The sequence below is a fragment of the Amblyomma maculatum genome, chromosome 9, assembly GCF_055883805.1.
Source record: "Amblyomma maculatum isolate TAMU_Amacu chromosome 9, ASM5588380v1, whole genome shotgun sequence".
Taxonomy (NCBI): Eukaryota; Metazoa; Arthropoda; class Arachnida; order Ixodida; family Ixodidae; genus Amblyomma; species Amblyomma maculatum.
In genome coordinates, this window is record NC_139352.1 from 104,604,802 (window position 1) to 104,676,890 (window position 72,089).

General features: G+C 45.9%; 1 protein-coding gene across 1 annotated transcript; it reads right to left on the minus strand.

The window, feature by feature from the left end:
- Nucleotides 1-40,147: 40,147 nt before the first annotated feature.
- On the minus strand, nt 40,148-40,924 carry LOC146180086 (prolyl 4-hydroxylase subunit alpha-1-like). Its single transcript, XM_084580325.1, has one exon. It carries the CDS (start codon nt 40,922-40,924, stop codon nt 40,148-40,150), a length of 777 nt encoding a protein of 258 aa, XP_084436451.1.
- Nucleotides 40,925-72,089: the final 31,165 nt, after the last annotated feature.

Consider the following 72,089-nt stretch of genomic DNA (forward strand, 5'->3'; position numbering starts at 1 on the left):
AGGTTTCTGTTCCATTTTTGGGATTTCAGTTTTTTTCCAAGTCTCTCCTTCTCCTTCCACATACTCATTAGTTTGCTGTCCATTATTTCGGGCGTGTCTTCCCCTTCGGCAGCCATTTGCGCGCTCTTAGCATCCTCTCTAAGCTGTTTAGCCCAGGTATTTATATCCTCAATTTCTTCAATTCCGTGGTCTCCCCGAATTGCTCGGAATTTATCCCACTCTATTATTTTGGTCTTTTTGATCTTCCTCAGTTTCACCCCTTCTCCCACTTTGGTGGCTATTATGTAGTGATCACTGCCCAGGTCCTCCATGGTGTTGATCCACTCGACTTTACTAGCATTTTTACTGAAAGTGAGGTCGGGCGCCGTGTCTCTGGTTACACTGCCGCCGACTCTAGTGGGCGCACACGGGTCTGTGTGTAAGGTTAAGCCAAGAGTTTGGGACTCTTCCAGGATAAGTCTACCTTTTAGGTCCTGCCTTACATACCCCCACTCTTGATGCGCCGCATTAAAGTCTCCCACTATCACCAGCGGGTTCAACCCGGCCAATTTGATGGCTTTCTTGAATATCGTTCCGAATTTGGTTTTCTTTTGTCTTGGGCTGCTATAAATGTTAAGCAAAAAGATACTTTTTGCTTTCTTCCGGCCTGTTATCATTTCTACCAAGACTGCTTCTATGCTTCCAGTGCTGACATCGTGCTCTAAGGGTGCTATGTTTCTCTTGACCAGCGTGGCCACCCTGCATTTTTCTCCCAGATTGCTGCAAAAACTTTGGTATCCGGTCAATTTGACTTGATAACCTCCGGTCTCCTGCAGTGCTATAACAATCGGTTTGTCGTCTAGATTTTCTAGGTGCTGCTGCAGTAGTGCCCTTTTGCGTCGGTACCCCCGGCAATTCCATTGCCATATGCTAGCGTTCTCTTTCTTATTTCGGTTCGTGTCCATTGTTGGAGTATACTATTTGTTCTAGTTTCGTCATCCTATCAGCGATGCCGCTTAGCGCCACAAGGATTTGGTCTATCGACCCCTTTATGTCGCCCAAGGCGTTAAACCTGTTATTAATTTCTTGAATTTGTGCATCTATTCGTCCCTCTAGCTGTGTAAACCGCGTGCTTAGTTCTTCTACTCGCGTTTTTAGCTTTTCAATTTTGCTGCCGAATCTGCTTGTTAGTTTCCTTTCGAGTACCAAGAGAGGGTCTGACTCGCCCGCCTTCCGTTTTACTGGTGGGGGTTTAGTTACCTCCGCGTCCATTTTTTCTTCCCCATTTTCTGTTACCTGTTTCGCCTCTGCTGGTTTTTGTATTACCGAAACGTGCACAGGAGGCGTTTCTGGTCTAGATCTGTTATTGGTAAGTTCTGCCATCATTTTTCTTAGCTCTGCAATTTCTGATCCTTGCCTTTTTATATCGGCTTCCTGTTTTTCTATTTTTGTTTTTAGCTCTGCGTTTTCTTTTTTTAGCGCTATAGTTTCTGGGCTAGCCTGGGAGGCCTTGCTCGCGTAGCTTACCGCTGCCGTTTGGTGCCCCGTCTTGGGTAGTCGCAAGTCCTCCCTGGAGGGTAGGCACGGGAACTCCTTGTCGTCCGCAAGTACCACACTCGGCCGGGGGTTGGGTTTCCCGGAGTTGGGTTTCCTTCCAGATGCAGGCCCTCCTTTGGGCCCACTCTTGGGTAGCGTAGCCTCGCCTTTTTCATCTTCCAGTCTGGTCGTCGGCACGAATGGCTTCCTGTATATTTTTCTGCACTTGCTGTCGCCCAGCATGTGGTCTCCCCCGCATAGTTGGCATACGGGGGTACACGTGTGTCCTTGCTCCGGGTCTTCTTTCCCACAGCCGCGACACTTTATTTTCGTCGGGTCCGGGCATACGTCGGCTCGGTGTCCGAGTCGGCCACACGTCACACACACCTCCAGCTTCTTCTTGTATCTCCAGCATCTTTTAAATGATCCCAAGCACTTTACCATGTCAGGCACCTCGCTTCCCTCGAATAGAATCAGCAGCGAGCCGGAGTCCCCGAGTCTCCGTGCGCCTAATATCGGTGGGTTAGCGTCGCAATCCAGCGTCTCTCTGATCAGTTCTATGCTCATGGTCATGGGAATTCCGTGGATGACTCCTTTTCCGGCGTCTTCCGGCATCGGTGCATGGTTGTTCACCTCCACGGTCTTCCCTCTGATCACCAGTTTCTTGGCTCCTTGGTACTTCACTGCCCTTTCCTCGTTTGCTGACGCTACGAGGATGGTTTGTTGTGTCATATTAATTGAGACCACGTCCTCTCTCATGAGTACCTTGAGGTCGACTCCAGCTTCTTGCGCTAGCGCGCCAGCAACTTCTGCTTCTTCTATGTTTCCCCAATTCGCCGTAATGCCGCCCCTCGGTCTGAGGAGCAGCTTTATAGCGCCGCTTGGTAGATTAATCATTTTCCTCTCCACCGCTCTCTTCGCCAGCCTTTTTCCCAGTTTGGGCTTGAACTTGCCTTGACTGGTTAGCCCTTGCGTTCCATCCTCCTACGACACGTATCTTTTGCCTTCACGTCGAAACCAGCCGGTTTGAAAGGCCGGCTTATCAGCCTCATCTTCTGGCGCCGTCATATCGACACATTCCAGTTCTTGTTCATTTTCTTCTGTGACCATCTTGGCCGGTCTCGGCGTCTAACGTGCGTCGGGTAGCCCCGACCACGTTGCGACGTTAGGCCTAGCGCTAGGCTTAGCGCTCGGCTCCCACGAGGCGACTCAAGGGTGGCGATAAAATCCAAAAATTGGGCCTACCGTTGAAAAACCAGTATTCCACAGTAGCTCCGTAGCCCGGGCAATCGCCTTGCAAAGTCTGAGCGCCGCACGGCAGCTGCGTCCCTGTCTGTTGACTGCGTCGTCACGCATCACGTGGTAGGTCATGAAAGGTCAATGGTGGCGACACCGCTGCGCTCCCGTAATATTCACCGAACGCAAAAAGCCTGCAACAGACGAGCACCTTGGTGTCATAACAAGTAGCCGCGGCAGACTCGACGCGAACACCAGGCGGCCAAAAGCAGCGTCCGGGGTGCCGGTGGCAACTGGCGTGACGTCACGGCCTCCGTGGAAGGGGCTTAGTCAACAGGGTGTTGTATGTATGCGGTGACTGCGTATTCCTTGCTAGCGTGCGTGATGCTCATCACCTGCAGTTGAAGTGCCGTCTCTTTGCTTGTTGCCATCGTGCAGGTGTTATTGCTTGGATGGATGCGTAGCTGGACGTGATCTCCCAGTGATGTGTTGGCTGCTGCGCAAATGCTTTGGAGCAGTTGCTTTAGCTGCCCTTACGGGAGATACAACCCTCCTTGTGAGCTAAAAATCACCTTGCATGCTTCATGAGGAAGTGGTACTGTTTGTCTGTTGCGGCGTTCAGCATTTCGTGTGGCGCGCAGCTGCGTTCCGTTAGGCTTGTACGTCGGTCTCCACGCGGACGCCGACTGCAACGCGGGTACAGCGTTGTTTTTGAGTGTCTCACCCTAAACCTGCACCTGCATTTTGCACGGCGATACGACTGCTATGCCGAGCGCTTGGCTTAGCGCGGCGGCAGTACCTCTTGAGTCGTTTTTGGGCGGTTCTCGATATTCTGACTGCAGCTAGGGGAACCAAAATTGGTGGGGGTAACCCACTCACCTTCTGCTCGCAGTGGTGCTGATTCGCGTGCGTACTTGGTCTCTCAATTCCGTAGCAGGCAAGGTTTACGGAGCCATGTTGAGTTGCATTCGCTCTTCTTGGTCCCCTAGCGGGAGTCCAGCTGCACTTCCGAATTTGAGGATTCAAATCGCAGGCTGCTGCAATGGGTTGCGGGGTTTTAAAAGCCGACCCGCGCTGACAGACGGCAACAAGCGGAAAGAAGCAGACGAAGCGAGACATTTTCCCGGGTTCATTTCACATGACGCCATCGCAACACATAACGTCATCACACGAGCACCGTCTGCCATTTTTTCAGTCCCGTGCGCGACGCTGTCCGGTCGTTGCATACCAAAGTTGACGTGTGGTGCAGTCACACGACGGACAAAATCGTGAAGCACTATCGCGATCTGGCATTGCGTGAGTATAGTGAGCAAGAATATTCTAGCGCTTGATTCTAGCATACTGTAGACGTGACCCTTAAGTCAGCGATTTCCACCGCTTTGCTTCCATCCCCGAGCAGCGTTTTTGCAGTTCGGATTTATGCACGAACGACACTTTCCTTTTGCTTTTATTTTTTGTAGCGGCAAGCATCACCCTGGAGCCCAAGCATGTACAGCGTAACATGTATTCTACTAAAACGCCGGAGGAAAGCGGGCTTTGTGGGACTGACTAGTACGGCCGCAAAGCAGGCACGAACGGGCGTCGCACTGTTCTCTAACCGAATCATCTTAGCCCGGCGCTTGTAGTGCGCGCAGCGGTATCTCTGCTCAGCGCCTGGCCTGGTACCCACCGTCACAGGGAAAAGTTAGCAAGAGCAAGTAACGTGCAATTCCTTGCTTTCCTCAAGCGCTTTTGCGGGCTTGCAGTTGCGCTGCATACACGTACCGGGAGCACGAGGGCTGCAGTCGGAAAGGTTCAACTTCAAGGGTTGAAAGTAGCATGTTTATGAAGTTGTCATTAAGTGCGATCACGTGCACGTACACAACCGCGTTTATATCACGTCGAGTGGGACAGTCAGCACGGCAATGCTTTAGCAGAACGACGCAGCAGAAGCAACAGTGCAACACCCACCTCAGCAGGCGTCTACCTCAAAAAGTTGACAGCTGGGCTGTTCTCGGCGTTTTTACACCTGCAGGACCTATTGCCGCATCCGTAGACAGCGCAATTGACCATTATTGTAGCAAATTACATATTTCACAGCACCTTGAATCTTCCGAACTACCGAAACGAAACCTCAGCAGACGATGACGATGACCAAGGTTTTGGCGGACCGCAAGTGGAAATGCTCCATTTTTCCCGTCGTCCCCCACGCGGCAGCCCACAGTGAATACAACCTATTGGGAGCTAGTTATGCTCTCAACTACTGCGTCCACTTGGTAAAAGCCCTTGTATAGCATGCTGGGGTGTAGCACATTCACCGCGACGGCAGTTTTCATGTGTTCAAGGATACGAACCATCTCGCAGCAGTGCCAATATTTCCTGAAATAAAGCCACGCACGATTTTCCTCCTCCATCATCTCCCCACGCTGGTAGTTTTTGCCCTCTCATCCCGCCTTTCTTGTACGCAGTTAGAAGGACGTGGGGTTAGGGAAGAAGCAACATCTCATAACAGCGCGTCATTACTTCTCTGGCCGCATTCCAGCACTTTCAAACGCAGTCCACAAAGGGTTGCCTAACCAGCAGAGCAACTCGTTCAAATTTCGCGAAGCAGAAGGAGATTTAAACTAAGTTTGTATTCCTGGCAGCTTCAATAATAACTGACTTTGTGGTTTTCTGCTATGTTCATCGCATGGTAGCACATTCACCCATTGTTTTCGACTTAGGTCATGAGGGGGCCCAATGCGCTTCCTTGTAGCATTCTGGAAGTGAAACCCAGACATTGGAAAACACCACCAATCACTGTAACAAGCTGACTCCTGTTTTCTAAATGTGCATTCAACAATGTACTGAGAAAGACAGATGAGGCTCTGATTTATAATTATTTTTACTGTGAAATACCGAAGGATATGGCCAGTCACAATAGCATTAATGATATGACGCCGGAAGATGAGCCCCTCAGGTTGGAAGGCGTCCCACATATTACTGGGGATGAACAAAGGGCGATTCCTAGTAGCTCCAGGACGAATGAAGCGGTCCACATATTACTGGGGATGAACAAAGGGCGATTCCTAGTAGCTCCAGGACGAATGAAGCGGTTGGGCTAAAGCCAAAAAGACGCTCAGTTCTGGATGTGTCGGGAAGCGACCGGAAAGTCCAATGTTGCAAGGAGATATATCACATAGCAACATGGACTTTAAGATTTATGACGCAAGGTAAACTGATGTCGTCAAGCGAGAAATGGACAGATTGAACATTGATGGATGGATGGATGGAATATAGGAGCGTCCCCTTTGAAACGGGGTGGTAGCAGTAGCTATCATGCTCATTTTTCTCCATATATCTTAATTATTGATTTAGAATTGTTAACTAAACCATCATTCTATTTCTTAAATTTTGCTCCTACATTAATAACATTATGTCACTTCTCTGCTTTTAAGCCACCAATCTTGCAGCCGTTTTTTGCTAGTTTCCACCGCCGGTTTATTCACCCGGCCACTGTTATCTCTAAAGCCCAGAGCTTCAGGAACAGTGATTGCACCTGCACCAACTTCCGGATAGATACCATTACATTCGAGTATAATATGGTCAATTGTTTCACTGGAGTTTCCACATACAGCACATGCGTCATCTCCATTGTTAAACTTCTTTTTGTAGCTGCGTGTTCTAAGGCACCCTGATCTAGCTTCAAAAAGTAGGGCACTGCCTCTTGAGTTATCAAAGAAATCTTCCTTCCTGATCTGCATTTTCCACTTTCGGTATAATTCCACACTCTGTTTTTTTTCCATCGAATTTATTCAATTTTTACCTTCTGTGTTTTTCACTTGTTGCTTAATGCTCTTTATTTCTCCGTCCTTGTTACTAACATACTTACTACTTAGTTTCCTAGTTCTTTTCCTCCATTGTGAGTCAACGCTTTTTAGGTACAGGTATTTAAATACCTTAGCTGCCCATCTGTTACTGTCCAATTTCCTCAGGCGTTCCTCATATAATATTTTACTCTGAGCTTCCCGTACTTCGAAAGATGCCCAGCCCATATCTCCCTGTACTGCCTCATTTGTAGTTTTGCCGTGGGCACCTAGTGCTAATCGTCCAACGGATCTCTGATTTGTTTCTAATGTCGACTGCACCTCTGATTTTAGGCACAAAACCGCATTTCCGAAAGTAAGTCCGGGCACCATAATTCCTTTCCAAATACCCCTCAATACCTCATACCTATTGTATCCTCACAATGCCTTATGCTTCATTATCCCGGCATTCCTTCGCCCTTGGGCCTTAAGTGATTGCTCATGCTTTCCAATGTATGCCAATCCTTCGTTTATCCATACCCCCAAATATTTATATTCTGCTACTCTAGGTATTTCAAGGCCTTGAATTTTAAGACCCTGATCAGTATCTGATCAGATATCAGTATTGATATCTTGGGTATCAGCGACCTCAAGTGGACAGGAATAGGATAGTTTGATTCCGGCGACCATTATGTCTTTTATTGTGGGCCCGAATCCAGGAGAAGGAATGGGGCCGCTCTCATAGTAAACAGACGAATGGGCAAAACAGTGCTAGGGTACAACCCCAAAAAACGACCGAATGATTTCACTTCGGATCCAAGGTCACGCTTTCAACGTAACAGTTATCCAAGTCTATGCACCAACCACTACTGCTGAAGAAGCTGACGTTGAGAGATTTTATGCTGGCCTGCAATGCCTTTTAGACCGCACTCCGTCATCAGACATCCTTTTTCTCATAGGAGACTGGAATGCTAAGGTGGGGAGCGAAGAAATATTCGGAATTACAGGCAAGTTCTCTCTTGGTGAGTCAAATGAAGCTGGGCAGAGGCTAGTAGAGTTTTGTCGAGAAAACAACCTGACCATAGCGAATACTCATTTTCAACAGCACAAGAGGCGCCTGTACACATGAACTTCACCGGATGGTCTGTACAGGAATCAGATTGATTATATTATTTGTCGGCAGGGATGGAGAAGCGCTATACAAGCAGTAAAAACAAGGCTTGGAGCTGATTGTGGCACCGATCATCAGCTTCTTGTTGCCAACTTTAAGCTTTGATTGAGGAAAACGCAGAAAATTAGAAGGCCTTTCAGGTATCATCTGGATCAAATTCCATCAGAACATGCTGTGGAAGTGAGGAATCGATTTCAAGAATTAGATCTAGAAAACAGAGAGCCTGAAGAGATTTGGACTGATGTTCGTGATATAATACAAGACGTTGCTACTAAGGTAGTTCAAAAGCAAACGAAATGCAAGAAAGCAAACTGGTTATCAGAAGAGGCTTTGCAAATAGCTGAGGAAAGGAGGATGGCAAACGTTATGGGGGACGAGAAAAATACAAGGTTCTCAATGCGGATTTTCCGAAAATAGCAAGGAGAGATAAGAATGCCTTCCTGAACTTACAGTGCCAAGCAGGTGAGGACAACAGTCAAGTGAGGAACACAAGAGCTCTGTATAAGACAATCAGAGATATCAAAGCAAGCTTCTGTGCTAAGCTGGGCGTGATAAAGGACAAATGAGGCAGGGACCTCACTTTAGCCTCGGAGATCAATAAGAGGTGGCAGGCATCCACAGAAGAACTGTACAAGAAGTACCCGAATGTGCAAACCCAACATAAGACGGTTGTGATTGCTGATCTCGAGCCGGGCATCCTGAAGAGTGAAGTTGAATGGGCCTTAGCCAGCCTTGCTAAGAACAACGATAGCGGAATTGATGGTATTCCAGCTAATTTGCTTCAAAACCTCAACCATGACGCTTTTAATGTTCTGTACATTATGGCATAAGTTTGGACAACCCTGCAGTGGCCAGAGATTTGGAGGAGGTCAGTTTACATCCCCATTCCAAAGAAAGGCAGTGCAAAGATTGTTCCAACTACCACACGATCGCGCTTATTTCGCATGCTAGCAAGATGATGTTGAAAATCCTCCAAGGTAGGCTGCAGCAGTATGTGGATCGGGAGCTTGCGGACGTGCAAGCTGGGTTTCGCAAGGGTAGAGGAAATAGAGGCCAGATTGCCAACCTTCGCTCTGTCAAAGAAAGAGCAAGACAATTCCAGAAACCCATCTACTTCTGCTTTATTGATTATGGCAAGCTCTTCAAGAGATGGGAGTTCCAATTCACCTCATCTGTCTCCTCAGAAATCTGTATGAAGGGCAAGAGGCCACAGTCAGAACTGGGCATGGTCTTACTGATTGGTTTCCGATTGAGAAAGGAGTGAGACAAGGCTGCATGCTGTCGTCCTGTCTATTTATTCACTGAGTGCATCGTGAGGTAGGCCGGTCTGGACGAGTCTTCAGCTGGAGTGAAGATTACTGGAAAACGTATCAGCAACCTTAGATATGCGGATGATACCACTTTAATGGCAGAAAGTGAAATGGAACTCAAGAGACTTCTGATGCGCGTACAAGAAGAGAGTGGAAAGTTTGGGCTGAAACTTAACATTAAAAATACAAAGATCATGGCGTCTTGGCCTATCAAGTCCTGGAGAATCATTGGGACAAGAAGTGGAAGCGCTGACAGATATTCTCTTCTTGAGCCCCAAATTACCCCGGAAAGAGACTGAAGCCATGAAATTAGGAGACGCGTGCTTCTGGGAAAGAGAGCCATGGCTAGCGTTGACCCGCTAGTAAAGAGCAGATACATTAGTCTGCCAACCAAGATCCGTATAACTCGTGGTAGGGTCTTTCCAGTTGTGATGTACGGATGCGAGAGTTGGACTGTGAAGAAGGCTGACCGCCGAAGAATTGACGCGTTTGAATTGTGGTGCTGGCGGAGAATCTTGAGTTCCTTGGACGGCCAGAAGATCAAATCAGTCGATATTGTGAACCAAACCCTGACTGCTCATTGGAGGGTCAAATTCTAAAGCTAAAGCTCAGCTACTTTGGTCATCTGACGAGAAGAGAGGAGTCGCTGGAGAAAGATTTGATGTTGGGAAAGGTTGAGGGTCACCGGAAAAGGGGTAGGCAGCGAACGCGATGGTTAGGTGGCATCCCCGAAGCGCTGGAGATGAAGTTATGTGATGTTAGGAAGATAGCGAGAGACCGGAAAGCGTGGCGTGATATGGTCCATAGGGTCACGAAGAGACGGACACGGCTGGACGACTGAACTGAACGGACCGTACGAAAGTCTTGGCAAAATCCAAGAACACTTTGTTGACTCGGCCAGAATTGTCAGGAACACAGGTTAAGTAAAGGAGTGTACTCATCAGTTGGGTAACTATTCATAAGCTTTTTCATAATCCACGTTGAAAAAGACATAGTATGCATCTTTATGCTGAGAAAACTTTTAATGACACCCAACAGCGTGTGTAATAATAATATTTTACAAGGGTTGGTAATCATTATATTGCCGCGAACTGGGCGAATCTTTATTTGTTCCTGTTCGACAGCCGCTGTCATGAGGCCTTATCATTGTTATAATGGCGCGCTTATCAATTGTGTATCCCGTTTTTGTTCATGCTTGTTGCGATACTACGCGTTATCATTTTCTTTGTCGCGAACGATGCGCCGTGATATGTCTCGAAGATTTCGATCACTGGCATATGCTTCTACAATGTTCCAGGTTGTGCTACTAGCAGTTTGCGACATTATCTAGATTGTTCTGAGCATCCTTTAAATTGAGCGTTGACGAGTGCGACGGGCATTCTTTATTTGGGAACACAGCGCGGAACAGGACGCAACACAAGAAAACGAAGGTAGACAGGACGGAGCGCTGAACTGACAACTTTTATTTCAAAAGAAAGAAGGTGACCCGTATTTAAGCGGTGCCTATCGGAACACGTGATCAATTCAGGGGGCAAAACACTGCTAAAAAACCTTTCTTGAAGAAAGAATTGGCCAAAGACAACAAAAATGTTATGAGGGATAAGCTGTGATAAATAATTTCTGCTACATGAAAGTTATCTCCAGTGCTGATAACCAGAAAAAAGAGGTGAACATTTAAAACCAAAAACTGTGTTCTTGTTCGACGATCGACGAGCACGTTTGTTGCTATTGCCGCCGTCGAGTTGCTTAGTTCTTTTGCGGGCGCAAGTCAGCCCAATAAAGAGTTTCTTCAGTGCAATCACCGACTTTTCATTTGTGTCATCAACCTTGGCACCACCACGTGACAATATATGCCGCCAATTCGATGCAATTATACAATCGCCGGTTTTGTGAATGTATAATGCCCGTTCTACTCTCCACTCTATGGACAAATCGCTTGAAATCAGGAAAACTGCGAACATTTTGTCGAAATATTCCTTTACCTGTGAAGCATACAGCCTTAAAAGGTGATTTAAATGCAGTCAGCACCACCGCCTTTCTTGATATCTTGTTGACAGCTACACAAACACGCCTACGGGTGAGTTTAAAGGAGTATTACTATTTTTGTCTTGGTTTTTTTACCGCATAAACGACTAAGCGTGCCCTGCGCCGCATGCTATGTGTATTGTGTCGCTGTGGGGAATTATATAATTATTGTTATGCTATCACAGCTTCTTTAAAGCATTGTTTCATCGACGTATTCAGCTACACAGGCAATACCATCAATTTCGTTTTCTGCTGTATGAGGGGCCGAATGATGCGTTTTTGGTTCGAAAGTAGGCAAATCGTCAATTCTTTATATTTTAGAGATCTTTTTTAAATATCATCATTAAATTGTTGTTTACTTTGAAGCCTCTGTACAGACTTCGTATATTAACGCGAAAGCGTTACTTCGCTATGTTCACAGATTTCTGTCCGCAGACCGTGTCCGCAGACCGCGTCCGCAAAATCGTGTCCGCAGCAGTAGCGGGTAATTGAGCAGTGGTAGAGGTTAATGAGTGGTTTTAATCGATAGAGGTTGCCATAATGTTGATGTAGAAAAAATTATTAGGCCAATAAGGTTATTTGGTAATAATTAGAATAACTGCAAATTACGAGCGCTGCGACGGAGAACAACAACGAGAGAGTAATGACAATGTTCTCCGTCGCAGCGCTCGTAATTTGCAATCATGTACCAACTAGCTCAACTTTCCGTATTAGAATAACTGGTTCACAGGAAAGGGAAGGCGCAGTATCTGCCACACTTTTTGTGTGGACACTTCAACCGCGCCGTAAAACAGGGAGGAAGGTGAAAACGGAAAGAGAAAAACGGGTGCCGTAGTGAATATGACGTCAAGGATGTGACGTCACGCAACTGGAAGTAGAGCCGAAAAAAAGGACATAGGAAATGATTGGCACGCAATTTGAAAGTACCGAAGACAAAAATTGGTGCTCCGCCTAATCCGCTTCCATCGGCGAAGTGCTTCATCATGCTCACCTGCTTTTCACCCTCGTGAACCATCGGTGTGTGCCCGAACTGCATTCATTCGAATATTATGTGCTGCAAAGGATTTTCGTGACTTTTTTTACGTGTTTTGTGCCGGACCTCAACCGCGGCCACGCGTGATTCCGTCTCCTCAAGGGTAGGGTCCCGGAACTTCTTTCTCGTCACTGGTCGACTCTCAGCGGGTTAAACGGCGATTGTGCCTGAACGCGACCTAAAGGTAACATAAGCTCACTAAAGGCAGGAAATGATTACGTTGAAAATAATTAAATAGTGTTAGCGTTGTCATGCTCACGCGGCTATTAAGAATTAAAAACATCACATAATGCAACCTAAAGGGCAACACCCTTCAGGAAAGCTATTGGTAGCTTATTTTAATGTTGCAATTAAAAAAAAAGTTACAAACACAGGATTCGAACTTATATTCTATACGCTATGTGCTCAGGTAAGTAATGTTAAAACATTGCTCCACTGAGGGAACGGGTACGACAGGCTTTGTCATAGCCAGAGGAGGCTATGGCTTTATATGCGCTCTTATTCATTTTACAATATTTCCACTATCTGTCGCCAGGTGACACTGCTCAGAGGACCATTGACTATTGTCTAACGTCGCAGGAAATTTATAGCAAGGTCACAAAAATGGAAATAGACGAAGAAGAGGAGTGTAATCTGGGAAGTGATAATAAACGTATTTGTCTGCAGATGGGGCCCTTGAAGAAAAGAGAAATGGAACCTAGACAAAACGTAAACGCAAAATTAAACGACGATCAAATAGCGCAGATAGCAGCAGACATAGAGGAAGCAATACAGAAAAGCCCCATGGAAGACTGGGATTATGAACAGGTAGAACTACTCATAAGGAGTAAAATTCGGGAGGTTAAAGTAGCAAACCGCTGGAATGGAAAGAGGAAGCCACGGAGCTGGTGGAATAAGGAAATCAGGGAAGCTATTGAACAACGACTGTCTGCTTCAAGGGAACACCGAATGGCAAAGAAAGCACAGGCTTCTCAGGAGGAGATCGACCAAAAATGGGAATCATATCGACAAAAGAAACTTCAAGTGCAGGCCCTCGTCCAAAGTAAAATAAGAAAGTCCACCGATCGCTGGATGGCTGATATACACGATGCCTCTAGAGGCGGAGCAAGAAAATTCTGGAACCATATAAGCTGGCTAGGGAAGAAGAATCAAAGAAAGCAAGATCGGATTCAAGATAACGAGGGAAATTGTTTACAGGGAGACAACGCAGTGAACTACATTACATCAGTTATAGCCGAGTCATTTAAGAGCGACGATAGGGTAATCTCCGCAAATCAGGAAGCAACACAAGGTAGCAGAATACAAAGCACCTTAGCACTGACAAATCTAAACTGGAAAAAGGCAGAAAAAAATATTCCTAAAAACACATCAACAGGAATAGATTTAATTCCGATCAAGCTGATTAATGAACTCGGTCCAAAAAGTAAGGAAACGTTGTTAAAAGCTTTGGAAACAGTCATAACGAATAAGCAAATTCCGGACAGCTGGCGGCAGAGTAAAATGAATTTGATTTATAAAGGGAAAGGAGAAAGGATGCACATAAAATCCTACAGGCCGATTACCATAACATCTGTAATGTACAGGTTAGCCATGCAGGCGGTGAAATTAAAGGTGCAAGCATGGGTTGAAAGTAACAAGATACTCGGATAACTTCAGAACGGCTTTAGAAATGGTAGGCGCTTAGATGATAGCCTGTTCGTGCTTACCCAATGCATCGAAATATCTAGAGTGGAAAATAGACCTTTGTATTTGGCCTTCCTGGACATAAACGGGGCGTACGACAACGTAAGCAGGGAACTCCTGTGGAACATATTAAAAGAAGAAGGTATCGGTTATGAGATAATAGAGTTCCTACAGAAAATATACCGGGATAACAAAGTAGACAATACGCGGGAAGGGATAAGAAGTACGGAGGATGTCAAAGTATGCAAACGACTAAGACAAGGCTGTCCTCTATCACAGATGCTGTTCATGCTTTATTTGATAAACCTGGAACGGAGGATACAAGACAGTAACCTAGGTTTTAACCTGTCAGATAGATTATGTGGAAAGGCGGTAGAGCAGCGCCTCTCCGGTTTGATGTATGCAGACGATATTGTGCTGCTAGCTGAGAGTCTGGAAGAATTGCAAACTCTAGTTAAGTATTGCGGAGACGAAGGGGACGCTCTAGGCTTCAGTTTCAGCGCAGTTAAGTCGGGTCTGATGAATTTCAACGGCTCAACTGATCAGGGCCTTAAAATACAAGGCCATGAAATATCTAGAGTAGCAGAATATAAATATTTGGGGTTATGGGTAAACGAAGGATTGGCATATATTGGAAAGCATGAGCAATCACTTAAGGCCAAAGGGCGAAGGAATGCCAGGATAAAGAAGCATAAGGCATTGTTGGGATACAATAGGTATGAGGTTTTGAAGGGTATTTGGAAGTGTATTATGGTGGCCGGACTTACTTTCGGAAATGCGGTTTTGTGCGTAAAATCAGAGGTACAGTCGACATTAGAAATAAATCAGGGATCCGTTGGACGATTAGCACTAGGTGCCCACGGCAAAACTACAAATGAGGCGGTACAGGGAGATAAGGGCTGGGCATTTTTCGATGTACGGGAAGCTCAGAGTAAAATATTATATGAGGAACGCCTGAGGAAATCGGACAGTAACAGATGGGCAGCTAAAGTATTTAAATACCTGTACTTAACAAGCGTTGCCTCACAATGGAGGAAAAGAACTAGGAAAGTAAGCAGTAAGTATGCTGGTCACAAGGATGGAGAAATAAAGAGCATTAAGCAAGAGGTGAAAAACATAGAAGGTAAAAATTGGATAAATTCGATGGAAAAGAAACAGAGTGTGGAATTATACCGAAAGTGGAAAATGCAGATCAGGAAGGAAGATTTCTTTCATAACTCAAGAGGCAGTGCCCTACTCTTTGAAGCTAGGTCAGCGTGCCTTACACGCAGCAACAAAATGAAATTTAACAATGGAGATGACGCATGTGCTGTATGTGGTAACTGCAGTGAAACAATTGACTATATTATACTCGAATGTAATGATATCCATCCGGAAGTTGATGCAGGCGCAATCACTGTTCCTGAAGCTCTGGGGTTTAGAGATACCAGTGGCCGGGTGAATAAACCGGCGGTGGAAACTAGCAAAAAACGACTGGAAGATTGGTGGCTTAAAAGCAGAGAAGTGACATAATATTTGTAATGTAGAAATAAAAATTTAATAAGCAGAATGATGGGTTAGCTAACCAATCTAAATCAATTATTAAGATACAGGGAGACAATGAGCATGATAGCTAGTGCTACCACCCCGTTTCAAAGGGGACGCTCCTATATTCCATCCATCCATCGAGGTGCACGGGTACGAACGTCGGTGAGAGCGCTGTTATTCGCTCGCGGGATAACTGATCCTAAGGAAGAATTGTGTATATTCAGCATATTTACTTGTAAAGCCAACATACTCTAAGCACAACGAGTGATTTTGATACTTGTTAGGCAATGACACCAATGCTAGGACATTTTATGTGAGGGAGTTTCAAGAAATTGCGCATGGCTCGAAAAATTGCAACACTGCTACGCTAGCGCCAATGGTAATAGAAAAATTACAATGCTAGTCTACGCTGCTGTAAAACAAAATTGAAGAAGAAAGGCAGCAGCATTTATTTACTCATTTCACAACAGCAGTTTTGCTACAAAAGTACCGGAAGTGGTGTGATGAATAGTTGCCACAAGCAGGGCAAAATGTCCACGGCGACTGCTGTCTCTGATAGGGCACTTCAGAACCCAGCTTGATTTGCAGATTATTGGAACAACTGCATCGCATTATGCCCATTGAGATCTGTAAGAAGAAAAATTTCGGTATCAGCTTCAATATAATTATTCAGCGCGTCGTACAAACAAGTTTTTTTACCACAAAAACAAGGAAGACAAATATACGTGTTGCATCTTTCTGTTTCGCTCACTTCAAAGTAATCGTCACAATAGGTAAAGCTTGTGTTTTTATTTTATCATAGAATTGCGCAGTTAGCGAAACAAAAAATACTGCGCTTGAGCACATGTAACATACCACACAGACGAGCTAACCACGGAGGAAGTTAGCACCGTAGTCCATAAAATACACGTGCATATTTAATATTTTTGTTACCTTACTGACGCGTAATAAACACATTTTCTGGTAATGTCATTATTTGTCTCAGGCCTTAATGCGGTTGAGTACCAGTTTTGCAGTTTCCGATGCTAGAGAGGGACACAGCGGTTTAGTTGAGAAGGGAAACTAATATAGGCTTTTCACGATTAGGTTTAACTCACTTTACAGTAGTCATCTTCACAATAGGTAAAGCTTGTGTTTCTATTTTGTCACAAAATTTCGTAATTAGTGTACAGTGCGAAAAAAAGACTGCGCAGGAGCACGTCCAACGCACTACGTAGATGAGCTAGGCACGGAAGCAATTAGCATTTCAGTCGAGTAAACACACGTGCATATCTAACATCATTATTGCAGTATTGACGCCTAATAAACACAGTGTTTGGTGCTGTCACTATGTTTCACAAGCCTCAAAGCAGATGAACACTACGCAGCGATCGCCGGAAGGATAAAGCAAAACTGGCACTTACCAGTTGGTGCAATGCAGTATTCCTGCAGCACCCGAAGGCCGATAAAAGTAGATGCATGACCTTGCACACTGCAAAGCAGTCCACGAAACAGCGAGAGAGGGAAAGCGCGTGGCTATGCAAACCACTTTGCAACACGGCGCACCCGGCATTCGCCTGGCAAAGGTGACCCTACGTCGTTTTCGCCATCTCTCGGCAGCTAGTGGCATAATTTCTCAACGGATGAGGAGCGGTGGCGACGGCCGAGCAGCGCGGAGTTGAGAGGCACAAAGAGTAGAAAGGAGGCTATGCCAGAGTCACGGCCGCTCGATGGAAGCGCACTAGGTGCGGCCTGCTACATCGCCCGAAACCGGCGGGAGGCGCCTATTTCCAGTCACCACCGCCGCGGCGCCACCGTTCGGGGACAGCCGCGCGCGGAGAGCTGCGCCTGGCTGCGCTTTGAGGGAGGCGTAGGTGTGGTAGAAGCGCTTTATTTTAAGGATATAAGAGCTCCGCTTCACACAATTTGGCAACAAGAATTAGTATATACTGTCACGTCTAGTGTGACCATGTCAGCACTTAGCGTTTGCTTAGCAAGGATGTACACTGGAGTGTACCCCGAAAAACTTAGTCATGGTGGTTGAAGACCACTCGAAAGGAGAGCTCGCATTACCGTGATGTTGCATCGGACCCAGTTGTTCGTCACATTAAAATGTGACCCGGTTGTGAACAATTGGAAGCTGTTCAGCTGCCATGGTAGCCTAATGCAAACCCACTTAACTGTGTCGCGAATTCCGTGTGTCATTTTCATACCATTTACTCATTCCTGCATACAGCTTTTATACACAAATTGATATCAACCTGTTCTAAGCCGCCAGCGCTATCCAATAAAGAACTGTCCTACTATGAGCAACCTCTGTGAAAATGCGACATGTAACCAACCTTTCTATCTCATTGTGACAAATTTTACGGTACAATATGAAGATGTTTATTAGGTTAAATCTAGATGATAACCTGGGATCTTCGACTCAGTTGGAGACCTTAAACTTTATACGCCAGAACGCTATCCGTCGTGGCTTCCCGCATTTTGCATGACCGGACAAAGTAAGCGTGCTTGATAGAGCCGGTCTGCCTCAATGTGCTACATATATGCGCCGAAAGCTTTTAATAATATTTTTATTGGATGCTCGCAAACCCATACAATTTTGCTGGTTCGTAATTTTCAATGGAAGAACGCGCATCGAGTGTTGCTGTTGTGAAACTATTAGCTGTGATCACAAGAATGTTCACGCGTCAGAGCGCAACTGCAGCCGAGATTCAGCAAGCAGCCAAGTACGCTTATTTAATGGCCACGCAAAAGAAGGAAGAAAATTACCAATCGCAGACGGAAAACCTTTCTTGAGAGAGGTTTATGCCATAGCCATACACATCGCTCCACTGTTGAGTTGACATTTCCAGCCCAGCTCGCTATCAGTGGGGGCAGCACCTTAAAGATATCTTGCATAGCGCCTTAGCAAGGGCACAATCATTGTTTTTATAGATTAGCTGCAGGTACTGTATACAGTGAGAAAACAATGATGAGTGGTGATGATGAACCAAAAGTTTACACAGCTTGCTACTTCGCCGGACCTCTTCAGACTTCATCATCCTGTTATTGAAGGTGTGCGTAAGATGACAAAGCTTGATTACTTCCTTTGCGGGGTATATCAAGCCTCCATTGTCCTTGGTTTTCATTAACCTGTAGCTGGTCCAGTTGACTATATTTCCTGCAACAGGCTCTTGCTCGACTGACATGTCGCCTCAAAATCATTACCAAATATCGCATAAATTAAGCAACAATCTGGTAGTGATAAACAAATCTTGGGGTTCCTAAGTCTCCTTGAGGAGCCTCGTTAGAGTGCCCGCACTTTGCTACCTGCTTATTCGCCGTATCCCGTAATTGCTGCCTCTGTCTCATATCATTAGAATGCAGCCTTAAGCCACCGCATTATGTGAAATAGCACCCTAAACATAGCTATATAAAGCCCCTCTTTACCGAAGCCGTACGAACGTGCCCTATAGGAGTATAGTGTGCCTGACTTGGGATCTAAGGGTCCTCCCGCTTTCAATAATTCCCATTTCACCCTTACATCTTATTGACTCTCTCTGGTTTGGCAGCTCCTGCCACATTCAACATGTCATGTGTTCTCATTGCGCCAAAGGTATCTGGCCATATCACCAACTTAAGTGCCTCTTACCACAGAGGTTTTTTTTTCCGACTGTCCGCCGACAGAGCGGGCGCCGGATTTTCTGTTGAACGTGGCTTTTCGTTTTATCGCATCGGCTCAAACAGTCTCAACAGTATAACAAATGTTGTATGCACAGGCTCCCTTACTTGCAAGGCCACTCAGATTAGCGCGGCAAAATTTAGAACAAATTGCATGCTTATATATAAAAAAAACCTTCGGAGCTTTTTCTGATATGTCCTCGCAACATAACCTGCGAGAAAAGCTTCTGGTGCTACCTCATCGTGTTCATGTGCTTCCCAACGCATAGTTAAAAATCCTAGTTCACTGGCCAGCTCCCTGGTAACTAGACAGGTTAAACAACGTGACGGGAACACAGGAAAAGAGGACGACACAACTAGTGTGGTTATGCCGTCTTCTTCTCCTGTGTTCACGTCGCGTTGTTTGCACGGTTAACCTATAATTAATCACCAACAATCCAATCTGCTGTCCCTCGTAGCAAATTCAATGGCAGCTGATAGGGCATTATGCTTCAGCATCTGGACTTTCATTTCAACGCAACGCCGCTTTCATTTCAGACGAAGCGAGTGCATTTCCACTCCTCGCTGCTGTCTGCCTGAAGCGAGCACAGCAGATAAAATTAGAGGGTCTCTTAGAAGTCTCTTAAGCGCAGGACAGCGAAAGCCTACCCTTCTCCTATCATTTGCCTCTCATCGTTTGCCACAGTTCGTCATTTCAAGTCGTCGTTTGATATATTGGTCGTTTCTCAGTCATGATGAGTCTGCCTGCGTAATCATTGTAGCCCTTATCACCCATAGCTAAGCAGGTTACCCATTTAGAATCAGCAGTGGTCATTATATGTCGTTTCACATATTGATCATTTCGTTGTCATTAACCGTAATGATGAGTCATGCCTAGCTATTATAGTCATTACCACACATTGCTAAGTACTTTTACTCATTTCTAATCAATTGCGGTCATTACATGTCGTAGTTTGATATACTGATCATTACAAATCATTTTAGTCATTATTAACCATTATTAGTTATTAGCATTAGTCATTATCTCTATCAATGTCTATAACTTTTATTGATTACCTATCACGATCAATCATTTTCATTCTTATTCTCCCTCCTTGCACGTCCGCCTTTGCGACTGGCACATCAGTGCACAGATGCGACGCACAGATAACAGGCACAGCTTCTGCGCATAGATTTTCGTTCCATGGGCATAGAACGGCTTTCGCCTTAAAAAACAAACGCATCCCGTCTCATCGTTAACGTGCTTGCACATGCGCGCACAAAAAAGTGCGTTTACCACGCAGACGCGAGGCGAACGCGCTCAGAAAGGAAGCAAACCGCGCGCTCAGAGCCGGCGACCCCGGCGGCGACGTGTCGGGCGCAACTGTGAACTCCCCAAGGACGCGCTTGCCCATTGACGGCAGCGCGACGCAGCAGGCCGCACCCAGTGCGCTTCCATCGAGCGGCCGTAGTACTGCTAAGGCAGTGATGACTAGCATATTGGTTTTCCCAGTCTCCCAACTGGTAAGCTAGTCGTTGACTCCGTTTTCTTGCATGCGGACCTTGCCGAGCGCCCCTACCAGGCACAATACTTAAGAGCCTCCTTCAGAATGTTGTGGACATCATGGAAATCGGTTCAATTGGCCAATTTCAAATGTTTCATGTATGGATGGACACCTTGAGAGCGGTACATTCCAAAGGGAAACTGGTGGCTTGAGGTGACCTTCTTGTTAAGAAGCGTCGTTGTGTCGTCGTAGACCCAGAACCAAAAGTGGTTAATTGAAGCTTCTGTGGCTTCCCGAGCACTTGCCTTCATGACGTCATTATCCGTGAGGCATTGCAGGCGTACGGGAAGGTGATTTCGATTTCGACGGAAAACTGGAAAGGGGTGGAAACGAAAGATTTGAGAACGCTGAAAAGGGATGTTGTGTCTCTTGTTGGAGCTGGTGTTGGAGACCTCCTACATCTACTGACTACTTGTGGTATACATCAGCATCATCATCATCATCAGCCGGATTATACCCACTGCAGGGCGAAGGCCTCTCCCATATTTCTCCACTTAACCCGGTTCTGTGCAAGCTGCATCCACTTGACCCCTGCGAACTTCTTAATCTCATCCGCCCACCTAACTTTCTGCCGCCCCCTGCTACGCTTTCCTTCCCTTGGAATCCAGTTTGTTACCCTCAGCGACCATCGGTTATCCTCTCTTCGCACTACATGTCCTGCTCATGTCCATTTCTTCTTCTTAATTTCTACTAGAATGTCGGTAACTTGAGTTATTTCTCTGACCCACTCTGCACGCTTTCTATCTCTTAATGCTACCCCTACCATTTTTCGTTCCATAGCCCTCTGGGTTGTTCTCAACTTAAGTAGAACTCTCTTGGTTAGCCTCCACGTTTCAGCCCCATAGGTGAGTACAGGCAAGATGCAACTGTTGTATACTTTCCTCTTGAGCGATACCGGTAAGCTGCTAGTCATAATCTGCGAGTGCTTGCCAAATGCGCTCCATCCCAATCTTATTCTTCTTGTTATTTCCTTTTCATGGTGCTGATATGCGGTTACTACCTGTCCTAAGTAGACATATTCGTCCACTACTTCCAGTATTTCGCTACCTAATGCAAACTGCTGTTCCTTCCCGAGGCTGTTGAACATTACCTTAGTCTTCTGCATATTGATTTTCAAGCCTACCTTTCTACTTTTCCTGTCTAGGTCATCAATCATTATTTGCAGTTCATCCCCCGAGTTGCTTAGCAAAGCAATGTCATCAGCAAATCGCAGATTACTGAGGTATTCTCCATCTACCCTTATCCCTAACTGCTCCCATTCCAAGTCTCTGAATACTTCCTCTAAACAAGCCGTGAATAGTACTGGAGAGATTGTGTCTCCTTGCCTAACACCTTTCTTTATAGGAATTTTGTTACTTTCTTTATGCAGAACTATGGTTGCTGTGCAGCCACTATATATATCTTCCAGCACTTTCACGTACGGCTCGTCTACCCCCTGATTTCGCAATGCCTGCATCACCGCCGAGGTTTCAACTGAGTCAAATGCTTTTTCGTAATCAATGAACGCTATGTATAAGGGCTGGTTATATTCCGAGCATTTTTCTATCACCTGATTGATGGTGTGGATATGATCAATAGTAGAGTACCGTTTCCGAAACCCTGCTTGATCCTTTGCTTGATTGCAGTCTAAGGTTGTCCTGATTCTATTAGCGATTACCTTAGTAAATACCTTATACGTAACAGACAGTAGGCTGATTGGTCTGTAATTTTTAAGGGCCTTAGAGTCTCCTTTCTTGTGAATGAGGATAATGTTTGCATTCTTCCATGGTTCCGGTACCGTCGATGACACCAGGCACTGCGTATACAGGGTGGCCAGTTTTTCTAGCACAATATCCCCCCCGTCCTTCAGCAAATCTGTAGTTATCTGATCCTCTCCAGCTGATTTCCCCTTTTTCATAGTTTCTAGTGCTTTCTTGACCTCGTCCTTCGTCACTGGTGGAACGTCTGACTGTTTTTCCCTACCGCCAATCTTACTACGGTCCTGATTACTTTGGCTAATGTAGAGATCTGTATAGAACTCCTCGGCTACTTTGACTATCTTTTCGATATTAGTGATGACGTTGCCCGCTTTGTCCCTTATCGTTCCCCACTTTGTGGTATACAGAGCCTTGTTTTAATATCGAGCAGACCACCGCTATGCTTTTGATGAGAATTCGTAGGCACTGTCTTACGCCGTGCTGTGAGGGCTCCCGACGATTCGGTCACACCGCATAAGAATGTGTCGTTACTTATGCGAATAAGCTGCGGCATCTTGTGCGGCCCCCTGCCGAAGCTTTACAAGAGCATATGACGAACGCCAAGAAATCGCTTGACGCGGATGGTGTCCCTTCAGCAGCAATTGTGCACACGTCTTCTACAGCTAGCACAACGTTTGTTCCCCAGGGTAGCTTAAAGGAGAGGGAGCAGAAAGTGGAAGAACGTGATGCGCTGCCGCCTTGTGAGACACCAAATCCGGTGCACGATGTGGACAGCCACGTATACCCTAATCTTACCAAAGATGCCCCCCTCCCCCGGTTACTTCCAGCCCCTGAAGTCAATGCTGAGGAACTGATTGCAGGTCAGGCACCTCTACTTCCAACTGAGGCCGTCCCCCCTGTTGAAGCGCCGGTCACATTGCACATCTGAATCAAGTGACGATGGTGATCCGGTAAGCGTGAAGTATCGGAGTCGCCGGTAAATGTCGAAACACAAAGGGAAGTGCTGTTTTCGCTTTCCAGAAGTCTTGGCGGAGGCCCGGGAGCGACGTTGCCGTCTCCAGAGAAACAAATGCAAGTATAGTTTCCACTTGTGTGGTCGCCATGGCGACTGCTCAGGAGCTGGTGTTTGCAACGCTGAATATGCGAGGCCGTATGTCTCATCAGAAGCATGTGCAACTTCGTTGACTTTTCAGCAGCAGGCGGCTTGATTTTGTCGCCGTCCAGGAAACGAAGATTGAGAGTGAGCTAGGAGACAGAGATGACACTACGGTCCTTTATATAATTTTGACGCATGCTGTTGCTTTGTTAGTGGGTTGCTTCTTGTTTTTGCGAAAGGCTCTCAATAATACTGCTATTCTGCGTTATCCTACTACACCGACTCTAAAAGCCGGCTAATTCGTGGTGATCTTTGCTCCACAGGAAGCCATAGAGACTTATCAATATATATTCATCTAATAATGCAGCTGAGCGTATCAATATGTTTGAAGGCATGGCTGCCGTTCTATAAGAGATTGTGATAAACATGTGCTGATTTGAGCCTTTAATTCTGTATATCACCTGAATGATCACGCCTCTTAGTGTACATAGAGACAGAAGTGGTGAAATGTCATAAGTTATATATGACGCAGAGCTCATTGATCAGGGGTCCCATATCATGCAACAACACTATTCACGCATATCCAGGGTAGATCGCACGCGCTCCTGGGCGTGATTTGTTTTTTCCTCGCTGGTTTCCCGTGATCTGTTTTTGAAGCTATACCGGTTTCTTTTTCAGTTATTGGATGGTGGTTGCTCGACTCGGGAGAGCTTACTGCTCAAATTTTAGGCCGTAGTGGGAGCTTTGGAAGCTAAACTCTTGGCTTGTAAATAACGAGGAGTTCGCCTTTAGAATACGTTCACAATTGCTTGTCTGTTTGACAGGTGCCATACCAATCGTTGCTGCTTGGGAGCTGCTTAGACAGAAGGTGCGAGTGATAGCTATTGAAATTAGGTCTGTTAGGAATTTTACAGGAAGTTTCTAGAGAGGACACTGCATAATAGTTTGCATAACCTCTATGAATTTGAATGTGAGGCACCTGGGTTATTTAGACAAAATTGCTAGTGAAAAGTGTGACCTACAAGAACAGGACGCTGAAAGACACAGGTGTGTCTGAGTTCGATATCGTACAAATTGGGTTTTGAAGTGTGGCAACACTACGCGACAAGCTCTACTTGACGGGCACCGTACTGCTACTGCCAAGATGATACCGGAAATTGTGTCCAATGGCACCCTTGTAACAAAACGTGTGATATGATATCTGTGTTTGTGAACTATTACGCGGCAGTGTTCAGTAACGCTTCTGCTGCTCAAATTCAAACTTACTAGCTGACTTCACAGCTCTTATAACGCCTTTATCAGATGATGACTGTGCTGTTATCAATATTCCTGTCACGTTGGAAGAAATAGAACAGGCGATTGACCAGTTACCTCTCTCCGAAACACCTGGTCCTTATGGCATCTCATGCGAGTTTTACAAAGCTTTTAATTCTGCATAGCTCTGTCCTGCTGCAGACTTTCGCTTTAAGTTTAGATGTAGGGGTTTTAAAGAAAAATTGCACTGAGTGGATGGCTATATACCGATCATGTTACCAAATGTGCACTATAAAATGTTTACGAAAGTTCTACCAATTTGTTTACAACATATGATGACGGTTCTTATCGGCCATAATTAAGCGTATTGTTTGAGGGCCACTCCACACAAAATAATATACACTTTCCACGTACAATTCTTGAATCTTACTCTGGCTCTTATGAGCAGCATGGTCTACTCCAAATTAATCTTGCGGAGGCATTTGATTGTGTCCGACATTCGTTTCTAGTTCCTCTCCTCGAGCGTGCCAATATTGGATCATCTGTACCTAAAGAGGGTGCAACTTTATTAAAACTGTTCCACTCGCTTGATTGTTAATGGTCACCTCTCAGAGCCTGTGCCAATTGGATCATCGGTGAAGTGAGGCTGTGCTATGTCAGCGCTACTCTTTACCCTCTACCTAGAGCCACTTTGTTTGAGCGCACTTCGAAACAGTAATATCCGTGGTTATGCTGCCTTTAGTAAGGAAGTCATAGTGCTTGCCTACGCCAATGATTTGGCCATTTTCTGCGTTGACAAATTCAGCACTCACAAAATTATAACCACTATTGAGCAGTTTGGCATTGTCTCTCGCCCTCAAACAGGTGTAAAAATTTGGGTCTGTGGTACGTTCGTTTGGAGCAATGCCGACTCATTATGTTGGAATTGAATGGTCTCGTGCCCCCCGTGTCCCCCTAAATACCTTGGAGTTCCCTTTCATGCATTCAAGTCTAGTGAGCGCATACTAGAGAGACCGGGTACCGGCACTCCAAAGCTATGCTCAGACTTTTTTTCCGCACCGCATATCATTTTTTGGTAGAGCACAGGCCTTTAACACGTCCTTGGCAACAAACATTTATTCTGGTTTGCAGGTACTCCATTGTGCGAGGCATTACTTTCAAAGATTTCACCTAACGTTTGGGACGTTTCTATCGGCCTCCAGATTTCAGCCAATGCGGCGTGATAACCCGTGCTATGGTCTTTCCAGTTGTGATGTATGGATGCGAAAGTTGGACTGTGAAAAAGGCTGGCCGCCGAAGAATTGACGCGTTTGAATTGTGGTGCTGGCGAAGACTCTTAAGAGTTCCTTGGACTGCCAGAAGATCAAATCAGTCGATATTGTCGACCATAAACGCTGACTGCTCATTGGAGGGTCAAATTCTAAAGTTAAAGCTCAGCTACTTTGTCATCTGATGAGAAGAGAGGAGTCGCTGGAGAAAGATTTGATGTTGGGAAAGGTTGAGGGTCGCCGGAGAAGGGGTAGGCAGCGAACGCGATGGTTAGATGGCATTCTCGAGGCATTGCAGATGAAGCTATGTGATGTTAAGAAGATAGTGAGAGACCGGAAAGCGTGGCGTGATATGGTCCATAGGGTCACGAAGAGTCGGACACGACTGAACGCCTGAACTGAACTGACTGGCGTGATAACCTATGCAGGCTTGTTTCTGCTGGCGGACTAGGTTTGACTCATCGTTTTGTCAGACAGTAAGTTGATTGTTTCTTCTTTTTCCGTAATAGCTCCCATCCCATAATCAGAGCATCCCTGCAAACTAACTTTGTGAACCTTCTGCCTGACTTAGCGGTCTCTGCCAATTTCAGAATTCGGCCATTAATAATTGCTTTTATCAAATAAGTTTACGATTAAGTGCGTTTTCTGGCAGTTCGCTTTTCTTATTAGTAATTATTCTCTATTTAACGGAAACATTTATACAAAGAGTTGATACCTATGTGGTACCGCCTCCATTATATCCTTCTCTACATTCTGAATATTTGGGACGCAATGTGTTGAAAAGAGTGCGCACAATGCCGATCTAGCCTTCTAATAAAATGTTTTTTTTTTAAACTTCGTACCAAAGGGCTACTTAAGTGTCGCTTAATAAAAATATTTTTGTTTCTTCTGTAAATTGTCGGCCATGTGAAACCTACACCTTCATACACCTGAAACAATCACTGTTTCATTGCCTGCGAAGATGCGATACTATTTTGGGACGTTCTACGAAGAACACTCAAGAAAGACTATTTTGAATTGCCACAGTGTACGTTGCCTAATGACCCCCCAACCTGACCTAGAACCCTTTGATGTGGTGTCCTCCTTGGTTGGCACAGCCTGTGGAAACCGCGTTTTGTTGAATAGGAACGCTGAGCCGGCCATTTTCTTCAGTGCATATTTCTGCCAGATGGCGCACCAGCTGAGAGACGCGAAGATAGTGACTACACACGAAGATAGTGACTATCAACCGGACTGGCTGCCATTATTTATCTGTTGTCTTTCTTTGTCGTCGTTTTAGTGAAGATAGGCTAAGACGTATTGTAGTTGTGAGGTGCGCTGTATGTTTCAATTAGACTTTTCAGCTACAGGCTGATAGTTTGTAAATAATATATATATAGCTCTTCCCTATATTTAAAGGCATGTAATAATTGCCACGCTGAAAAGCAAAATCGCGGGCGCGGCGTAGTGGGTAAAGGGCTCGGCTGCGGATCCAAGAAATGGAGGTTCGATTCCTGGTGGAGACAGGGTTTATTCATCGTTTATTTATGCAACGTCAACGGCGACGCCGCGGAACGCAGGAACGGGTCCCAAAGAGCTGCGCTCTATAGCGAACAGGCGTCCACGTGCTGTGCGATGTCAGTGCACGTTTGAGATACTCAGGTGGTTGAAACTACTCTGTAACCCTCCACTATGGCTCGCAGGTTTGATGAAATAGGTACCCGCTGCGCCGCACTGGATGTGGAAAGAATGCCAAGAAGCAGAAACATAGTTCATCATGGCCATCCGAAATAACAGACATACTCATTAGCACTGGAAGTTTCGCGATCACTGCCGTAAAATAAGGGTTCTAGACCTACTCTAAGTAACTAGGACAGTTTGGAAGCAATTGCGTTACAAGAAGTAGGAATGCCAGCAACGCTAACAGGATATCGAGCTTTCTGTACGGAGGGGTGGTGGTGGTGAAGACATTTATTGTACATTTTGGAGGAAGTTTGTTTGGCGCGGAGGATTAAGGGCCTCGGCCTAGCAATACTGGGAGGAGTCACTGCTCAGGGACTCCATTGATGGTTGCCACCGCCTGCGCACGCCGCGTTAAAGCCCTTCGTGCCTGTAGGTCGCAGCAGCCTAGCAGGGTCGCCTCCCAGTCCTCCCGGGAAGGGTTAGGGATGGGGGGAAGGGGTGGGTTTTGTTGGCAGGCCCATACCATTAGGTAGGTGTCAGCCACTTTCCCACAGTTCTGGCACTTGCCAGTGAATTGAGAGTCTAAATGGTGAAGCACTGCGGGGCACAGCATCCCGTTGGTGAAGAGACGCAGGAGAAGCCTCTCGTTCGCTTTTCCAAACAGTTTGCAGGGGTCAGGGTATTTGCGATGAGAGTTTTGATAGAAAATTACAATATCATTGAATGTGTAGGCCGGATTGGAATCGATGTCCTCAGACGATTCGAGTCGCCCGGAGAGGAAGCGCACGGGCGGCTGCGTCAGCTGCCTCGTTCCCTGCAAAACCCTAGTGGCTAAGAGCCCAGACGAGATATCGGCACGCGGGGTTCGTGTCCCGACTGCAATTTTGATATATTCTATAGGCTAAGGGGGTAGTTCACTCTAGCGCGACAAGCCCCTCGTGAGCCGGTGATGACATATGTAGAGGTGTGGTCTGAGCGGCGAGTGCAATAGCTACCTCTTCAGCGTGTGTTATAGATTTGGCCTTGAATGTAAGGCCATCGACTGTGTTCCCGTTGTGAACGACTGTGGCCGTATACCAGCTCCCCGAATGGGGGCCCGAGGCATCCACGTTGAACACACCTGATTTCTTGCTGTAATGGCGGGGCAAGGCTTCCGCCCGCGTCAGGCACAGCCAATGAAGGTCTTCTCGTGACATCTTGGCAGAGAGAAGCCGCACTCTGATAGCGCGTCTCCAGAGTTCTGGGATGCGGAGCCTCTCCTCAGTGAAGTGTTTATGCTGAATGTTTAGCCGAGCAAGAAGGCGGTGACCCGACACTGTCTGTGTGAGGCGGGTATATTGGTTCATCAAATTTTTTTCCGACGCTCTATGAAAGTGTTCACCACCCCTTCCCGTTCCACCCCTTCCACCGTTAGAGGTGGAGATTTGGAGGTCGGGGGCATGTTTCATGATTTTTTGGAGGATCGCCTCAAGGGTATCCTCCTCGTGCTTCCACAAGAGGAGGTAAGGAGTCGAATACCGAATTAAATTGGTCACGAAGGCGTTTGCCAGCCGCAATTGGCATCATTACTTAGGAACCCCATCGTGTATTATACATCCGGCGGACTATAAGGCCCTCACCAGACGGAGCGTGGCTAGTGTTGTGTCACGGCGTCTTTGGTGATGGATGAAGAGGCCGAGTACTCTGATCTCTTTTGAAGAATGAGACCGCTCGCAAGCGAGAGCGAGGATTGTGGGGTGCATCTTGGAGGGGGGAGGAGATGCACAAATTACGATTTCTGAGGGGGAACATTGAACACTACCGCGCTGGGCATAGCGGTCCACTATGCTTGCCGCTGTTTGCAGGCAGGTTTCAATGCCGAACAAACTGCCCTGCGTGGCCCATAGGGGGACGTCGGCATTGAGCGCGTGCTGCACGCCTTCGACCTCAGCCAGCTGGGCATTCAGACGTAATGGCAATCTTAAAAAGCAGCGGAGAGAGAACTCCGCCCTGAGGTGTACCCCGGGTGCTGATCATGAATGGTCCGCACTCCTTGTCTTGTATTTTGATGTAGGATTGTCGGTCTCAGAGGAATTGTCTTATATAAATAAAAGTACTGCTGCGACAGTGTGTTTGACTTAGGTGGGTCAGTATGACCTCATGTGTGACGTTATCGAAAGCCCCTTTCACGTATAGGGCGAGTACCACGCTTGTAAATGTGGGGGTATTCGAATGCGTTCAGAGTTTTACTTTTAAGATAGAAACCATGGGTGGCTATACTAACTAAAAGAAACGTCACAGATGGTAATAACGTTGACCACGTCCTGGTCGAAATCATACCGAACAAGAAAGTATAAGGAATTCTTTTTATGCTGAATGTATACAGCACTCCGCAGCAGAGAAAGGCCAAATTCGGCACACTTCCAAAAGACTAAAAATTGCCAGCCACAAGCGCTGATCATACAAGGTAACTTTAAGTTCTCCACACCCAGCGTGGGGCTTTAGGTGATCAGATATAAAGGGCCGGGTTCTCTGGCAAAGCACGCAACACGCAAGTATAATGCTGCTGAAGGATCCACTGCATCCAACTCTAAGCGTAAACTGCGGGAAAGAAGACACTTTTTAGGATTTGATCGTTTTTGAGTCGTATAAAGACGCTGAATGCGGTGACTCATGAAAAGCTAGACAATGACTACTACATCATCGAAACGCTGGTGAAGGAGAACCGCGAAAAATCAAGTGCAAGAAGGCTCCACTCGAAGAGTGGAAAACCTGCAGGGAAATCAAATGCCAAACAGAAAGTGCGGCAATCGCAAATATAGAATCGTGGACAACCACGCTTCGTGCAAATGTAAAGAAGCAACCACAGAGGTACCCAAAGAAGCAGGTCTGGTGGAGGTAGACAGCCGTCTTTTGTCCTTATGGCAGGCGAAAAGTGGGTTACATCACAAAGACATAGAAGAATGCACTTCAGCTATGTAGACAAAATTGGAGTGTACATGCATAGCATGGAACGACCAGTATGACTAGCAAAAAGCTGGCAGATATTACGCTGCCTGTTGGAGCTGGAATGTTGCAAGTCAGTGCAGAAGCAAACCTCTAACCGAATGCTGATTCCTACAATTGGACGGAAAAGGAACGCCTTGAAAAAATGCACGCATGCTCTATGGGAATATGTTCCCCAGAAGTAATCCCTCACTATCACATGCTGTCACACCAGGACCTGGATAGACTCACAGAAGAAACAAAAGTGAGGGCTGAAATTCCCCACCCCACAACAATGTCAGTAGCTGGGCCAGATGGAATGAGGAAGAAGACGCTACGAAATTCGAACGACGTCTCAGCAGCGGCCCTAGCAAGATACATGCAAGATAGCTTAAAACCAGGACGACTTGCGCTCATCTGGAGGACAGCGCAGATCGTCATGATTTGCAAACCTAAAAAAATGCTACAGACTGAAAATTTAAGACCAATTTCTTCGTCATCGTGCGTGGGTAAACTCGTGCAGCACGCGATCAAGACAAGACTAAACAGATACAATGAAGACAACGGACTCTACTCCAACATGTATGATTGGCTTTAGTCCTCGTATGTTGATCCAGGATATTGGGCTGCAAATCCAACACCAGGCCATCGAAGCGCATGCTGAAACACGCGAGGTACCCTAAGCCTAGATTACAAAGTCCTTCGATAAAGTTAAACACATAGCAATACTGGAAAACCTATAAGATGTCGGCAAAGGTGAAAAAGTTTGCAACTACGTAACAGACTTTCTCTCAAAACGAGAAGCAAACATCGAAATTGGAAACACAAGTCCGACACATTTAAGCTGGGCGGCTGAGGAATACCATAGGGCTCAATCCTTTCACCCCAGCTCTTCAAAATTGCACTGATCAAGCTTCCATGAAAGGAAGAAGAAATTGAGGGCGTAAAGCACAGCCTGTACGTGACGATGACATGCCATTCTAGACCGCGGGAGGTAGTGACGGACAAGTTGAAGGCAACCATCAGGCAGCTGGGGAAACGGTTTAAGAATACGTAACCCCTAGATGCCTTAGGTGCTATTTCGAAAAGTCCGAGATGCTAGAGTGCCAGCCACCACGAAGCAGCATGGACAAAGAACAACGGAGAATGGAACAAGCGCTCGTGTGTGTTTCCTTCTCTTTTTGTCCTTGTCTTCTTTGCGCTACGTTTTCCTAAAATGCGAATGCACCAACTCGCCCAATTTAGCATTCTTGTGCAATGGAACTAAAGGCAGACGTAGTACCCATCCCCTGAGCGTGAATAAGATTATGATCCCAGGTATGTGGCTACAGGACAATGGTCGCCACGCCGAAGATAAAAGGAAACTTGTAAGCTGCGCTCAACAAACAATAAGTCTAATTTGGCGCATCGCTATTCGGAAGTCTGGCATGAGAGAAGACACCCTCCTAAGACTCGTACATGCTTTTTTCATCAGCAGGATCTCCTACGCTGCCCCGTACTTACGCCTGGCCAACTGTGTGAAGGCAAATATAATATTGAAGCAATCATCGGAAACAGTATAAAAAGAGCCCTTGGTCTCCCAGCGGTACGTCTACGCACCAGCTAATGAAGCTAGGGGTGCACAACACGCTGGAAGAAGTGACTGAGGCCAACCAAAGCTCCCAAATACAAACGACTGGGAAACACCCGGAAGGGAAGAAGTATACTGCTAAGACTAGGCATTCGATATGAAATCCAAGGGGACCAGAAGCCAATGTCCCGATGAAAGTCAGGCAGCGACCAAAACTGACGTCTAAAAGTCATCAGAAGGGGTTCACTCACCGGCATGATAGGGTAATTGACGCTCTTTTCCTCGACGTTGAAAAATTTTCGCAAAAACGGCTCTTCCAAAAACTATCGCGCTTAAAATTTAACGAATCTGTTTTTATTTGGATTTCCCACTTTTCTCACTGATAGAGAACAGTTTGTTCACGCTAACAGATGCTCATCTTTTTATTCCTCTGCTGTATCCGGGGTACCCCAGTGGATCGTCTTGGGCCCCTTCTTTCTCTTATATATATAAACGATTTGTTTACTAACATTTGTTCTAGCAGTCGCATGTTCGCAGCCGACCGCGTCATATATTGCCCCATAAATAACAACGCTGACCTCGTGCTTCTCCAATGTGACATTCAACGCGTATTAGCATGGTGTAAAACATGGTTGATGTCCTTGAATGTAAGGAAAACTTTTATCATTCGACCGACTTCATTGAGAACCATCTTCGATATATCTTATGAGCAAGACATAAATCACTTCAGTTATATTTTTATAAATATTTAGCTTTCACTTACCACCCGATCTAAGCTGTTCTTTTCATAAAACGAATCACTAAAAAGGCAAATCATCTTCTCGGTTAATTTTGTCGAGACTTACGACAAGCAGACCGATCAGTTAAATGCTTCGCTTATCTAAAGGGGCAAAATACCAATTTTGGAATACACTGTTTATTGCGTTCTCCTTCTGATTGCCCAGGCAACGAAACCTCAAAGCTTAAGCTGCATCGGCGCTACATATATTTTTAAAACTAGTTTTTAGTTTCTTCCTGACCAGCTTGCTGATTTGGCAACTGGCGCAGCCGGCGACGACATGTACCGACGCCGCGTCGTCTGCTGCATGTTATGGTAATGAGTAGCGTCAACCGTGTTTAAGCGAAGCCGGGGTAATGTCGGCCAAACAGCAGTCATGCCGCTTACCGAGGTTACCGGAAACTGAGCTTTTCGTCGATCTCTGTTTTCGCGCTTTTAACCTAGGGAATAGCGGCATCGTTGGGCGGGATTCAGGTGCGCACGTCGGCACACGAGTGCAAAAGGTGCATGTGATTTGCCGCTAGAACAGCGTACACATTCTACACTGAAACACATCTCAAAAGCAACAATTAAAGTGCGCAATGTAGATAGTGCGGTCAGACCGCGCTTTTGTTCGATCTTCGGGTACCGCCCGACAGCGCTGCAGCGTAGTGTAAGGACGCGGCGCAGTACACCCACTGTACGTCTTAGCAGCATTGTTTATGCTGCTCATTATCATGGTTAATTCCTAACCTACTCTCATAATGAAAGTAACGATAAGCTCATAAGGCTTACAGCACCGGATGCCGCAAGCTTACAGCAACTGCGCCTGCGTGAGCGAATGACGACGGTGTTTTGGCTGTCTGCTTCTCCCTAACCGTCGGCTTAAATTGCCTCGAATCGAAGCTACAGCGGACGGCATTTTGCAACAGATCAGCTTGGCCTTTTAGTAAATGGACCCCTCGATCATGAAACTTCTTTACTATCAACCACACTGTTTCGTAGTATAGGAAATAATTATTTTCGGCGCCACTTCAGCAGCAGAGCTAGCGTACAAGAACAAGGGCGCCGTACCCTGTGAGCAAACACTCCCACCGTATGGGTCGGCATTTCAGAAGAAGCGTTCATTTTTGAGATTCCTCTTTCGAGGGCCTAATATTATTGAGAGCTAAACTAATTTTCATATGCTTTTCTGAATATGACCCAAAGGATCCACCATATCGGTGGCGCTGAGTGCTTGCGCAGAAAGCACGGAGCTTGCGGCGATGTTTACGGCAGAAGGGGGGGGGGGGGGGTGGAACGAGTCCGGCCATTGGACGATGGCGGCGGTCGGGCTTAAGGTGGATCCCTGGACAAGAACTAAATCACGCTTCGCTACAGTCTGTTCTGTTTTCAGAAACATGCTGAGTACACATATGGGGAGTCATGTAAGCAAGCGCCTGCACAGTACAGTGTATCGGCAGCTTATCATCGTCCGCATAGCATCAGACGATGCGGTGTTCGGTGTCGCTCTGTGACGTCACCACGCGTTTCAACATGACGATCGCTCTCGGTGGGAGGTGCTTCGCTTCAGCCACGCTTCAGCCACTTCAGCCACTTATTTCGAAGGAAGGAGTGCGTCTGGGCGCTCAAATGTCTTAAATAGATGATTAGGGTCCGATATTATTTGCCAGACTACAAACCTGTAGTATATTGGATGACCGTTTAACACTTTTTAGACCAGACAAGAATACGCTTGCGCTATTTGGTACCCTCATCACTACAACCTTTCAGCTACTCACGAAGCAGTACGAAATCATGCAGTTCCATTCATTTTCTCGGCTATATTACGTTACTATCTCTGAATTAAAACGTAGTGCAAACCTGCAAACCTTAGCTAACCGCCGAAAGATGGCTATACTGTGTTCATTCAATAAGTTTTACAACCATCCTTTCCTGACCTTCATTTCATCCCTACCCATCGCATTTCTGACCGAGGCTGTCTACTCATCTCCTGCCCGGATATCTGCGCATTTGTCATCCTTCTTTGTTCACTCATCAAGGGATTGAAATTACTTCCCAAATGCTATCGTGGACCAAACCGAGCCATCATCATTCAGATCATTCACCGAGAGTTTCATTTGCTGAATGTACCACTCCGTCATGTAATACCTTTTACAATGGGGCCTCAAGGTTTAATAAATAATAGATAAATCAACTCCCCGCCGCTGCCACGGAGCATCGCAAGCATCATCACGGAAGAAGGAAGGAGATGACGGAAACACTGCGGAAGTTATATCAAGGAAGACAGGACGCGGTTTATGTCGATGCCGCCGAGTATGGGGACAGGCAAATACGAGATGTATTTTCAGTAGTAACAGAAAATGAATAAAGGCTGAGAATACGCGGCTCGGTCAGAACCAGCTTAGCTGACATGGCTGAAGAGGTGGTGATTGAATAATTAGTGATTCCAAACAGCAATATGCAATTTTCTCAAAGGAAGGGTCCCTCCTTAGACAAACAGGATACTGAAAACATGTCAGAATGACAGAATAATCTGGCTAATATGGGCACCAACCACCTTCGAGCTTCAGGGAAATCAGGGAGCTTGGCCGCGGTCTCACCTTCCGAGTAGGCTCTGACCCTCAGTACACTCACAGCAGGGACAGCTGTAAAGCCATAGCTTATAGCTGTAGTTTATAGCTGTAGGGTCAGCTATAAATGATTGCTGAGGAATATCGGCTAAACAGGGTGGAATACGCACTGGCATATTAAGATCAGGAAAGAATCAAGAGGCGCTGACAAACAAGAAGTTTTTCGAATACAGCTACCCATATTCAGTAGTACTCGGAACAGTTAGCATATTGATGAAAACTATGTCAGGATACCGCGGTTCTAGTATATAACATACGGACAGAAGCCGATTTGTTAAGGGGAAGAGGAATCTGTCGATTCAAGATGAGCTTCGAGCCGATTGAGCACCATCCGTTCTATGGTATTTCCAAGGCACGATGTTAAACAAACTGGGAGGAGGTTTTGAAGCGCAATTTTTTTTTGCCTGGCTTTGGACGTAGGGTTATAAGTGGTTGTTTCCAAGATTCTCGGAGGGTGTTTTCTTCCCAATGTAGGTTTGCAATACTCAGAAAATGTCCTTTGTACTTGTCAGAAACATTTCGAATGCGTCAGTACGTATTCTGGTCTTCACTTGGGACTAAGTACCGCTTTAGCTGTTCTAGCGCCCAGTGAAGATACCAGAGGATAAACGGCTCATCGAGGTCTGTATTGGAAGCACCAGTGTACGGAGGATAAATACTAGGTAGGGGGGGCAGGAATGTAGAGATTGCGGAGTTGGGCTGTTAAGGCAACAACGCCTAGTTGCGAATAGTGCTTCTCGAGAGTGGGAACAGGATCCGGTTGAGGCCCGAGGAGTTCTATGAGTAAAGTGCCAGGTTCTTTTTTGGTTTATTGCGCCGTTGACGGTGTTACAAAGTTTGCTCAATTCATTAGTGCCAAGTGTAACCCAGTGTTCTTTAACCTGTCGCGTCAATTCGGTGACACGCTCAGAGAGGCGAGAATAGTTGGGCTGAGTGCGAAGAATGCGCAAGTGTCGTTTCCACCTCTTCCAGATGCGTACAAGGTAAGGGCCGGGATTACCTGACGGGACTTGAGTTCTTGAGTGCTTGAGTGCTTTTGTCAAGCTCTGAAGACTGCCAGTAGTATGTAAGGTGCCACAAATAGTGCGAAAGGTATTCCCGTTTGTGTGAGAATATTTACGTTTACTCGGACGAGTACTCCTCCTACGGACGTGTCTAGCAATTGAAAATATGAACCAAGAGAGAGCAAAATTCAGGGGCACTTTGGCTTACTAAAGTGCTTCAAGACGGAAGCCTTCCCCGCTGCTCTGCTTAAGCATTGACTACGCGACAGTTTGTGATTGACTGGAATTGAGATATATACTGCGCTTTTTCTTTGCTGTTAACCAATTTTAAATGCCGCTGATGCCTGCTGTACACCGCCTGTTTCTATATATGCTCTGTGGTGCGGCTTTAAGGAAGCGCCAAATGGAATGCGCCGCACGGACGCCTGGATGGAATGCCCGGCGGTGTAACCTTCGTAATGCGTCAATCTCCTGGTGTCGTCATCACCAGTCATGACGTCATGACCGAGTGGGACGTCATTATCAATTGCGGTTAGTAGACATGGCCGGATATGTTGTCATGATGACGTCACATCCGGTCATGACGTGACGGCCGATGGCGCCACCATGTGACAGCTATGGACATCTCGAAACGCCTAACCATTTCTATCGGTTACTGATAGTTAGCTATCACTTGCGCTTTCTGTGTCCTAGTTAATGACTAGTTAGTGTTAAACACACCTTAACTAATAAGCGATGGTTAGTGATAGTTACGATGCCCTTCAAATGCATGGGTTCCTATGGGTATCTGCTTAATTATTTTATTATTAGTCGTAAAAATAAATGATCTTGAAAATGCCCTAAATTATGTTCCGATATTATCCGATTGCTGTTGATTAAGTATCGATTCAATGGTGGTCGGCATATGCCCATATAAGGCATGCACCAGAAAAGCGGACACATTTGCTATCCACCATATGAAGCATTATAGGCTCTTGCCTTAATAGCTTTTTTGGGAGACTCACGCCCTGAACTTCGGCTAGGCCGAATATGCCGCCGGCGTCCAAGGTCTCCAGGCTGCCGTCTGGGCGGATAGATTGCCGCCTAACCTCTATCTGTTCGAGGTTATAGTATTATCACCGCCGCCAAATTGACTTAGGGTCAGTGTTCGCCCACAAGTCAGGGGGGGAGGGGGAGGGGAGGAAAGAACTTTGTGTTCACATTTGGCGTCTAAACGCTCAGGTCCCCCGAGGTTCGGACCGGAGTTAATCGGTTCGTTTGGTTAGTGCGACCTGAACCGCTCCGTGAAGTAAACAAGGGAGGTGGGAGTTAAAGAACAGAGAAAGATGTGCTGGGGGGGAGGGCTCTAGAATGATTACGGCCACCGGGGATCTTTATTGTGCAATTACATCTCAAAGCACATGGAGGCCTTTGCGTTTTGCCGCCATCGATACGTGGCCGCCGTGGTCGGGATTGAATCCGGATACTCCGGTTCAGTAGTCGAACGCCTTAGTCCGGGTGGCGTAATACGACTTCAGCGTGTCTACGGCAAAGTGGGGAACTACACTTAACTTTGTTTTCCGTATCTAATTACGCTAATCGTGGGGAATATTCCGAAATATACAACATTGCTCGATCGCAAACTGTTTCAACGACCATCCCACAGGGTTTGAGCAGTCAAAAGCAGTCAAATTCTATACCGAGAAAAAAGATGTAATCGAATGTTTATCGGTGAAGAATTTTAGTATTATAAGATGTATGAGTATTGCATGATGCAAAAATGAACAAAGAATATCACAGAACATAAGCGTTGTCATATTTAGCAAACATTCATTAATCATTCCAACATAACAGCTTTCTCTCTTGCAGTTCAGCGCCTATCGACGGTGGCTTCCACCTTCCTCCCTTTCCCTATGGAGCGCTTCAGGTTTCCACGCAGAATATGTCACTAATTTGCGCCTTTCCTTTCCTGGAAACCAAATAGTATTCTGGGACTGCATAACGTCTAGAGCGTGGTCTAGAGGGACACCTCTCTTTTGCGCGTACATATAAGCCGCCTTAACAAGAAGAATAAGATTGGGATGGAGCTCATTTGGCAAGCACTCGCAAAATATGACTAGCAGCTTACCGGTATCGCTCAAGAGGAAATATACAACAGTTGCATCTTGCCTGTACTCACCTATGGGGCTGAAACGTGGAGGCTAACCAAGAGGGTTCTACTTAAATTGCGGACAACGCAGAGGGCTATGGAGCGAAAAATGGTAGGGGTATAACATTAAGAGATTGGAAGCGCTCAGATTGGGTCAGAGAAATTACTCAACTTACCGACATTCTAGCGGAAATTAGGAAGAAGAAATGGACATGGGCAGGACTACAGTGCGAAGAGAAGATAACGATGGTCGCTTAGGGTAACAAACTGGATTCCAAGGGAAGGAAAGCGTAGCAGGGGGCGGCAGAAAGTTAGGTGGGCGGATGAGATTAAGAAGTTCGCAGGGGTCAAGCGGCTGCAGCTAGCTCAGAACCGAGTTAAGTGGAGAAATATTGGAGAGGCCTTCGCCCTGCAGTGGTTATAGTCAGGCTGCTGCTGCTGCTGCTGCTGCTGATGATGATGATGATGGTGATGATGATGTTGATAAGCCGCCTTGAGAGACGAAGGTTGCAACAGGGACGAACAGTCTCTTGGCGATGGAGAGCCGACGAACCGACATTCGCGAGGTGCTTTTCATGACGATGGGCTGCATTCAAGTGACGGGCGCTGTGGCTATAGCAAAAGCCAAGTAAAAGAAAGATGTTGTGGATGATTTCCTTGGTGTAGTGTGTGATATTTGGTGACCGCATTTGGTTTAATGGACAGTTGAAATATGTTATGCGGAACACCTAAGCTTGGGCTAACCCAGTTAGAAACACCTTCGGTAACCACGCCGGGTGACCTGCCTGCGTGGTCTAGGGGCAACGTGGCTGCAACGCTCATGGAAGGATGATTCTGGTATCACACTTCCATATAATGCAGTGGTTTTATAACAAAAAACTAAGACAAGGATAATAGAGGTGAGCAGACAAACACAGAAGCGCTTACCCTCCCAATCAAAAGAAAATCTCGATATGGTAGCTCTTGTAAAACGTCATGTCAGGCAACACTACTTAGAATTAGTTCTCGACCATGTTAGCTGCCAGCTACCGCCGGGCAGCCACGCTCATGGTTTTTTGCTCACAACGGCAACGCTCTCGTACAGCCGATGTAGGCTCGGATTTTCGTTAATGGGGGCTGCAAAGTTGCCTCATTGACTGTGAAATCTCTATCGTGTTTTCTAGTATAGCCTGAATTTCAAGACAACAACATGGATTCATTCTCAGCGAGTTGCGTGTAGGGCTTCACCAGTTAAGCAGAAATACCTAAGCTTGAAAAGCAGAAAAAAGCAAACGAGAAATTTTAGAAACTGGTAAACAGAGCGTTCAACTACATTTTGGCCTTCAATTTCGTGGAAAGTTGTACCCATCCGCAGTGTGCGTTGTGAGCTTTATTGTTTCAATAAACATTTAGTTATGCCTAGTTGGTTCCCCATTTTCTATGGAACTGAGGAGCGCAAACAGTAGACAATCCACAGAATAGACGGAGAGAAGACAATGACCGACGGTATTGTTTATTATTCTGTATTCTTTATTATTTCGTTTTATTATTTGAAATAAAGAGTCCAAATCGAGGAACTATGTAAAAATAGGGTAATTTGTTTCCTTTCGAAAAAGTATCCCAAACAAAACGTAAATAACAAACTTAGAACAGGCATGGAGAGACGCACAGAACTGCCAAGTTTACGGAAGTGCGTAGGTAAAGTCAGGTGGCTGCCCTCTCTCGTGAATCCAGAGCGTTGCAATCCACTTCGACCCTCGCAGCACGGGGCATGCTCCATGGAAGGCGCTCGGGTCTCGCTGCCAGCGCCCCATCGAGTCCTCCTTCAGGTTGAACCAGAAGAGAGCAGATCCGAGGCGAGGCGTTATTGAGAGGCCGGCCTCGGGGAACGCGGTTGCCCCTCCCTCTGGAACGTCGCTCAAATACACAAGCAGCGTCGCCAAGCGCTGGCCCCGTTCTTTTGTGATCCAGCTGTCGATCGTATCGAAATGAGCGCTGTAGTGTCCGCCAACGCCGTAGTTCAACAATTGCACTTTCTCGGCCCACTCCGTGGAGAGGCCCATTACCACTTCTGCACGACGGTAAATGACTCTAGTGCTGGCGTTCTTTTCCAGCCAGACCATCCCGGCTGCTCTAACATCTTGGCGATCGGCATCTCCTGTGCTCTCCAGTATTAAAGCTGGTTTGAGTGCACCCGACAACCGCCGAAGAGCAGCGCATTCCTTCGCGCTCAGGAAGTCGTGCACGAGCCACGCTTGAGGCTCCTCAGCCGACAATTCCTCGACAGCGAAAGGAGCAAGAGACGCGGCACCGTGTTTTCCCCGCGACAGCCAGCACTGCAGGGAGCTGGCGGGCCTCGTATCTTGCTTCAGGCTAGAATGGCAGAGCTCTCCGAACCTGTCGTCGCTGGTGAAGCCTGAGCGGATGGCACCTTTCACAACGTCTCTGTATGGCCACATAGTCGGTGACTCGGGAGGGTGTCCTACGATCTCGCTCCAAGCCTTCGACCTAGCCATTGCATTAGACGCTACAAGCGCTGGCAGATATTGCTCCATGAAGGAAACGTACTGCTCGTCGACGCCACCTAGCGTCGCCCAATCAGATGCCAGTGCCCGTTCCCTGAGTGAGCAGTGAAGTGCCAATAAGAGCATGTCGTTTTCTGTCGGTTCGGGCAGTTGAGGAGAGCGCATTGTCGCAATGGCTTGCTCTGGCGTGATGTGGTACGATTTCTGCAGCCTGCAGATACCAGCTGCGGCACCGTCTACGTCTCCTGCCGTCGGCCAGGGTAAAATGTTGGCGTTTAGCATCACCGGCTTAGGACAGCGAAAACCTCGAAGCACACACGACACAGCTTCCAAAGCTGAAAGCCTTAGCAGCCTTAGCAGAGAGTGTTCTTCGGGGCGACTAACTTTGAGCGTTAAATTCACGGCCAGCAGATTGGCCCGCACCAGTGGCGTGATGGCGGCCGCTCGGTGCCAGGTTGCTTCGCAAGGATCCAAATGTAGACGGAGGGCATTCATCACAGCTTTCTCCGTCGCCAACAGACTGGATAGTGCTGACATGGATCTGTAGTAGTTGGCTCCCAGAACGCCACAACTGCACAAGAAAGCTGTGAAGATACGCAGCGAAGACTTCATCTGAATCCGAGCCTCTGTTTCTTCTTCTCGTCTCTGTGCATATGGCACTGAATCAGCACGCGCGTTAGCGTCAGTTCTTTTTCTTGGTTTTTAAATTGGTTTCATTTTTATTTTTCACATGGAGTTGCTGGCAGCCATAAACGCCACAATTGCTTTACATGTCCTGAAGGCCTAGGAAAGCGTTGCTTCTGAAATACGTTAGAATAAGAAATATGAAATAAGTGTACACATTTGGCGTTTATTTTTACAGGTTCTAATTTCTAACGCGAAAGTCCCTCTTAAGCTCATGGAACTCAATCCCGTGCGCGAGGCCTGTGCGCGAGATCTCCCACCGGCTTGTTGCATCTGTGTGCGAAATTCCGCGAGATGTGTTTCCCTTGTCTAAGCTCTTGCGATTCGCAATCGCACAATTGAACACGCACCAAGGAACGCCATGCGACAGGGGCGATGTTGTACCGTCCAATTGCACTTTACGAGGAAAGTGACAGATACTGCGTCTCTCCTTTCTTCTAACCCAATTTAAATATATATACAACATAACAAACGGCGATAAGAGGCAAGCGATGAGAGGCAAATGATAGAAGAGGAGAGGTATTAAGAGGAGAGCCTCTTAAGAGGCCCTGTAAAGTTATGCTGGTGTATGCAGTAGTGTTTTAGCTCGAAAGCACAAATGTTAAGAGCCAAGACAACTGGTCTAAGAATTGTGTGCCATCTTTCAGTGGTTTCACAATGAATAACAACGTTGGAGGCCCTTCGGCCTCTAATAAGTGCGGTAATGAAAAAGCCTTCCCGTCGTCTCTCTGCACTCATTTGCCGCTTTTTCACTCATTTGCTTCTTTTTTCTCTCTTTTTTGTTTTTGTTCGTTTTTTATGTTTGTATTTTTTTCTCTTTTACTATATTTTACTCATGTAGTCTTAACTGTTTTCGTTTGAAACTTTCTCGCACTCCTTTTGCAAAATTTCGACATCTGTGGCGGTTTTCACGTCTGAACATTACATCGACGTCCTTGGCAATTTTGATGTCATATCGGCTTTTGCTGCTGTAATTAATCAATAAATTATTCGATATCAACAAAATATTGTACACAGATAAAGTTTTTAAAATCTACCTCGTGCAACCTTTCTTTTCTACTTATCAGTCAAATCATTTTTCAGCAGTGACGGTGTGAAACCTTACGCGGGCGCACAAATCCTGTTCACACTCCTGAGCCTACAAAGACTTTCGCCGTAATATGGGGGATATTAACTCAATAGAAAGGGAAGCTGAATAGTTTTCAAGGTGTAATAAACGTAGAAATCGGTAAGTCGAGGTTTTGTATATAGACCAACACCGTGTTTACAATCAAAGGGGGCGCTCGCGGCGCCGCAGCCCACTGGATGAAAAGTAGCGTTAGCGCCCATATGAAGGCAAGGAGCCGAATGATTTCAAAACCGTTTTGTCACTTCACGTGGCACCAATGATATCGTCATTTGGTGCAGAGTAACCGCGAACATCCTAGAACAGATCGTGAAAGTGAAATCTCATTAACGCACTGATTGATTTTTAAAACACCGCTAAACATGTGGGGGTGCGAGTTGGGTGTGCGCCTCATAGAAACCAACGCTGACCAGCGTTTAACGACCAGCCATCACTTCTTGTGCTCAGCGAAATGAGAAAAAGGCTGCGTTAAGTTAGGTTTATATGTCTTTTTATGAGTCGCCCTTCCTACTCGCTACGTTTCGAGGTGTTTTAAAAATGCTTCGCCTCGGCAATGGGATTTCCTAATTTCAAGATCTATATTAGGATGTTCATGGTTACTCTCCGCCGAATAACGACATCATAGGTGTCCCATGAAATGAGAAAACTGATTTGAAATATTCCGGCTTCATGTCGTTTTATGGGCGCTAACCCTAATTTTCCCCCCCAGTCGGCCCCGCCTGGCGAAAGAAGCGCTACCGCATTGTGTTTACGTCATAGATTGGCGTTGGTCTATACCAAAAATCGCTTATTCTTTCTCTCTCTCTCTGTCCATTCTGTTGGTAAAAATGCCGAAGTTGACTGTGAATTATTTTCGCGAATCATTAAAATGTCTATTTGTTCTTTTTAGGCAGCCGTCAGCACGCGGTCTTACCACTCTGATTCGAACGCATGGATCAATACTGTATCCTTTGCTTGTTCATGTTCGTTGTCGCAAGACGCGGCTTTATCATTTCGTTTGTTGCGGCAGACGATTCGAGATTTATCTTGAAAGGTTCCAGCCACGCACGCGCTCTTCTACAATGTTCCAGGCTATGCTAGTTACCGTGACCAGTTTTATTAAGATCTTTCTTCGACGCCTTTAAATTGAGCGTTGACGAGTGAAACGGCATTATTAGTTCGATGACCGACAAGCACGGTTTGTGACTATCGCCGCCGATTCGCTTAGTTCTTCTGTGGGCTCAAGTAAGCTCAATAAAGAGTTTCAGTCACGTGCAAAGCCAGTGTCTCTTATTTGTGGCTACCGGGCATGTCACAACTGCGTGACATCTGGTGAAGGTGGTGCCCTCCAGCCTACCTCTTCAAGCGAAGATCCTAGCATCTTCCTGTCGCCCTGGGGGATCAGCCTTCAGGTCACCGAGCCAGCCGCCGACTTCAAGGGCTGCAGACCGAACACGGTGTGCTGCCGGATTCCGTTCGACCCTGGAAAAAGCTCCCCACATCTACAATGGCGTAGGCTAGAGTACCAGGTCTCATCCAGCAGCCCCGATGGTCGCCCATGCTCAACGGCAACACGGGGCAGGGTCCAAAGGACTGGCTAGACCAGTACGAACGCCTTGCCGCATTCAACAATGGGACGACGGCTTGACACTCCGAAACATGTTCTTCGCTATTGTCGGAACAGCGCGGATCCGGTATGAAACCCTCGAGTCTTCGCTAACAACTTGGGAGGACTTCACGAAGGAACTGTTGAAACAGTTCGCGAGCGTGGCAAAAAAATAAAAGGAGGAATGCTTTCTGCAGTCCAAAGCCTAGCTTCCCAACGAGCCCGTCATCACCTAAGTTTAGGAAATGAAACACCTCTTCCGTAGGGCCAACCGAATATGACTGAAGTTGAAAAAGCTGGGGTTTTGATGCAAGGCGTAATAGAATTCTTTTTTGCATGCCTCGTGAGAAACCCACCCCATACCGTAACCGAGCTTAAAAGGGAAGCGTCGTCAATAGAATGAACCCTCGACGTCCGGACTCAGCAGTACAACCGCCCGTCTCAACTCAGCGTAGCTCCCCTAGAAGCGGCTAGCCCCCCCCCCCCCCCCCCGCGATGACTTAAGGAGACTTATATGTGAGGTCGTCCGGGATGAGCTTCGCCGGCTGCTGCCATCACCTCAGAAGCTCCAAGTAGCGACGCTTACGGACATCTTCAGCGAAGAGGCGCGCTTGGTACGCCAACCCAGACGGCCGCTCCTGAGTAGCACCAGGCCTGAGCTACTGCAGCGCGCTACGTAGCTCGCCTCCACGACGTATGACGGCAAGCCCCCGTCGCTTCCATCATATTTCCGAACGCCATCCCTTGGCCCCCACCCGCCGAGCCTAGGAACAACGCCGAATCTTCAGAAAATGCGACACCCGAAGGATTTCCAACAACCTCTCACTATGCTTTCATAGCGGTGAGACTGGCCATATTCTTCTGCATTGCCTGCACAGACGCATCGGCCTGCGTGGCTTCGCCATTGACGCCCCAGGCCCCCTCCTATCGAGCGACCCACATTAAATCGACGACTTCCTGAAGGGGAGAGAACACGCATCGCCAAGTCGTCTGTCACGCTCCCCATCGACGTTCAGGTCGCGCTTTGCATCGCGTACCAGAGCTACGTTCGAGGAAGGTTGCCTAGTCCACGCAAGGAAAGCTAAAGAGATAAAACGGGAACTAGACAGCAACCTTTGGAGGTGAGGTTGCTATGCAGCGAAGCAACGAAGATCCTCCGCCGCCGACCACAAGTGACGAAGATGATGGCATTATGCCGACATTCCGTACTAAGACGCCGTCGACGGTCATGCGGCGAGACGTGAAAGTGACACCATCGCTAAGTATGACGACAACACGTCCAGAGTGCAAGCTGACATCACCACCCACCGAAGTGATAGCGGTGAGCCCCGGCGGTGACCCCAATAAACGACGTAGCCGAGGTGACCCCAATAACGACACCAAGGCCCACGTGCAATGTGAGGACGCGAACAAGTGACCGTGATGTTGCTTTCTACGGTCGCGCAGTCTCTGCCGTAGTAGCCACCGGAGCTGACTATTAAGTCATCAGCGGCCCATTTGCCTCCGAGCTCAGCAAAGTAATGACGGGTCGGATGGCCCGCTGATCGGCCGCGCTGGGGCAACCTTATTACAACGTCAGGATGATGTACTGCAAGAGTAACAGTGAATGGACACACTTATCATACCAGCTTTCTGGTCCTGCAGCAGTGGTCCCGGGATGTGATTCTGGTATGGATTTTCTGAACGAGCTTCGGGCGATAATCGACCTTTGCCCAAAACTCATCAAGCTCTCGACGGACAACGGTATACCTTACACGATGGCATCGACGCATCACCTCGCTCTAAACGTTTCGACGAAGTATTCACCATGCCGTCCCAACCAAGCGTCGCCGCCTTTGTGGTCAACGCCGACACCGAAACGGCCGAAGGAAGCACCCAGTTGCTTTTGGAAAGAGGACTCGTCATCACAAGAGGTGTCATTCATATCCGAGGACAGACTCAGGTGTCGGTGACGAACTTCATCAAATTATACCGGTATTTTAACAAGGCACGACGATCGCTGTTCTTAACGAGATAGCAGACAGCCGAGATGTGTGTTGCCCTGCCCGGCCAAACTGAAAATGATACCCCAACCTGTCTAAGCAGCCCACGTTCGACATCAAAGCAGCACGACCCCGAAATAGGCAAGATCTAATTCGCCATCTTCTTCAAAGCTACAGCAAGCGCTTTGCTTCAGCATCAAAGGTGCGACAGACGCCGTTGGAAAAGTACCGCATTATCACAGACGATCACGCCCGACTTCTTCGTCAAAGCCACTACCATGTATCGCCAAGCGAACGCCAAGCCATCCGCGATCAAGTTGATGAAATGCTTCGCGGAGACGTAATTCAGTCATCGAACCGCCCCTGGGAGGCCCCAGTAGTCCTAATGAAGAAGAAATATGGCACACGTCGTTTTTGAGTTGATTACCGCCATTTCAACAACGTCACGAAGAAGGATGCCCACCCGCTCCCTCGCATCAACGATATTCTAGACCGTCTCTGCAACGTTACGTATTTCTAGTCTAGAACTTTTAGAGCTGGTACTGACTTTTAGGTCAACGAGAAATCGCGAGAACATGGCGTTCATAACACTAGAAGGCCTCTTCGAAGTCGAGCTAATGCTTTTTGGCCTGTGCTCCGCAACAGCCATGGTCCAACGTGCAATGAACACTTATCTGGCTGGCTTCAAGTGACTGATATATTTGGTGACATTTTGTATTTTTGTCAAACTTCAAAGAGCACCTGAAAAGGCTGCGGCCAGTTCTGGATGCCATCAAGTCATGAGATCTGACAGTAAAATCAGAAAAGTGCCACTTCGCCTACGAGGACCTGTTATTCCTGTGCTGTATCGTGAGCAAGGATGGCATTCACCCAGACCCATAAAAACTGCTGCAATCGCCCAGTTTGCGCACCCTTCCGACAAGGAAGCTGTGCGCAGGTTCCTTGGGCTGTGCGCTTACTACCGCCGATTTTTCAGGAACTTTTGGAACATCGCCGAACCGTTGACACAACTTACAAAGGCTGATGTACCTTTCAAATGGGAAGCGCCGCAAGCGGAAGCTTTCACGGAACTTGGGCGCCGCTTACAGACCTCTTCTGTTCTCGGGTACTTCGATGAAAACGCGGAGGTAGAAATAGATCCCGACGCAAGCAGTGTTGGCCTAGGCGCAGTCCTCGTTCAGAGATCTGAAAGACAAGAAAGAGTTATAGCGTCCGCCAGCTGTTCACTGTCGAAAGCCGAAGCGAATTACTCGACTACCGAGAAAGAGTGCCTTGCGGTAATCTGGACAACTTCAATGTCCCATTAGTACTGATACGGCCGAACATTCATGCTGGGAAAGATTGTAGGTCACAGGAGAAGGGGTAGGCAGCGAAAGCGATGATTAGATGGCATCCTTGAGGCGCTGCAGCAAGGAGATGAAGCTATGTGATATTAGGAATACAGCGAGCGACCGGAAAGCTTGGCGTGATATGGTCCATAGGGTCACGAAGAGTCAGACACGACTGAAAGACTGAACTGAACTGAAAGATCTTTATGCAGTACGAAAACTTTCCATTATCTGAATCTGCTACCGACAGTAATCGCAGCATGCCGCCATACCAGCAACAGGCTGCAAAGCGAATCCGTAATTGATAACGACTGAAATATGCAGGACGGGGAACAACCTGTTCTAGGCCAGGAGCGAGGAAAAGAAACATGAAGGCAGTTTCTGGCGGAAATGCGCAGGGAAAGTCCAAACTTGCCATTATCGAGGGCACATTTTAAAGGAAGTTTTCGGATTGTCACAGTGTGGTACCACAGGAATAAAGCGTTCTTGAATAGGGTGAGGAAACTTTCAGAGATGAGTCCTAGACATCAGATAGTACAAAACATATTTTATTATATTTGTTTACGTGCAATGAAAGCCAACTATTTATGGTACACGGTATTCTCAGTAAAGTGAGCGACAGGCTTACCGTGGCACTGATGTTGGGGTTCAGAAGGAAGAATATAGAGTATGCATGGTAGGAGGCAGGAACGAAATATAAAGGGGGCTGCTTTTGGTCGCTCTGTATTCCTAACAGCATTTTAGGGCTATTATTGCAACAAGAAATAATGCTTAGGAACGTCCTTAATGCTACCCGGCATGGTAGTTTTGCCATACCTGTCATGAGAGTACGCGCCACTTGATATAAACACCTCTTCACGGATTATGACGAAGGTTACTTTTGTCAGCTAGAAGTGTTGTAGAAAAGCAAATAATATGGGCTACTCTGGAAAAAGCGCACTACCAGCATCCTCACAGCGTTTCACATTCCAAAGCCTTGAAATAGGCTGTAAAAAGTCTGTCGAGGAAATGTATATATTTTGTATGAAAGATTGTTGTCTAATATTGTTTTGCCATTTAACTACTTTGCAATTTCATAATAAAGAAGGCTGCCGCCAGCAGTAATCGACATAGTAAATAGAAAAGACTTACGAAGTGTATGATTTTGAGATAATTTTTTTGTGTAATTAGTATATGGTAGAAGTAATTGTAACCATTTTTCACTGTCGGTATTATGTGCGTTTTTATCCTAGCAGTGTGTGAAATGACAAACTGGTACTGATACATGTTTTTAATTTTTAATGCCAAAATCTGTGTGGGGGGCAGGGACCTCTGTCAGGCTTTCACATAGCCTTGAGTCCCTGCCTCCTCTCGCTTGTACGAGGAATCAATAAACCAATTCCAATTCCAATTCCAAAAAATACTTTAGGGGCGTGATATGTTTGCATTATAGGTAAGAAACCAGCATCCATGCATGCTATGTGGTCAGCGCGTTTTTGCTTCGGAATTGTGCACTTCCTTGCTCCTAGATGATTTCATTTCGTAACCACTTTCTGATGTTTAGCACATTGTGGAACGCCAATGAAGAACAGGGAGTGCGGGTTAAGACACTAATTTGCTTACCAAGAACCTGATCTTCGGATTAGATTGAGCTTTTCCTCTCATCTTCAGAAATTACATGGTACTTCTTTCGCATTACCTGTTACAATGTGGAGTATTAAGTCAATGAGATGGAGTGCAGATACATGCTAGTATGGCAAATGTAGTTTTATCAGAGTTAATGATACAATAAATGCAGCAAATAGCAACAAAATGCCACTAAATAAATGGTAACCACTGTCTTCAGTGGTATCATGACTCTTTCTCAAATTTCTGCTTTTCCCCCTGCTTTTTCTTATGCCGCTGAAGCAAGCATGTGTAGTTCCGGTTTTTCGTTAATGGAAAGCGGTGGTGTGATTCTGATTTTAAGTAGAATGCACTGAGTTCTTTAAAACCGTTCACAGCTCGGATACCGCTTACATCGAGAGAGCTAGGTTAGGAGGGAGTGGTAAAAAGTTAGATGGGCGCCCTAATTGGGAATGTTGCGGGGCCTGTGAGGTTGCAGCTGGGGCAAACTGTTTTTTTTTTTTGGGGGGGGGGTGGGGCGGGGGGAGATCAGCCAGAAGCATTGGTGGATACTGAGGGATATAAGAGTGGGCACTCAGGCTGGAAAATAATAATGAGATCGGGAGCATGCGCTAAAAATTAATTGTTTCTTGTGACATGTTTTGCATCATTCGTTTCAAAGTTTTGGAAAGGTTGCTGTTGTGAATGGCAGATTTCAATTGATGCTTTCGTGACATGCACAAACGCAAAAAAGACTGAAATACCAAAGTTTCGATGCACGCTAAAGCCTGAATCACTCAGTTGAAATCTAGCTTATCGAAGTGGCCGTGCATTCAGAAAGCTCACTGCCAAGTAGTAGCACATTCGCGTTTCGAATATTATAATTTAGATGTACGTGTAGATAAGCTGCAATGAGGCAACACTAACTTTTGTTATCCCTGGTTATTAGACCAGTGTTAATCATAGCGATGTTGGCAGCGCAATTTAAAGTGTCAGCACTGCAAGCGATGCACGGTATGTATGCTTACGGATGGAATCCAGTGAATCATAAAATTTGCTGTTCTCTCGTGATGTATTTTTTCTAAATGCGCAGCTTAACAACGAGCTTTACAGGCATGCGTTTATTTTTCTTCGTTGCATGTCGTGTTCAATGTTGCAATCAATCTTAAGGGGAATTCCTCCACTCTTTTCATAGTTACGATTGGATCGAACTATAAAATTATATCGCAGTACCCGATTTGCACCATGCAGACTTCGTAACGCGCAGGACTTTTGAGAACTATTCCATTACTCCTCCCCGCCATGGATCACCTTATCAAGGGCTATTCTCTACTAGATGAGCTTGAAGTGCGTAAGCGTAACTTATGTGTATGGTTTTCGCTTTCGCCTTCACTATAGCACTCCGATTTAGTGAGGTCGAATTCGAGAAATTTTTTTGCCAGGTCCATCACAATTCATTTGTCTCGAATCACACTGCACTGGGTGAAGCCGTTACCTATCACCAGCACTGTATATTAACGTACTGTGCTGTCTGCTAAAAAGCTAACCAGAAAGGTGTAGGAAGATATTATCCCTAATCTCAGCGCTAATAGCCGCTCGAAAGGCGCCGGCATTCATGCATACTGTCTTGTTCAGAGCACTCCCTTCAATGTCGTTTTGGTGCTCTGAAGGTCAGGAAAACAGCCGTCATCGCTTTTATAGGCGTGATTTGGAGTTCTCCAGCGACCGCACCAGTATTCGCATCCTGAGGCGCACGCATCGGGCGCTGTAAATGCCATCGGCTTTTTGTCTGAAATATCTGCTGTTTCCGAGCGGGAGTCCAACCACTGAGCTCGTGGTAGGGGAGCCGGGATCAGTATGAATGAATGCGCCAGCCCCTAAAAAACGGTGGGGCCCATTCGCGCACACTTAGTCCTACTCTACGATGGTCATTTTAAAAAACTTTAAACGAAACCTACAGAGAAAGAGAAAAAAACGTCAATATGACTGGAAGCCCCATCATCTTGAGTTCTAAAAGAAACTGCTGAAAGGAAGAAAGGGATGCACAGAGAGTGAAATATTGTGCGACAGAAACTAAAGTTGACGGTCCCATATAAACGGCGCATGTCGTTTTGCTAGGCTTCTGAAATTACGAACGTAAATCATGCGCCTAAGGTCTTTGCAGAATAAAGCGTCGGCTTAGAGCTGGCTGAAAAATCTGAAGAACGCTGTCTCTTTCTGTCTTAGCTCTCTCAGCGCTTTTTCAAACCGCCGCACCAAGCTGTGCGCTGTTTGTCTAGTGAATAGGCTGGGTAATCAAAAGAAAATCGTTTTTACCTGTTTTAATGATCAAATATTTTTTTTAAATACAGGACAGGCGAAATAAACTGAATTGGCATAGTTTTGTGTTTCCATCAATTGGCTGTATATACACGATGCTGGATTAGGAATCAAGTAGTCGTCGTCACGGGTGAGCAGGGAATAATGCAAATTGGCGTATGACTAGTAGAGCAGTGACTTCTAATGCTCTTACTAAAATGCCTCCGCACACGGCAAAACATTCCAATTTTAAGCATAATTTTTGAATAATCTCAATATTTCTCTCCATTTCTCATAAATATTTTAGATGTTTTCATTGATTATAGATCTAGGTGTACAACAATGAACGACCACTTTCAGAAATTTGCAAAGTATAACACGGTCACCGTGCCGCGTATCAAGGAAGGGCGGTCAATCATAAAATTGCACAACACTGCTGCTTAAAGTTATAAGTACAAGACTAATAAGAATCGGCTTTCCACCTTACTGATTACAAATGGCACATTTAGTAGAATCAAAAGAAAAAAACATTAATGCCTATATGGCATGAACTCGTATCTCTGATATGATCATTTTATTGAATAAAGTTTATTTTTTATATAGTTCTTAGGAACGCAAGACACATATTCAAGGGGCCTGACGAACTCCCAGCATCTATACCCGTGGTAGTGGTGGACAACGATGAAAAAATACGTATAAGGCTGCAAAATACATAGAATTTGGTGAAATTATGTACACAAAACGAGATGGAAAAGAACTGCAGTGGGAAGTGTGCCCGCGGTTCACAACATGCACCAAAATACATATCTACATTTATACGAAAATATAATGGCATAACAAACATAGTAAACAATAAAGTAAAGGAGCAGTGCATTACAGACAACGTCAGTGGAACACAAAACACGCAATAAATATAATGCAGAAGTGACAACATTATGCAAAGTCGTTGAACAAGCAATGCAAGAAAAAAAAATACCCATGCAAACATTGTATATTTACTAATAGCTGATCAGAAAAGTAATTTGAAAAGGAGATAAAGCGCAAAATATGAGCAACGTTTGCCAAGAAGAAATGATAACCTTTAGAATTGTTTGTTAATAGACGGTCAGTTTCTAAGAAATATTTTTGATGTTTTCTGAAAACCATTGCGAGAGGGCGGTTAAATTCAATTTTAAGGCAGAACACACTGAGAATAACTCGTACCTGGTAATTTAAACTCTGCCGTTGTTTTTAAGAATTGTTGGCACTACTTTATTTACTTTGCTGATAGGGTATTTCACTGTAAGAGTGTCATTGGTGATGCCATTTACTGAATTTTTGTGTGTATGCTGCAGCAAGTGAAGGTTATGAATCTGTATAAGCTCTAGTCAACTACAGACCAGTTTAGTTTCGATGCCTGGGCGCAGCCATCTTAGTTGGATGGTGGTGCCCCGTATGAATCTATCTGGGAAAGTACGCTCCGGCTCCCCTTAACGCCATCTTAGGCTGCGCTGTGCGTGTTGATGCTGTGATACTGCTGCGTAATAGTGCTGTTTCGCGGTGCTCGTGAAAGCTCTCCGACACCTTGGTGCTATTTTGTGTTTTGTTTGAGCATACCAGCAAACCGTATACCATCCATTTGGCATGGCGGCAACTGCAGCACTAGCGGCCAGGGCGACTGCGAAGGACTGCGCTCCGCTTCCGCAGGCCGAACTAGTCCGAGTTAACTGTGAGGATGTATCTGTTGTAGCTTTCACGGTACATGTACTTTCAATTATATTTTATAATCGCAATGGTAACTGTGCACACAAACACACAGCGAATGAACCACACAGGCAATCGCGAAATATACAGATAATATACGAATGATGCTTTCCAGACATCGATTGTCACGTTGATTTAATGTGAAACGCGACATGTTGTGTATTTCCTCTCGTCAGTGCATATTTTTATTTGATGTTGCGCTGCTTTTATTTCGAATTAAAGGCACGGGCAGCGTTCACCGTGGTTACGCCACTAACCGCTGCTATCGCGTACCGAGCCAATAGCGAATGCATGCTGGTCTGCGGTGCGTCGGCAACCGAATGCGAAGTGCATACGATCGAGCTGCCCTGTTTCAACAGCATATACCTTCAATTAAACCGTGGTTCAAGAACGGCACATAAAATAAGTAGTGTCTAAAGTACTATACGTCGACATTTTTAAACAGCCTTGGTGTACGTCCGGCGGAGCAACATTGTATCTCCGTTCCGTCGTAACAGCATCGTTTTCACGACATATTGTTGATCAAAACGTCGAAATACGTGCGCTCTCAGCTGCACCGTGAACAAATTCGCAGCGTTCCTCCATGTTCGCAACGCATACAGTAGCGCGACGACGGCACTCTCGCCAAGCCCTGCTCCCTAATGGTCGCTAGGCTTAAATTGTTTCGCGTCGAAGGGATATCGGACTACAGTGTCCAGTCCGACGGCGTTTTATAATTGCTCAGCATTAAAGTAATTGGTCTCTTGTGCAACTGTCGTATTGCCTATCCGATTTTTTCAGTAAAATAACGATGTAAATTTTGGTTACGTCTTAGCACCGGAGCCAGCGTGCAGACGATGAGCCGCGCGCCGCACCAGCGGCAGCTAGCTGTGCTGAGAAACTTGTTTGTATTGCAGTTATCAACAATACGAGATATGGGTCAGACATCCGCAATAAGTATGTATTTTGTTCGCTGTTGGCTTATTGCTCAAATGAACAGATTTTATCACGCTCTTCTGGCGGTGGCGGAAGACATCCACCATATCCTGCGCGCGGAGAGCTTGGGAGAGGTACGGCCTTCCCAGCGGGCGTGTTTACTTATAGTGGAGGAAGTAAAATGGGCATAATATTCGTGAGTCCGTCATTGATACTTTGTCTGGCTTACAGAAAACGTTCATAGGCGCATTAAATCAGGATCTACTGGAAAGCAGCGAAGCAGGTATGGAGGAGGGGTGAATGAGCAATGAATCGCAGTGGCAACCGATTATGCAACATCGCATAAACACCGGCAGTGCTGCTCCTATTCATCGCCGTCCTTATCGCGTATCTGGTGCAAAACGCCAGGTAATCCAAAATGAGGTTGACAAGATGCTCGCTTTGGGGCTGAAACGTGGAGGCTAACCAAGAGAGTTCTACTTAAGTTGAGGACAACCCAGAGGGCTATGGAACGAAAAATGGTAGGGGTAACATTAAGAGATAGAAAGCGTGCAGAGTGGGTCAGAGAAATAACTCAAGTTACCGACATTCTAGTAGAAATTAAGAAGAAGAAATGGACATGAGCAGGACATGTAGTGCGAAGAGAGGATAACCGATGGTCGCTGAGGGTAACAAACTGGATTCCAAGGGAAGGAAAGCGTGGCAGGGGGCGGCAGAAAGTTAGGTGGGCGGATGAGATTAAGAAGTTCGCAGGGGTCAAGTGGATGCAGCTAGCACAGAACCGGGTTAAGTGGAGAAATATGGGAGAGGCCTTCGCCCTGCAGTGGGTATAATCAGGCTGATGATGATGATGATGAGATGCTCGCTAAAGACATCATCGAACCCTCGACAAGCCGGTGGGCGTCCCCAGTCGTTCTGGTTAAAAAGAAAGACTGCAGCTGCTGCTTTTGCGTCGATTATCGCCATCTCAACAGTATCAATAAAAAGAACGTCTACTCTCTTCCCAGCATTTATGATGCCTTAGATTGCCTCCAAGGAGCTAAATACATTTCTTCCATCGATTTAAGGTCTGGGTATTGGCAGATTGCTGTTGACGAGAAGTACCGTGAAAAAACCGACGTTGTCACACCAGACGGCTTGTACCACTTTAAAGTCATGCCGTTTGGTCTCTGCAATGCGCCGGCGACCTTTGAGAGAATGATGGACTCCCTTCTTCGCGGATTTAAATGGACAACTGCCTGTGCTACCTCGACGACTTCATTTTCTCGCCGACCTTTTCTTCGCATCTTGAATGCCTCACCAGTATTCTTAATGTATTCCGTACAGCCGGCCTCCAGCTCAATTCATCGAAATGGCAGTTTGGTCGCAGCCAACTCACAATTCTTGGACACAGGGTTGACGCCATTGCGCAAGCCACTGAAACGCGCCAAGTAGCCTATAGTCGGCTCCTCGCCTCTCAGACTTCTCAGGAGTCTGCCTATGATAGGCGACATCGCCACGTAATCTATGACCCTGGTTCTTTGGTTCTTTTATGGTCTCCTGCACGCCGCATTTGTCTCTCGGAGAACCCCTAGAGCGGCCCTAATCGGGTGGTGCGGCGTCACTGATGTGACGTATGAGCTTGCCCTTCTTGTGCCCGCGTCCTCCTCGTCTCGCCCCACTACTGACATTGTCCATGTTTGGCGACTGAAGCCATACGAACACATGCCTTCTTTACCAGATTAGCGCCGGGACGACGCTTACACCGCCGGGGGGTCATGTTACGCGATGACGAAGACGAAGTTTTTCCTTCTCTGGCCTCGCGGAAGGAATAATGTGATTAGAAAGTAGGACTGGTTCCGTGTTGCCGCTTGCTGCTATGCCAGTTGAGGCTTTTGCAAATACACTGTAAATACATCGAGTTTCTACGTAACAGTATCCCATTCGACTTAGGACTATCGTTGCATGCTTCCCGCATATGCTCTCGGCATTTATCTTGCGATTTAGTTGATTGTTTGTGCAATCCACGAACACGCATTGTTGTCCCAATGACAGTACCACATAAAACGGAGCTAGCAAAAGGTAATTAAGTCTCTCAAACGACAATATACGGAGGGTCAAGGCCGCTCTGCTATGCACGAAGCGTGCGAATGCACAGCCCACTCGGTACTGGCAACAATGGACCGGCGCAATGAATCTGGTTATAGAGTATTTTCCTCCTATCCCGCTTGCTTTCGGTAAAACGCTCTATATTCCCTGCAGACGGAGGCAGCCTGCATATTTACCGGTGTCCAACAATATTCTTCCAATGCTCATAAGGATCATTTTTTGGAATAAATGAAGTTCCTTATTCTTACCACTTGTGCTTCCCCACACTGAAATAAAGTACAATAGCCTAAAATATTAAAGGCATATAGCTAGCTTCAGCCAAACAGGTATTAAAGGTGTAGTTTTATAGAGGCATCAAACTATTTTCTAGCTTCTTAGTAACATGAACGTTCTTGGAGTGGGTTTCATTACACCAGATGCCAAGATTAGCAACTCAACCTATTGTAGTGCTTGAATGTTGTAAATTCTTAGGTTGAGGTATAAGTGCAATGATATTGTTACGATACGGCAAGCCGATGAAAACAGGAGAACAGAGGACAGAGAGATGGTCGATGACAGTGAGATGACGTTTAATGAAAATGTTGCCGGGCCTAGCGCGAGCGCTCCTGTCCGCGCCACTGCCCGCTTCTTTTTCCTTGATGTCGTCCGTAACATGACCCGGGGCCACCGAGAAATCGTCCCGATCGTGGACGAGGAAATGCACGATGTTGATGATTCCATGGCAGGATGATAGGCGTGTCTAGATGCTTGAAAAAGAAGAGGAAGAAGGAAGAATAGAATGGCTTGCCGGCACGATGATTCGCGATTAACCTTGGCAGGACACTCTCGGGCCACACGTTGCCACGACTCGATGGCGGAGGCCAAGGCACGCACCGCATGGCATAGGCAGGGGAGAATGTCTTGAAGTGTAGCGGTGTCTTGGGTCTTAGGGTCCTTGGTCGGCACATCAGGTCAGTGGGGTCACATTAGGTCATTCGGGTCTCTCCTTGTGTCTTGTGGGCTTGTGTGGCGTCTCGGGTCAGTCTCTCCTTGGTCGTGTCTTGTGGTCGGGGCGGGGGGAACGGGTCGGAGGAACGGCAAGGTCTTGCTGGGTCCGGCAGGCTGGGGAACAGCCATGCAGTGCCTCCTAACGTTTCGCCTACGGCGCAAGAAGTCGCAGGGCGCTGATGCTCCGGACCAGGATGGGGGGGGGGGGGGGGGGGGGTGATGATGAAGTACCAGCACCTCCAACCAAATGTTACGATACGGCAAGCCGATGAAAACAGGAGAACAGAGGACAGAGAGATGGTCGATGACAGTGAGATGACGTTTAATGAAAATGTTGCCGGGCCTAGCGCGAGCGCTCCTGTCCGCGCCACTGCCCGCTTCTTCTTCCTTGATGTCGTCCAAAAACAATATAGCTAGCTCTGTTGTTTTAAACTTAACTTATTACTTTTCAGCCAGAAATGAAATCCTATCGATAAGAGTTTACAATTGTTTCTTACTCCGAAATGTGCGTGCACAGCTAAAGGAGATGATCCTGGTATATTGGAGATGTCATTAATATAAGTCATAAACAACAGCGGACCAAATGTTTGCTCTTGCGGCATGCATTGTCTAAGAACACTGTGATGGAAAGATACATTATTAAGGCGAAAGCCTTTCTAACCTCATTGCGCATCGGCAGAAGCGACGTCCGGACGAGTCAGCAGGAAATGTCCGCCGTATGAAGGCATTATAGGCAGGTTAAAGAAGGAAAAATTATTGATGGTGATATTTACTGATTGCCAGACGTTATAATAGAGGTTGGTAGAGATTATAATGACTAATAATAAATTCTAATTAACCATATGTCTAATTTACAATTTCTCGCTAGACATTTGGTTATATTATTACTAATTATCTTTACTAATTGTAATCACATGTTTGATTAGAATGACTACATATGTGTAGCAATGAGCAGTAATCATTATAGAACGCAATACATGTAATTTCCGGCAGTTGCTGCAATTATACCTGAAACACTGAAGTTAATTGCTCCTATCTTCGCGCATTATCTTTTTTCAGTCATTTTATGGATGTCATGATTTGCAATGAATACTAATGACTTGTAATGATTAATATGTTTAACGAAACCTTGCAGTTGATTAGAAATGTCTAGATGCTCAGTAATGAATAGTAATGACAAGAAATGACCAATATATTTAATGAAGACTTGTAACGCCCGCAATTTATTAGAAATTACTAAAAGTGCTAGTAATGACTAATAATGACTAAACTGACGACAGACTTGTAATGACTAGTAATGGCTACTAATGGCTTCAAATGACCATTATGTCTAACAAAGACTTCTAAAGGCTGCAATTTGATTAGAAATGACTAAAATGCTTACTAATCACTAGAAATGACTAATATCCGAGGCCGAGAGGAAGATGTAAAGAGAAGGGGCGAGAGAAGAGGCAAATTATAAGAGCGGCAAGAGTAGGCTTTTGCTGTTCACTTCTTAAAATATCTTAACAGACCCTGTAATTTTTACTCGAAAATTTTGAGTTTAATTAAGTAATTATGCAACTAATCTAACAGAATGCTACAAATTCCATAAATTTCTAGTTTCTACGATAGAAGCTTATGTTGCACGCAGTCGAAGCTAATACAGAAGTAAAGAAAAAGAACAAGCGTATGTCATTGATCGAAGTTCAATATATTCAATAACTTCTCGTTTAATTTTATTGAAGCTCTAGCTGTGGTCTTCATAAAAACATGTTCGGTACAATCGATAATGTTATATTTTTGAAAGAAGCTTGCCAGTTCATAATTATTGACACCTTCAAAACATTTACAGAATATTGAGAGCAGAAATTTTTCATAGTTAGACATAAAATTTTTATCGCAACATTTGTACGCCTCGGTGACGCGAGAAGCTTTAACGCAACTGGAAATAGGGTAGTCGTGAACAAGCTATCAATTGCATAATGCAGCACGTCAGATATAGATGTTGACAGGTATTTGAGTGGCAGTGCCCTTATGCATAATGTCCAGCATTCGCGGTATCTTTTATGATCATAATTGACGTCTGTACCTCATCAGAAATAGCCTGTTCAAACATTATATGAATACTCAAAGGAACAATCAGGTAGTTATATTCAGCCGCAGGGGTGATGGGTGTGTAATTAAGTTACCAACTTCCACAAAATATTCAATCAATAATTTATTGTCACGCAGTCTACAGTTAGTTCTCATAAATGTGAGATTTTTAGGTTGTAATTCTATATATTAAAGCGAAAACCTTTCAATATGCTCATGTGTAGCATCCATAGGAGTTGTCAGTCAGGTTAGACAGATGCAAAACCAATCCAACACAAGACACATAACAAGCCAAACCGGAATCCAATCCATAATCAAACAGTCCAAACTCTAATCCTTTAGGTGATAACCGAATCCAGAAAGCATTCCATTGCCCCACCCAAAGCTACCTCACTAAATCTGCTAAACTTTAACCATTAAGGGAAAAATCGTCTTCACTAGAGTTATTATATAAAGTCTAACAGTAACCATAGGCTTCGTCACCGTCTTCATGAGGAGCTTTGCCGGCCGAAGCCGCGCGTCGAACAGTACCGCAAGCCATTTGCCTGCAACCATGAAGTTCAGCCGGGCAACAAACTCGTTCCAATGTCGCGGATGCTCTGAAGATAAAGCACCGCAACCAGCGCGCCCCATTGCCGCCGAGTAGAGCTACTGACATAGATTGGGGTGCCAAAGAAGCCCCTCTCCTGCCCTGCGTCTTCGGCATGGCTCTGTCAAATGAACACCAATGTAGAAACAGCCTCAAAGGCTTGCGCCCTATCCCTCTTAACGGCTCCTAAGCAAAAGAGGGATATCTCGCTAATTTTTTCAGGGCCTCTACCGATTGTTCCGCATAATTATTTTGAACCTTTAAAAACTGTAGAATGCTATTCACTTTAACTGCCTTTACGGCTTAATCAAGTTTACGTCTATCTTTTGCAATCTGCTAAAACATTACCATCACTTGTTCGAACATATGCACGAAACATGTTATGTTCTTTGCGATTCTCCTGTACAAGTCTTTGATCATCCAATGGTTTCGAAACGCATTGTTCCTCAGTTTCCTCGTTATAGCGCTGAAGACATCGTTATAACAATGGTAAAAGTTGGAAAACAATCTAAATCTCTAAATCTCTCAAAATGGTCATTTAAATATTGCCCTGAATATATTACGAGAGGTCTGGTTTATGTCTTGATATTTTACAACAGCACACTTATTTTCGATATTTACCGCCTACCAGTACGCTGCAGAAAATTGGAAAGTGGCCGCTGATATCTGGTACAAGTAATGTAAAATCATTACCAGAAGAGGACATTAGTAGTACGGACATCCAACAAAATTGCGGTATCCAAAGTCACTGCAGAAGGAAGTGTTAGTTATTTGTAAATGCATAAGATGAACAAATGCTGTTAAATTCGATTAAGCAGACAATTTCATGCATTGGCGTAAAATTTCAGAATAAGTAGAAATGGGGGCTTGGTGGCGATCAGGTAGTCGAGAAAAGTTTCAAGGAATTTAAAATAAAATTTGATTTATTAGTATATATATATATATATATATATATATATATATATATATATATATATCTATATATATATATATATATATATATATATATGCTACAACAATATTTATAGGGACAGGGCTAAGCATTCTACATATATATCTAGGGGACCAATTCTTAAAAGGTAGTGGGGAAGTGGAGTACAAAGTCACATGATAATAACCGCATAGTGAACCACAACTGACAAAGCCTGTCCCTTTGTAAGGTGTATCGGCACCAAACCCGCCATAAGTGGTGACTAATCATCTATCCGGTAATGTGGGGTTTTTCCTAGTACTGCCACTTTTACTTATTTTGCAGGCCACAGGATCTCTGGTTTCAGGTTGAGATGCATACTTAAGATTATGAGTTTTTTTGTCAGTTGTGGTTCACTGTGCGGTTATTATCCTGTGACTTTGTACTCCCTCCTCCCCCCTACCTTTTAAAAATTGTCCCCATAGATATATGCCTTATCAGGGCCCTTTGCATAGCTTGTCCCTTTGTAAGGTGTATCTGCACCAAACCCGCTTAAGTGGTGACTAATCCCCTACCCGGTATGGCAGTTTTTCCTGGTACTGCCACTTTTACTTCTCTTGCAGGCATAGAGTTCCTTACACTAACTAGAGGGAAAGCTGAGGGCGCTGCACTTCAGCCACCATGGGCGCGCTAAGAATCATGGGCCGGTGTGCTACTTGTTGCGGGACAGTCGGTTTTTCTCGAGTACGTGGAGTGGCGTTACTGCGATGTTTTTTTTTTTGTTATCATCATCATCTGAAGGTGCGTACATAGACCGCGAAAGCCATAGTAGCGAAGGCGCAAAAGCAGACGTCGCCAATAAATGGTTCTTGTTTCCAGAAATGCCACTAAAAACTTCCTTAAGTGATGGCACAACGATAAATATTTTCATAACATTTTTTTATTTCAAAGTTTGCCTATTAAGTGCGAAATATTGGTATTTGTGCTGCTCAAAACTAAGCCAATGGTTGAAAGGGCCATCGTTTATATTGGACAAATCTCACACTGACATGCTGTTTCTCTCTCTTTTTGCAATTTACAGTCAGAATATTCAGTCTTAGGACATTATTTATGGTCGAACAACGTTTATTTTTGCATTAGTTTTGCCCAAAAGTTGTAGTTCTGCACTCGGTAGCTCACCGGCCCATGATGCTTTGAGCGCCCATGGTGGCTGAACCGGCCGTCTGGAAACTCCATGTAAACTCCCATAGACGGCAGCACAGCTTTCCCTCTAGGTAAGAGTAAGAAACTCTATGCTTGCAGGCCACATAATCCCTGGTTCCAGGCTGATAAATACTTACTGAAGATTTGTTTAACTTCATGACCCACTTTCTTCTCACCCAGCCTCTCCTCCGTACTCATTCACACCTACTTTCCCCTCCCCAGCTTTTCTTCTTCCGAAGCAAAAGCGTATTTAAACCCCTGCCAGTGATGATCGCTATGCCCAGACGAAGACAAGTCCACTTGTCTAAACGTTGGCTCATCTGCAAACTGAGGCGTACCCCATTTACCCTTGATCAGTTCTTGTTCACACAGAACATTTCCTGTAGTTTCAATTTCGCCTAGGCGCTATGGTATATAACCCTAATCTATGTCCTCCCATTGCTTCTCACCTGCCTGCTCTATCTTTCCTTAACATTCAACAGACCACTAAAAACGTGTTATGCGTTTTACCGTTCCACTGAAGATTCAACGTAATCACATGGACACGTAGTTTTTATACGTGTTTTATGAAGTGGAGATTTGTGCGATGGAGGGATTCGAACTGCGATAATTTTGCAGGGAAAAAGATTGGTCTTCGTTTACGCGGGCACTGCAATTTACTAATAAAAAATACATTTAAAAGAATTGATTATCCTGCACCTTTCACTCGCCACTTCCACCGACTGTTTTCAGCCATTCTAAATTCTGAACAATTCCAAGCATGGGATTAGATCTCGTTAAAGCAATAAAACTAGAATTTTCACTCACAAAACAATCACTCCATATGTTTCGTTCAATATAAAACTTTTAAGGAAAGAAGGTTAAAATTATTTTGGCTTTGCCTTTTCCGATAAAAACAAGTAACGGCGACCACAGTGCGGCAAGTAAACTCGTTCCTATAAAGTCCATTCGCTTAACGCGATTAAAAAGCTTGAAAAAAAAATCTTTTTAACAGTACAATCTTGCTGCCTTCTCTGTATGCAGATTTACTGTATTGCCAGTGCGATTATTACGAGTTCGCAAACAACAGAAACTACTGACACTCTCAGACGTGAAACGGGCAGGAGCTTGCATGCGCTCTGTGTCGCCTGCTATCTCACCGGCCTCTTAAGTATGAGGCACTGTCTGGCCACAACAGCTGTCTGGCCACTTAAGTATCAGAATAAACATGAAGCATGAAGGTAAAGTGCTCAAGAATACGCAGTTGTCACATCGGTCTTTTACAGCTTCACTGATAACGGCACACTTCTGTAACGGCTAATTGCTCCGCACAGGACTGCAATGTTTACGCATGTACGTTCGGATCAAAAGCAGCTTTCATGAAATTTAACAGCCAGCAGATACGAACGATTTCGAGCTGTTGCAAAGTCATGGTAAAATAGGCCACCGCACCGCCAACTTCAACAAATCTTCATTCTGTGTTAAGGCGGACTGCATATTCGACTATAAACTTTTCCAAGGAAGCTCCCGTTATAAAAACTGTGACAGAAAAGATCCCCCGAAGGGGCACATATGTTAACCAGCTCGTGTACTATGTGGCTTTAGCAAATGAGGCACTGATCGCACATGCCGATCCAAGTAACTTAGGCCAAACAGCAAGGTGGATTTTGTCCGTGACGAAAGTGGGAACCACGAACGTGTGCCCTACATATGGCAACAAAAAAGATGAGTGACCGTAAGGAGAACCACTGCCGGCCACCCTGCAGCATCCTGGAGGATAGGAAGGAAAATGAAATGCTGTGGAAGCATATATCGTTGGCCGCACTGCTCGAACGTCTATGTACCTACGAGTAAACATTGACCAGGACAGCGGCGGGACAGAGCCTGAAAGTTGGGGCAGAAAGGCGTCCATAGCCCTAAGAACTTGGATAACAGGGACCGTGAAGCGAAGCGGTCGAAAGTAAGCAGGATGGAGCGGACTTTCACTGTCTTTAATATAATCTTCCCCCTCCCCCGCCCCCTCCCGCAACAGTTTGCGTCACCAACCGCAGCCCCTCAAGGCATGCAAGCTTCGTGCGTCGTCTACATAGACTATTATCCATCAAACTCAGATGAGGAGTATGGACGATAAAGAGAAAATGCTTTGCCATTGCACTGAGCCCCAACTAAAGTAGGCAATCTGCAGAGAATATATTCTTCGTGTCCTGACAGTTTCTTCTAATTCTTTTAACCTTTTTTTGAAGGGTTGTTTATTGCCCCAAGGCATAATGGAATACGTAAAAAATTAAAAAGGGTATTGAATCAAAATATAAAAGGTTTGCTGTTCTAGAAACCTCCCGCAGGAATCACTATATATGCGAAAGAAATAAGTTCACTTTAGTTGATGGTAAAAAAAAAAATTAACCATTGTTCGCATAAGCATAAAAACAACTTGCGGTAAGTTTGGCGTATCACTACAATAAATGGAGTGTGTGAAATCAAGATTACTCGTTGCAATGTACTGATATCAGAGCACACAATGTGTGCAATGGAGAAATTGGTACAAGGAAATGAAATCTCTCCTGACCCGATGGCAGTTAGAAGAAGGAAGATGCGGCACCTTACACCGCTTGGAGCCAGAGCTACAAAGAGTGCCGAAAAAACGATGTTGAGATATGCGTAAAACCTTTTGCTGCCCTGCGTCGACTTTGTCACAGTTTCATTTGCAAGTGCAGATTCAAACGACAGACGCATATTCTAAGAGCGGCAAACATACCAACAAGCACAGCTTTAAGAAAGGAAATAGAGTACGGAACTCTCGCAAAAGCCAAGCCTGCCGATGAATCCGAGTTTGAGCATAGCTAGCAGAGCAATACGCAAGTATGAGAGGAGAAGCTGCAGTAATGGTCGGAAAGTACACCGAAGACAATTATTTCATCAACCATGGTGAGTATCATAAGATACACGGAATAAGGGTAAATAAAGGTATGCGTTTCACAAGTAAATCGGACAGCCGTAGTTTTGGAGGAATTGTAAGCCCATTTATTTAGCAAGATTTAGAGCATAGCAGATATGTCCGATTGTAAAGACGAGCAATCTTGAAAAAAATGTATTACCTTAAATATTTTTATATCAACATAAAGGAGGAAAGAGAAATTCTTGACCACAGATGAAACGTCATTAATAAAAACAAAGGGAAGCGGGCCTAATACTGAGCCTTGAGGAACACCATTGGCTGCAGAGTAAACGAACGAGGTCTGTGCATTGATGCTGACAAAGTGATCAAGCAGATAGCTACGCGGGAGTGTTACGAATAAAACATCGATTCCAGAAAGCAGAAGCTTCTAGAGAAGTTATCAATGAGTGAGTGACAACGTCGAAAGAACTTTGCTCAAATCACAGTACACAGCGTCAGCCTGTCCTCTCTGAAGAACTGCAGCAGAGGTATACGTCATAAACGTGACTAGGTCAGTTGTAGCAGAACGACCTGATATGAAGACGTGCTGATTGGTTATGATGACATGTTCGAAATTAAAGGAAAGGAAAGTACTGTTTGGTTTAGTTTTGTGGGGTTTAACGTTCCAAAGTGACTCAGGCTATGAGAGACGCCGCAATGGAGGACTCCGGAAATTTCGACCACCTGGGGTTCTTTAACATGCACTTACATCGCACAGCACACGAGTGGTTTGCTTTTGGCCTCCATCGAAAAGCGGCCGCCGAAACCCCGTCGGGGTGGCGCAGTGGTTATGGCGCTCGACTACTGTTCCCAAGGAAGCGGGATCGAATAGAAAGTGCTGTGTACAAGGCTAATTAAAAACGCTTAGAGGTTGCACATAGAAGAGAAATGGGACGATAATTGGAAACATCATTTTTGTTTCCTGATTTGAAGACAGGAAAACACGTGCCATTTTTCGCAGGCGAGGAAAGGCCAAAGTTTTCAAACAGTTACTAAATATTGCGGTTAAAACGAGTGCGAAGATACTACTGAATACTTGTATTATGGCGGCTGGAATGCCATTAGTTCCAGGGGACAAAGATGGTTTCAGGATCTTAAGGCTCACACTGATGGAGTTCTCATCAGAGAACGGAATTAGGTTCCCCAGATGGAATGCAAACGGAACCACCATGTGGACGTTTGGTACACAGAGGAAAAGCGGTGGGCAAAACTGTAAGCAACATCTCGAATTTCGCACGCGTTTGAATCAACGAAGTTATTACGTGAGTCAGATTTATTACAAATCTGGAAAATGTATCGCCAGAACTGAATGGGACGATTCGAAGCATCCTTCTCCAAAGACAAGATAATAGTCATGACCCCGCTTATACTAGAGTTTTCAAAAGGACCGCTAGCGGGGAAACTAATCTGTCCAATTGTCAAACCCAGGGAGTTTTGTTTTATGATGCACCCGCTCCTTAAGTTTAGCACTGTTCTTAATTCCCGGGAAGACTACAAACGAAACTTGCTACGAGTAGGAATACGCAACATTATGTACTGACGCATGCCATTAATAACAATTTTAGTAAACCGACTGACTTGTTCTTCCGCTTCACTTTGCGTTCAAAAGCGACCAATCGACAAAAGAAAAGAAACCGAAGAAACTAACATAGTCATCATGCACGAACACGAAACTGGGCCGATTCCCCACAGAACCTGGATAAGTAAAAAATGGTGCAGAAACTCAAGTCGTAATTAGAAGTGGAGGCATAAATTTGCCAGAGCGAGTTAGTGATATGTCAGAGCTCGAGGCTCGAACACTGTCAATATTCACTAAATAAACGTCAAGAACTTTATCGCAACAGTTTTTAAATTTTGTTGCTGCAAGGATAAAAAGGCTATAAAATCTAGTAACATTTTGCACTACCTTGCTACCTAATGATTTTAGTAAGAATATGGATGTGCTGGCCCAAAAACTGCGTGCTCAAGTGCACATGAACAGTTTTTTTCATGTCAAGTCTTCTAAACAACTTTCGCAAGCGACCTCGACGTTAACAGCGTAGTGGAACTTGTTTTGTGGGCTGGATGAAAAAGGCGGCTCTGAAAAATGGCCAAAAATGCTTTTGCATCTGGCAACAGCCGCTGCTGGTGACATAGAGTTTCCGCAGAGCATTACGTAGGTCTCCAGAAATGTTGTGAATACTTCGATTTATTTTTTTTTTTGGTGTCAGGTCTACGCTAGGCCGTTGCCTCTTTGGCTTTTTGTTATTGCCAGGGTTTGACAGATTTTTTTTTATTTCCAGGCTTTAACGGAGATTTTTTTTGTTGCTGGCCTTTGACAGACCTCAAAATATATTGCAAGAAAAAAAAGTCAAAGCAGCCAACTCCTACCAGAATGGCTCCTTCATAGGGCTCGGACGGCTCGGGGGCGAGCGGTGAAAACACGCGTGCTGCTCCGCAGCGCGTTGCAGCTCATGCTCACTGAATGCGACTCTCCAGAAGCAAATGCTGCGTGCGGTTTCCAAACAACTTGGCAGTCCTAATTGAAAACGCGCTTGAAACGCAATGCGCTTCGTCACCGTGAATATCTCTCCGTAGGACGAGCATACCAACGCGCTCCATCGACAGCGCTGCGCGTCCGACGACGTACTACACACCCTCGGGTGACGGGGAAGCCATTGATGCGCGGGCTGCAGCACAGATGTCCCCTCAGTCCCACAGCGCCTACGGTGCCTCCCAGCTTACTGTATGCAACACGCTGGTTGCCCACAACTTCTCCGCCGTCTGCGGAAGCGCGCAGGGCGAGCCACGGAGAATGCGCCGCCGCCGCTCGACTCTCGAGCCCGACCGTGGGCAAGCTCTCCATTAATTGTCAAATCGCGCCTCAACTATGCACTTGGTAGGCTTCCAAAAGTTGTCCACTTATCCGGTGACGACTTGAAATGTCCCCGCGCCGCACAAGCGGATTGCGATGATGTGATGATGCGATGATGCGACGATCAACACAGCACAGACATCGGTGGCTGGTCACGGTTATCCATGTTCAGCCTGAGTGGTAGGGATGTCCGGAGGCTAGCCATGGCCGCATTCGTAAAACGATAGCTTGGCGGAAGTCCCGGGTCGCTGTCCCTCTCAGCCGATGCTTTAGAGAAAGGTTCGGTGCATCCTTGTTGTATCCGCTTTCGTGAAAAATTTGGTATACCGACATAATGAAGTGCACACAGCGAGCGAGCGATGCGATCTTCGCCATGTTTACAAGCGGAGTGGCGCTCGAGGAGCGGCCAAGGTAGCGTCGCCGACTCGAGATTCTGGAGAAAAATCAAGTGTTCTCCGCCACTGGAAGAGCGATTCTAGTGGAGGTTGCTTTCTGAAACGAAAAACAGGCCTCGAGAGCCGCTTGGAGTAGAAGTTTGAATGAAGGCGTGTTTGTGAATACGGCAGTGTTCTCCGGCGCGTGCCCAGCTGTGCGCCTGCTATAGCAGCCAAACCTGAAGCTGTGATGGAGCCGCTTGATAGCGCCGCTCATGCGCAGAGGTATCAGGGAGGGTATATATATAGTAGGGCGTTTGCTAGTGGGGTATAGCCATGAAGGAGAGCGCAATTGCAGCTCAGAAGCGCAGAAGAGCGGAGAAGCTTAACTCATCTGATATTAGCACCAAGCCCCAGTTCTTCGACAACATCTGCAACTACTGCTTGCGTCGCTGTCAACGCTGACAGGGTGGATTAAATGACGTCAGTTGAAACGACGTATTGACAGTACCACCGCGTATCTATGGCTGATGACACTTCCATTTCTTCGGACGGGTGTGCCTAAGAAACAAGCGGCGATGACCGATCGTGTTTATCTTGTAGGATGTGCCGGTGACTGTCCCAACGAAGCAGCTGCCTGGCAATTAGCGGTTGAGCGTAGGGAGAATAAACATAAGAAGGCTAAACGTGCTGGAAAAGCTAAGAATAACCAGCTGAACCTTAGCTAACGCTACGCATATCCTGGCATAGCCGAGCTAAGCTGCTGCCAAAATGTTCATTGCTATTTAAAGTCAACTTTAGCCGAACATTTTCATCGACAGTTCCGAGGCCAGAACGTCAAAAACACTGAACAAAACTGTCACTAGCAATGAGCACTCCTCCTGTTTGTTTAATTACTGTTTCGGGTCGGTCATTTCGAAGAACAGAAGTATTGGGAAAGAAATTGCTCGATAGGATATTACATCAGAGCCAGGTTTCAGTGGCCACAACAGCAGGATAACCAGAGGCCAAAACACATGAAAGAAATTCAGCTCCCTTAGTTCGAAGACAGAGAAAAAAATGATAATAATAATAATAATAATTGCAACCAGTCCCGCTGCACCCTCGATCGACATCTGCACGTTCGCATTCCTTTATTGCTGCTCACATTCTTTCTCATTTTTCTGCCCTGGACGCGAAGTGCACCGAAAGATCAATTTTCAGTCGCGGGGATATGGCTTCTTCTCAAGCAACGCTACTGCTTGCAAGCCGAAAGGGGCAAGGAGACGGACCATGACACCATGTGGCATTGACTGAGCGCACCGCAATCACCAGCAGCACGCGTTTGACACCTGCGACACTCCGGCGGGGACTGAGAGTGACAACCATTACCCGCGTCGCCGTAGACAGCACTGCATCCATTCTGGGACCATTAGGAAGAACCTTGTGTGCCCAGTTCTTTCTCCCACGTAGCCAAAACCTGTATTGAGTTGCTACTTCATAAGAGCATTGCAATAAGCTTTTCAGTGGGTAAACGTTCAACCAACTGGGTATCAGCCCTTTTATGTGCGCATGGGAGTAGTCACTGACAGAACTAAAACGTCTCGCCGTGTACCTTTATACAATCATATTTTATAATAAATACGCCTGGTTTTAGGTAGGAGGTGGTGCTGGTTTGGAGGCGGGGGGGGGGGGGGCGAGTGGTTGGTGAACAGTTTTAAAAAAACATGCGTTATGTTAGATCTTCACGAAGACAGACGTCGGCCTTAGACCTATCCGTTTTCATCAGCTGGCTTAAGGCGCTTTAGAGAAAATCGAGATTACCTCGGACTGCGCATTGAATTACACAGGGACATGGGATGAGGTGGGTAAAGGAAGTTTAATGACGAGTTTTGAAGAATACGCGATATGCCGTGACGTTGACGGAGATGACCTCAAACTTCATCAAGGCACTTTACAGTAAATGTCTCGATCTTAGAAAAATATAAATGTTCTGGCTTACTGCTTCCCGAACTGGGCTTCTTGGACCGGAAGCTTAATATTACTGAAAGTATATAAATATGGCATGTCCTTCATGCTTTCATGAGGACTCTATGTAGTGTGCTAAGGGTTACGCCCCGTTTTCTATGCCGTGTTTTATGCCATGCTTTAAGGACGTACCGAAAGTAGATTGGTATAAATTTCTACGTTGCATACAGATATCAGAGTTAAAAAAATTACAGAACCGCGCCAAAAAATAAAAGCTATTTTTCGATCGTCGTAACGTCGAATTCGTCAGCGGTGTTGTAGTATTTTTTATTCCTGCAGTTTTTCTGCAGTTCCTTTCTGTAATGTTTAGTTCTAAAATAGTTTCCTGTCGTAATGACAGAAAATTGTGACGGTACAGGAAGATTTGTCTAATCACAAGTTCACTACCCAGAAGCAGCACAGAAATGCTGTCGTGAAAGCAGAAAACTTTGTGCAGATTTTTTGATTGAGATAATCGGAAAGAAATAAATGGACGAGGGCGCAGCTCTTGATTGCAAACTATTTAAAATGCGACAAAAACGCTTTTACATCAATTAAGATTAATCAAAATGGTAATGGGAGGCATACGTTACTGGGATGCTTGTACACAGAACGGGTGTTGACTATGGTTACTGATGGCGAGCAGGACGCACATAAGGTATGACTTGCTGTACGAAAAAGCTTCACGTCTTCAAGCGGGCTACATGACATAGTTCGGTTTTGGCAGACCGACGACCCGATGCTGTCAGGCGGGCTATTGCATACGTTAAATCACTGATGTGTTTGACAACCACATATGGGCCATCACAATGGGCCGAGAGTTTTTGATGTAGTCCGCGGCGCCGAAATAGACGTCGCCGCCAGACTAAATCGCCGATAGAGTACGTGACATGTCGGTGACTGGCGTCGTATTGTACTTTGGAACGTTCTTGTGAAGCACCACATCATAAGCGGGCGATTCTTCGAGCTTCTTCGGCGAGACAGAAGGTCCCAGCCAGGCAAGGATCTTCACTGCTTGAAAAGGGCAAGGTATTATCCAGGGAGTATGGTGTGCCATACAGCAGGAAGAATGGGCTGTACCCAGTCGTCTCATGCATGGCAGTATTAAACGCATACGTGATGAAGGGTAGTATGGTGTCCCAGTTCTTATGCCCTGCCTCCACATACATGGCCAGCATGTTTATAAGCGTTCTGTTCACACGCTAATTCTATCCATTTGACTGAGGATGGTATGGCGTCGAGTGTCGGGAGGTTGGGGCGCATAAACGCATGAGCTCATCCACAACATCAGCGGTGAATTGTCGGCCCCGACCAGTGATGACAATTCTTGGTGGCCCCTCTCGTAAGGTGACTGAGTGCAAAGGAAAAGCGACACTTGATGCCCCATAGCAGTTGGAATAGCGGCGGTTTCACAATAACGTGTGTAGTAGTCCACGCAGATTAGAATCCAGCGATTTCCATCCAATGACTTCGGAATCGGACATACGAGGTCGATGCTTACTTGATCAAACGGAGCTGGCGGGGTTTTCACAGGGTGCAGCAAGCCAGACGGAGTTTCAGTGCAAGGTTTGTGGTGTTGACATTGCGTGCAAATGGCAACGTATTGTTCAATCATAGAGCACATTCAGGGCCAGTAAAATCATTCTTGAGCACGGTGAAGTGTTCGAACCGATCTCAAATGCCCAGAAGTTGGATCATCGTGCATGACACTCTATATATCCGTGCAAAGCGTCTTGGGAACCACGAGTAGGTATCGCTGGCCGACATGCGAATAACTATTTTTCCATAGGAGGCCGTCATGCACAAAAAACGGCTTGTAGCTGCGCTCGCTTGTGTGACGGCAAAGAGAGGCTGCACACTGCTATCCCTTTGC

Coding starts and splice junctions, on each gene's coding strand:
- LOC146180086 (XM_084580325.1), bottom strand. CDS start 40,924: ATGTGGCCATACAGAGACGTTGTGAAAGGTGCCATCCGCTCAGGCTTC.